Genomic DNA, 64217 nt, shown 5'->3' with positions numbered 1-64217 from the left:
CAACATTTGTAGGAGCTAAATTGACGAAGCGAACGCAGTCTTCATTAACATTTGTGCATCAATGTACCTACTGCAAAATAAATGCACAAAAACAACCCACTGAACCCTAATGAGCAAATGTGTCTGAGGAATCACCTTCACATGGTTTTTTTTTTTGTTCCAGGAGGGTAGAGAACCAATTCAATCATTTTTGCAGCGGGAAATTGGCTCCCTTGAACAAAAGAAATACATTTCACACTGCTGGGATACTTCCCCCTGATGTAGACTACAGTACATCTTCAGACGGAAATGATGATGGTGATTAAATTATTCATTCTCTCTGTTTCTCTATTTCCATCTATCTATCTGTCTGTCTATCTGTCTGTCTGTCTATCTATCTATCTATCTATCTATCCATCCATCCATCCATCCATCCATCTGTAGTAGCCATTCCCCTCCTTCTCCTTTTTCTTTCTTTGTGGGAAGAGTTGCACTCGAGACATCCCATGTGGTGTTCTCTAGAGTTTTTAAGAGTTATTATTTTTCAAATGAGTTTTCTAGGCGCACTCTCTGGGGCAACCCTAAATATCTATTATTATTCCTCCAAACGTTTCCCTTTCCTGTGATCAAGATAGACTTGCTCACTAGCATCTTAATGTAGAGCTGTTTGGGTGCTTCCAGGAGAAAGATACTAGTCCTTACACTCTCCAATACCTACCCAAATGGGTCCTACTAATCACCCTCCCAAACAAAACAACCACAAACATGTCCCCAAAAGTAGCTCAAACAACCCCAAGCAAGTACCCAAAAGTACCCCAAACAGCCCAAACCAACCACAAACAACCCCAAACATGTCCCCAAAAGTACACCAAACAATCACAAACATTTGATACTTTTGAGAGGAAGCTTGCAACTTGACTTGACAAGTAGGATTTATCGGAATGCCATACCGCTAAAGGCCAGTAGAGGGCAAAAGAGATCATCATATTAGATAAAGTGCAGCTAATAACAGAGAATGCATACAAATTAATTAATCACAGTGACAACATTTGACCCATTATTTTCAGTTTCCACTTATAAGGTAACCTTCAGGTCTTTATATTGAATTGTAATGAAACAAATACAATCTTAAACAATTTATGGTTTATTGATAACTAATACTGTGGCCTAAAGCCTTATGTCCAACACAAAGTCCAACAATACCATCTCTAAAAGAGGTAAATATTCAAGTCATTAAACAAATATATACAGTATGAACGAAGAAGTGTGCTAGTTATTTCCGGGTAGATAATGAGCAGTACAATTAAATAGTATAAATATATACAGAATATAGCAGCAGTTATGATAGTGAATGTAATGTGTGTGTGTGTGTGTGTGTGTGTGTGTGTGTGTGTGTGTGTGTGCATGTGTATTCATCTCAGGGCCTAAAAACTTTCAATTGTTTGTGGTTCTTTGGGGTACTTTTGGGTCTCTGTTAGGGGTTGTTTGGGGTACTTTTGAGTACATGTTTGTGCTTGTTGGGGTGATTAGTAGGACCCACTTACACAACAATACTTAATATTGCAAGTAATGTTAAGCATCAATAGTATAATTCAGGAATATCCAACAAAATGTGTAACATAGAATGCAGTGATCATGAATAACTGCAGAGTTAACAGATTTCGCAACATGTAATGATGTACGGTAAGTATGTAAGTATGTACTGTACACTGGTTTATTGGTCAGCCATTCTAGCTTCTCTCCATTATGAGGGTACTCAGTGCATACTGTAGTACTGGACCAGCACACACACATTTAGACCAGTACTAGACCAGCACACACACATTTAGACCAGTACTAGACCAGCACACACACATTTAGACCAGTACTAGACCAGCACACACACATTTAGACCAGTACTGGACCAGCACACACACATTTAGACCAGTACTGGACCAGCACACACACATTTAGACCAGTACTGGACCAGCACACACACATTTGTATACATTCACACCAGCAGCCTCATACCAGCACATGTATTCGTCATTCAGTCATGCATGCACACTCAGACCAACACACACAAACACACCTTCGCATTCTTTCTCTTGTCTCCCAAGATTTCTTCCAAGTCCCCATTTGTTTGGAATTCTTTGCAGCGTTTCAATCTTCCAACTCAACCTTGGACTTTGACGCACACATAACACAGGAAGGAAGAATGGTATATGGTGATACAACAATGTTTCATGTTTGAGAGTAACAAACAGCTTTCAACCTCTCAAGGCGAGATTTTAATTTTTCATTTCATAGAGGCACAAACTCTGAAGGACAATTTAGAGTGAGAAGGTGAAAGCGCATCAGATAGTTGGAGAGTTACACTGTCTCAGTAGACTGAGTTTATGCAAAGTGCAGACTGTTAATCTCAAAGTGTCAGGAGCGGTGTTGAAAATGACTGAGAGCGAGGTCGTAGGACCTGTATAGGTTGGCAGTTACAATACGAAGGGTTGGCAAGGAAATTTGGCTATGTACTGTTATTGGCAAAGCGTATCTTAATATTAATAATCTGACTTAATTAACACTGTGTGTGAAGAATTGCTGAGTTTGTGTTGATTAGGGCAAGAATGGTCACATTAGAATGAATCAAGTGAGGCTTTAATAACACTGTGAAGTTATACAATTACAAGGCAAATACATCATAGAGAAATGTTACATTCTACACTCATACCCAATGATAAAAAGAAAGAGAGGGAGAGGGGGGGAGAGAGAGAGAGAGAGAGAGAGAAACAAAGACAGACCACATGATCTGTTACTGAGCCAGCCAGGATCCCTGACCAGAACACAAAGAGCAAGAATCTGTCCCTCAACTTCTGTTCTATACCTAACTTCCAACCATAGTATTTAAATTAAGAGCTGTTTACAAGGAGGACCAATGAGACCTCATCCTATCAATTCTGTTCAAATGACACCACAACAACAACACATTCCTGAGGGCTTGTAAAACATCAGAGAGAGATCAGTCATTTGGCCCGTTGGGGGAAGGGATCTCAAGAAAGAGGGGCAGAAATGATGTCCCCCTTCAAGGTTAGGAGACATACTATACCACTGCATACTCCATAGACAGTAGCCACAGTAGCCACACTAGACCCTAATTTACAGAGATAACTGCACTGGGTGGCCTGGTTACATGCACTATAGTTGCTGAAACAGTGCTGGAAAGGACAATGCGATGGGAAAATATCTGAGCTTGTCTGAGTTTCTCTGAGTTGACCTATCTGTGAAAGGCACTCTGGAGGACAGGACGGGTGGGCGGGCAACTCTGTTCCTGGAGGTGACAGACTGTGAAATGCTTCTGAAATCAAAAAATCACAGTTAAGATTGTGTGTTAGTGCTTGACTGCAACAAAAGCCTACAGTACACACATTTCAACACCTCCAGACCGGAGTTGGCCATCTCAGGGAGGTTACACATGCTGCATCTAATTCTTGTTGTTTACTGAAGTTACATACATTGGCCCAGTCTGCAAGATGGCAACAATTAAATCTAGCCTATCATAGGGCAGAGTAGAGCTTCTACAACTGTTGCTTAACAAATTCTTTCATTAGGATGGGGGGTTTTAATGAAGTCCATCATATTTACGAGTGGCTTAGACTTTGCATTGAACAAGGCTGTTTTTCCTATCGTCATTTCTCTGCCGTTACAGAATATTTCTCAAAGCGATTTGGCACGACTTCAGTGGTGACAGACTAAATATTGGCCAATTTTCAGAAAGATCCATTCAGCTGTTTTCATTAAAACACATTGTGTAATAACACAACATTGGAATTGGGGTTGTTGTCATGACAGCTGCAGGTGTTGCTGTGAGTACACTATCCCAATAGGTTAGGTGTCAAATATCAGACCATCCGGTTGAACAACCATGGAAATTAAAACAATAAAGAACAATGTTTTAAGTTAGACATTTAGATTTGCCAAAAAAGACATGAAATTCGATAGAGCACCATAACTCTAAATCTGACTCTAAACCACTGACAGGGTTTTCCAGCACACTCAGTTTTGACTCCTGATACAATAGCCAATTGTTGGGCTACTGTTCTTCACACTTCATCAGAGAGATAATAGACCGTATAGTGGTAGTGATTGTCGCATTGATTTGGAGTTTGCGCAAAAGAAATGCGGAGCCCTAAATGATGAAACACAAAACTTCACGGAGGACCAATGGAGTAGTGGTTAAGTACACTGCATGCCACGTGAAGGTTTTGAGTTCGCGTCCCACCTTGGATGGAATCAAAATGTTCTCTTTTCTTTTCTTTTTTGGCAGACGATGCACTCAACTTTTAACAAGGGCACAAGTCTTTGGAAGTGCACAATATGTCTCCTACACACAAATGGTGTTCCAGTTCGGGTGCATTTTTTTTATTGGGAATTTCAACTCCCACAATGCCACAGCTGCTCGAAGTTTGCCTGCTCATACAAGTCGGCGAAAGTAGGGTACTGGTCCTGAGGTGAGTCACAAACCGTGTAATCATCTCAGGTTGGTTGGTCGACGGCTAAGTATGATGCATCACGGGATTTGGTAACGACCGTACTTTGAGCCCGCGGTAACTGGAATACACTCCCGTATAAGCAGACACTTCTTTTTAGGAAAGGCACCTCTTGTCCTACAATTCATTACCAAGGCAGCGTTCCACCTCTGTTTCACATCATTAGGCTATACTTTAGCACAATGCCAAAATAATGTCCTTGAATGACAGTGTGTCCCCGTTGATGAACTTGGTGAGCGTAGACCAGCCCCACAGAAGCTGTGCATGCTTCGGATCTGCAGTCTGACTGTGACATTGGGCCACCTGTGACAAGGACACAAGGCCATTAGCCTTCCTCTTCACAGCGCTCAGACAATTTAGCTATTCAAATGGCCCCCGCTCACAGGAAACTGTTTGTAATGAAGAGGCAAATGGGTAATATGCCATTAATCTTGGTCCCTAATACACACAGACACAGACACACAGACACACAGACACCTGTGCCAGAGAGGGCAGTTTGATGTCTTTGTGTGGCCTGAAGGAAATGAGGATCGCTTTCCTACTGAACCAAGAGGGTCAAAATGCAAATGTCAGCTCTTTCTTTCTCCTCCCCCCCCCCCCCCCTCCCCCTTTTCATAAGTACGGAAGACAGGGTTGACATTTTTAATTATTCTGTCAGGTTCAAAGAATCCTCGTCAGGACTGAGCCGTGCTGAAGAAGGCCTGAGCTCTGAGATAAACAATATCTGTTTTTTTCTTTCTGACATTGTCTTCCTATACTTCCTCTATCTTTCCCCCCTTACCTTCCTGCCTGCCACTTAGCCTTACCTCAATGTCAATTAGAACACATCAATATGCACAGAGTGCCAATGGGAAGCGCAGGCAATGAAGGTTTTGGACACTGAGTCAATTTGCATATACTGCAGTTGAATAAGAGTCTGGCCGTGGTGACTGACATTAAGAACCCATCGGGACTGGGAGTTAACAAACACAGATATGGTGCTGAATGTTTGCTTTACTGTCACAGGGACGACAGGAGGCTCACTGCTTATTGTCATTGCTAGCGCAGAGGGTGACCAAAAAACTGAAGTTCTTTCAAGTGATGTCATACTCGTTGAGAGTATGCTAAAAACTTTTTGGCTGCCGCTTTTCGCCTTGAATATCGGATTATGCACAATTTTTGGCTGCTGTCTTGCAGCTCCCTGCCTCTCACTGGAATCAATCTATCTGTTGTGTTTTTACTACCAAAACCCTTGGATTACCCGCTCTCTTGATTCTCGTACGGCCCGGGGAAGCGCTCGCCTGCTTCCTCCCTGCTTGTCTGCCGGCCTGCTCTACAACTCCTTCCCTCTAAAGTACTTTTCTCCCTGGCCTTCACTGTGCTGCTGTCTGATGGGCCCTGGTGGTTCAATTGCATTGAGTAAGTCTCCGCTCTCTCGTTACTGTTTGTTCTGCTGGCGAGAATTGTGTTTTGGAAGTGATTTCTGACTGGGTCGTAGTGCTGGCTGGTTTCAAGTCTGTGGTCGGGCTCTGGCTTACTGTGTATACCGTCCGTGGTGTTTTTTTTTTTTAATGGTGTGATTCTTGGTGGTCTTTTTGTTCCTACACGGACATTTCTATTTTCCTACTCTTTATTTCTGGATATTACTGTACTGGATACCTGCACACATCCTAATACTGGATCATGCCTCCTTTTAATTCTCCTTCAGTGGACATTCGGGAGGCTTCTGCAGAAGGGCCGCCCCTCTTGCTCTTCCCATTACTAGACCAGTCCCCAAACCGGTGGTCGCAGATAATAATATGAAAAACAGGCAGGTGGCAAAGAGTATCACTCCCCAGTTTTTCCCCCATTGAGGATAGCCTGGTGGAGCTGTCAAACTGCTTTGACCTTCTAGACCATAATGCTCTGGACAACGGCGGTCCTGGCCCCAGCATCATCCTCCACTCCTACTGGTGCCACCAAGCCTCCCCAGGAGTCTGATGCTTCACCCCGGCCCCCCAGCTGCACTGTCCTCCCGGAAGTGGCTACCCCTCCTCCCATCCAGCCGACAGCTATTCCATCACCCACTGCCTGACCCCCGAAGCCACCCACATCTACCCAGAGGCCTCCAGTGACTGGCCGGCCACTAATTTACCCTTTAGCAGAATTGGTTAACACTTGAGGTTCCTTGGGTCTCCACCAAATTGGGTAAATCCGCTTTTAGTTATGGTGCACCTAATATCTTCTAATATTGTGGCTTTCTATGATGTATTGATTTCTGTATTGAACTGTGTTGTATTTTGTACGTGTTGTTTTGTTATTATTATTGTGTAAATATTGTGGACAGGGTGCACCTGCAAAAGAGGCCTTGGTCTCAGTGTGATTCTCCTGTATAAATAAAGGTTAAATAAATCAAATCAAATCAAAATGTCCATAGGGGACCAACCTTATATCATTTCTATTGAAGCCCTTTCCTAGTAGACTCCCCTCCACCCACCTCTTAGCCTTGGCCTCACACACACACACACACACACAGACAAGGTTGCTGGAAATCCTAGCTGATGAATAACAGAGGGACAGAGCTGGCCGAGGAGAGGAGAGTGGGCTTGCGATGCGATTCGCCACATACATCAACTCTGCTGAGCAGAAAATTGAAATGGAAATGTGGGCCTTGAATGAGTGCAGGTTCCACTGTCCCCTGGACAAAATCCCATGATTTATCATTTCTCTCAGGGGCGCACAGGCAGCTAGTGCCCCCTCACACAGGCACAAGTCACTATGAAGCTGGTGTGTGTGTGTGTACCCCCTCCCCCCTTCTTCATTTTCTGGTAAGAATCAAACAAAATCACAACGAAAGTAACACACGTGACATTACACAGGTACCAACAGGTGAGGACCGAAAGGGGATCAAGGTAATGACCCAAAGACAAAAGAGGACCCTTCATAATCCAACCAATGAAAAAATACAGCAAATCCCCAATGTGACATTCAATAAATAAACATTTTATATTGTCCCACCCAAACTATGTTGAATATCAGACAGCCCAGTGTCTGCTAGTTAGAACCACATTTTTATAGGGCCCAGTTTCCCGAAACCTTCATGAACCTTTGCAAATGTCGCACAGTACTTTCTTCTGACAACCAGACGCCCAAAGAGTAACCGTTGTAAAATAGATTTTGGACAGCTATGCACAGAGGACAACATTTGTTAGACCAAGCACTTATATGTGTTGTTATACAAGTGCAACGAGTATGAGTCAGTGGGAGAAACAATGTCATCAGCTACAAAGCTCTCAGGAAACTGGACCCAGATCTTTGGTGTTGACACACATCTAGAATTTACAGCAGAAACATTCGAAATGCGGCGCCGTTTGTGAAGTTGATTGATCCTTTATACAAATGTTCCTGTAAACATAGCTACAACTTTAGGCTTGCCAAAATCTACAGTTTGGAACATAATTAAAAGCAAAAAAAAAGCAACAGCAAAATAAAGCCAACAGGCTGGTAAAAAGGAAGACCTCTACAATGCCTGACCAAAGAACACTCACCATGATTTAGAAAAAAAACAAAACAACTGTCACACAGTTCAGAAACAGTCTCATAATAATATTCATCTTATCTGCCCACAAGACCTGTTTCCAGACCTCTTCAGGCTTTTTAGGTACTTTTTTTAGCAAACTGTAACCTGGCCATGCTTTTTGAGGATAACTAGTGGTTCGCACCTTGGAGTGAAGCCTCTGTAGTTCGGCTGGTGACGTATTCTGCAGATGGTAGTCTCTGACACATTCACGCCTACCTCCTGGAGATTGTTCCTGATCTGTGGGACAGTTGTTTTGGGGGTTTTCTTAATTACGGTGAGCATTCTTCGGTCAGGTTTAAGGTTTTGGCTACGTTTCTGACTTTTTCAGATATTTCAGCCTCATAATGGCTTCCCTGACTTTCATTGACATCTCTTTTGTCCCCATGTGGACAGACGCCAATAGCAGACTCCAAAGGCAAAAGCAAAGCCTGCAATCAATACGAGATAATGTGATGGAATACATGTGACACACCTGTCAAGCCAATTGTCCCATCACTTCTTGGTACCGGGGGACTATGCATAAAATGTGTTGTAATTTCTGAATGGCAAAACCAATATGTACACAAATACCATCAAATAAAAGCTGAAAATCTTTACTTTGACCCCCATAGTAATTGTTTGAGCCAAAAGAAGAAAGATATGCCTCACTGTCCCATGACGCAGGGCACTGTAAATCTATGCATTTATGCTACGTTGCACATGTTCCCACTGAAGACTGACAGGCTTAATCTGAATTATTACTACAAAACCTAGAGCTCAATTTGATCAAAATAAGAAAAAACAATTAAACTGTTTGGAGCCCTTACCTCCCTGGAGGTTGTGTTTCTATTCCCTCATCTAATCACAGATATTTAGACACATAGATAAAGAGGTCGGCCCGGCTCTGAGCAGATCGCAGGTCAAAGCCCGGAGATGAGGTTCACCTTTGAGTCGCGTCCATGAATACCGTCCATCTCCAAATGCTATCCTCTTGAATACTGGACCTGGTTCTGTCTGTTATGGACCTGGTTCTGTCCTCTTGAATACTGGACCTGGTTCTGTCTGTTATGCTGACTGTGTGGGACCATGGCACTGTAGGGTGGTGTGTGTGTGTGTGTGTGAGTGAGTGTGTGTGTGCGAGCGAGCGAGAGACAGAGAGAGTGTGAGAACGTGTCTGTGCACACAAGCGTGTTGGTGACCATGATGGGGATTCAAGAACTCCCTCATTCCCTTCTCTGCATCCCTTTGAGAGGGGTTAACAAGCCTAGCATTCTGTTATAACCCTAACCAAGCCCAAATAGAAGTATCTAATGTACTTAAAGATGCTCTATGCAGCATTTCCACATGCACATCAGCCTGTATGTTGTGGCCGTGGCTACAGACACGTGACCATCTTGGAGTTGTCATAGGCTGCTTGTCTGGTGCTGTTGACAGAAAGGCTAGGACCAACTATAACTCACGTTACCCCAGTAATATAAAGCACATTCTGGGATTTCTCACATGTACTCCTGTTAAATTATTAAAGGGACACTTCACCGGTTTGTAACCTCATATTCATCATCTCCAGCGCCATACCAGTCTCTACACACTTGAAAACTGCGATTTACTGTGGTCAAAAAGATGATAGGAAAAGTCCTACGGAAATTACCCCCTATGATGTTATTGGGGGTAATTATTCTTCATTTCAGTGATTTTCAGAAATTACACGTTTCTGAAAAGGGGGATTGCATTTGTGGCTGTAGAAAATCACTGAATTGCTTTTTCTTTTTACCCCCAATGACATCATAGAAAATCAATGTTTTCACATATGGAGACATGTGGTGTTGTTACGGTGCTCCCTATTAAACTCCCCCCCCCCACACACACACACACACACACACCACACACCACACACCACACACACACACAACATTGTATCAGAAAGAACCACACCCATCTGCAAAAGTAAACTAAGGTCTCCTTTATTCTTTTTTGTTCATTTTATATATCTATTTTATCATTTTTTTTCTACATACGAGTTCTTTAAAAGTATGTCATCATGCTAGGTGCAGCTTCAGAGTGGGAGCACATGCAAGATGATGGTCCTAGTGGAGAGATCACAGGGGGCACGGGTGAGAGGAGGGTGGAGGGTCTGGACCCCAAGCGGCCCACTCTGGGACCACTGAACAGTCACTAAATGAATCGGGACGGCCCAACCGGAAAACTATACGAACCGGGACCGCCCACATTAAGGGAAGAGGTTCAGTTCTTGCAATATTGATCCATCCTGTCCAATTCGAGGACGGTTTGTGTCATGACATCATCGGTTGACATCTTTAGTGCAGTCAAAAAGAAGGAACATACTAGAGAAGCAGGCAGTCTTTAGAAAAAAGTTGACTTAGTCTTTTAGAGAGTACAACAGGGGAGGAACAGAGGCTGGGGGGTACCTTTCTTTCTGCTTCTGTTCCTGGTGGGACATCATTAAAGGGGAGCATTGGGGGGGTATTGCTTGTAACCTGGATCCAGTTATCTTGGCTGGGGCACACCTCTTACCGTGGCCCCCCCCTCAGTTGTTAAACTCAGGACGGATTTGGGGAAAAGTCAGCGTTCAACCTCGTATGAGCATGTCTGGGTTCAGAACGAGTGTGTACCACAAGGACACAGTGACCACTAGAACATAACTTTGTCCCAGGGAGTTAAAAGGGGGTTAAAATAAGAAGATGAACACAATGAAATTAAATACAGTATATTCCAGCAGTTGGAAGTGTGTGTGTGGGGGGGGGGGGCGGGAGATAGACTATGTTCCTGAAGGAGAAGTTGTACAGGGGTTGAGTTGGTATTAGTTATACGCAGAATGTCCATAGCAATAACATCAGAGAGGTTCACAATATTTACACCTGGTAATCAACAGCTACAGAAATATCCAAATAGCCCGACAATTAAGATTCCATCACAAAGCTGGAATACAACAGAACACAAACCATCTTTTGTACAAATAAAAAAAAAAAATACAGGAAATATCAGTAAATTAATGTACAAAAACAATGACAAATTGTAATACCCAGCAATCTGTGTTGTGTGACACACAGGTTTAAAAAAAAGTGTCCCCATTTTAGTTTTTTTGCTCCATAAAGAAAATGGTGGAAAAAGCACACACAAGGACATCATCTTTGGTGAAGATTCCACGGCGATCTCCAGTGTCCTGTTGCTATGACGTTTATCAGGTAAATGTCTACTTGGGCTCTGCATCAGGTGCTCACAACACACACACACGCACACATGCACACATAGACGTACACACACACACACACGCACACACACACACTAAGTGCTTTCCCCTGCTGTTAAAACCAAATATCAGATAGAAAAATACATCAAGTAAAGGATACCTAAAATAACCATTTGCAGTGTGTCAGTTGACAATGGGTTTGCCATTGGCCCACAAGTGCAGAGCTCAAAGTTGAATAACAAACAATTCACAACAGGGATATTACAGGTATATGACTAGCCTAAAGGGGAACACAGATGCAGTTGCAAGTTTGTCATACTGGCGTTCAAAGTTCAACAAGTTGTAGAAATAGCTGAAATAGAAAATCCGCACACAGAGACGGGGGAGGGGGGAGGGGCTAAGAGAAGACCCGGATATATGGACCGTCAGGACATGGCACCAGCATACACGTGTTGGTCACTTGGTCGAGTGAGTGGTACTGAACTCAAATGTTTTATTTAAAAAAAAAAATCCCCAAAAAATCATCTATTTCACATGCATTTCTTTGGATCCCCTTGGAAGTTTACTCATACAATGAGCAATCTTGTTGCTTTCAAGATATTTCACGGGGACATATGCACCTTCTGGCCCGTTAAGAAGAACAGGACACATGGACCACATTACACCTTCATAAACAGCTGCAGATGGACAAACGCGTCATGTCGCCATAGCTGTGGTACGTCACGTTAACATAGCTGTGGTACGTCACGTTAACATAGCTGTGGTACGTCATGTTAACATAGCTGTGGTACGTCACGTTAACATAGCTGTGGTACGTCATGTTAACATAGCTGTGGTACGTCACGTTAACATAGCTGTGGTACGTCACGTTAACAGAACATTTCCATCTGTGAATCCCCCTTCATGTTTCTGACAAACATTTACAATTGCTAATGTATTGCCAATAGGCCAGAGGCATGGATGCATAATGCCCAGAGGCATGCTTACAAAGGAGTAGAGCAGTGCCACTGATTGCAACTGAAACATAATCACAAAGGATTTCATTTTTCAATATTCTAGTTGCAGTGTTATCCCCTAAAACTCCAAAAAACTATGTATCCCCACCCCCCCCATACACACCAAAAACCCCCAAAAAACAACAACTACTTTTTAGAGAAACATGATTAAAAGCTGCCTGTGCAGAAATATGCTGGCGTTCAAAATTCAATTCTTGAAGGACATCCTGGCTCTCCATGACAAAGATCAGCTCTGCAGACTTGTGAGACAGTTCCCATGCAAAGCCACGGCTTCAAGGTCAATAAGGAAACGTGCACCACCTACAGACTCCCTCCACCCTCCAGGCCCAAACACGCCAAGGGAATAATCAGCTCCATGCACCCCCGTCCCCGTTTTCAAGTATGGGCATGGGAATGACCAAAACATGGAGACAGATCAATAAATATGATTACAATGAACAACTTCAGAGGACTTGAAAATCAAGCTGATCTGATCCCATGAAAATATATTATATATGATATTGGAAACATAAGTCAAATTAGAGGAGGGGTACAGTGTCAGTAAATACGTCTTTAACAGAGGGGCAAAAACAACCTCTCGTCTCCCAGCTAGTACCCCCCAAAACAAATACCCTTCAGCAAGTTTAACCACCAGTTTTACTAAATGTATACCCTTCAGCATGGTGAAATTTAAAAAGCCCTAAAAATAACCAAAAGTATGAATATGAGTATGTTTGCATGTATTGGCCATTTTCAGTATTTTGCATGTTGTGGACCTGTTTTGGTCGGTACAGACAGGGTCCAGTGTTTCACACCTAAACTGTATCATTCACTCTGGGGACTGGCACCAATCCTGTATCAAGACGGTGTCTACTAAACATTCCTCTCTTTCCCATAATTCTATGACTTCATTATAAAATTCTAATTCTCTAAGCAATGAACCCCAATAAAACAGCCTGAAAGGCTTCCAGTTTAAAACAGCTAAAACGTTACGATACATAAATCAACATACAAACTAAAATCAATGAAAGCATGAGAATGTAAATGTGGTGATGTCGCATCCGTAGGGAATGAGAGCGAAGTGACTGGGACGGAGGGAGGAGGTGGAAACCACTCTCTGAAGTTCAAACACACACACACACACACACACACACACACACACACACAGACGGACGCAAAGTCTCAGCGGCTGGTAGTTTTAGGGGAGGGGGGTGGAGGCTCACACTCTCAGGCCTTGGTGGGGTGGGAGGTGGGGTGGCGGGGTCGGGGGGTGGAGGAGGTGAGCCCCCTCAGGCCTTGATGGGGTGGGAGGTGGGGGGTTTGGGGTGGAGGAGGTGGGAGGGGGGGGGGGTCGGGGGGTGGAGGTTGGCAGGGTGGAGGAGGTAAGCCCCCTCAGGAGTTGAGGGAGAACTGGTCCTGCTCTGTGGGCTTCTTCACCCAGGCGCCCAGCCCTGCCTTGTGGAAGGCCTTGATGAGTGTGGACTTGGCTGAGTGGTACTCCAACGCAGCCTCCTTGGCTTCGTGGTACGAGCTGGGCTTGGACACCTTGATCCTCAGCGTGGAGGAGAGCTGGGGGAAACGTGGGGAGAGACAATCAGAAATAATAAAAGACAAAACATGCATAAGACAAACAAAAGACTTTAAAAACGTTCACACAGCAGCCGTTTGTGGAGTGTAGGACGTTAACGGTCTGACCGCCGCGTGAGCAGTCCATGTGTGTGCTAATGTATCATGAAACTAAACAAAATGTGTCCATGTGGCCGTGTGTGTGTGCGTGCGTGCGCATGTGTAGACAGGTAGATGCCCCGTACCTTGGCGTGGAGGCGGACCCAGCGGCTGTAGAGGGCGTGCTTGCAGAGGCGTGAGGCGCGGCCCATGTCGTCTTTGCCCGTGGTAGCGTTGATGACCTCCAGCGCCTGGTCACCCACCGCCCAGTTCACGCTGAAGTTGGGGGCCTTACCCGGCTGCCTGGCCTCCGCGTTGCTGATGCCTTTAACCAGAGCAGACACAGAGTCAGGAGGGGCCTGAGGCATGTTCCTATTAACAAGCCTGCAAGTGTGGAACTGGTAGGGACCCAGGTCTTCAGGGTAACACAGGACTGCATTAGCCCACTGAGCTAAAACCTAGCAATCGTCTCTGGAAGCTAGCACGTCTCTGTGTCTCTCTCTCTCTCTCTCTCTTTCTGAGGGTGTTAAACTCCTCTGTTCCGTTCTGCAGCACAGTGTCACTGCTGGGGGGGTGGGGGGGGGGGGGGGATTATGATTTAAAGGGCTAAATGCTGGGCGGTCGGCTGCACGCAAAGCCCTTCACAGCAAAAACTCCTAAAGCGGAAAAGGTTAATAACCCTCCCATTATCTCTTTACCTGCAGTTTAGGGAGCAATGGGGCAGGAGGAGGACTGAGGGGAGGAGGATGAGGAGGAGGATGAGGAGGAAGAGGAGACAAAAGGGATATGGTACAGTAAGCTAGGAGAAAGTTGAGAGCACCAGTTGAGAGTAGTGGGGCATTGTGGGAGCTCTGGCGGGACACTGGGCTGGGCTGTTACTTGGTAAGCAGGTATGCAGTAAAGTAAAAAAAAAAAAAAAAAAAATTGAAGTCAATGCTAGACGCCGCTGGTCACCGTAGAGAAAATGACAAGTGTAAACACTAACATTAAAATTGTATTAATAATATTAACCATATTAATGACATTAACACTAGAAGCCCCGGGCCCTCATTACTAAAAAAAGAACCCAGAGTCTGGAGACCTCCATTTGTTGACATTAGTGCAAGAGTGTAATTATTGAATTAAATTAAAAAATTATAATAATACTGAACTGGTTGTGTTTAGTTAGGACTTAAGAATCATTAGAACATCACATTTTGTATTTGAAAGAGCTTAAATATTGAATATAACATATTGATGGACATAATGTGCTTAAATGTGAAGTGCCAATGCTTGACAACAAAAACAGAAACAGAACACAAATCTGAAGCAATAATGACATGTAATGAAATATAATTAGACATATTTGCAAGAAGAAGGTCTATAAACCAATCATTTGCTAAAGTAACAAAAAGTAGAAGCAAACACAAAATCATCCATTATCCACATCATTACACATTGACTGCCCACTTTTGTATTGTTATCATCAACATCACATACATACTGTAGTCTACAAACACACACAGGAGGAGATATCATAGGATGCTCATTGACAACAAGGCATCAATTAAATACAAAAAACGATGTTTTAAGTTCGGTATTTAGAGTTTTCAAAAGCTGAAAAAGACAGGACATCGGATTGAGCACCACGGACCTATGAATGCAATGACTGTTCTGAAGCTAGGAAGTGTTTGCTTACAATTACTGTTTACAAACAAAAACAGTAACACAAGCTCACTTCTTGGGTTCTGATCTGGTAAGACAACAAGTTATATTCTTCAATAATCAAAGGCCATCATACATTTAAAAGTAAAAAAATGTATGTACCAATCCCAGATTGCCCCTTTAAGATGTGCAATAAATAAACTACATATCGAAATATCAACGCATATCAGAACTAGGTGCAACACGTCAGGTGCAACTACAGACGACACGTCATTGGATAAACCGTTCAGATGTATCTAAACAGATATGACCTTTGTAGAAAGGTCATGTGGATTCCACAGATTAGAGCAAAAGGGATGCAGCTAACCAAATTCCACAGGAGGCGAGCAAATGCCACCTCTGATCAAACAGCAGCAGCGCTGAGCCGTGTTGATCTAAAGGAGTGTCCAGGGAGACGGGGCCAGGGCTTGTATGCCGTGTGTGTGTGTGTGTGTGTGGGGGGGGGGTTTCCGTAGTGTTTATTGAGTGAGCTAGTCCTCTACCACAGCAGAGGTTCAACACCATCCATCTCATCTGTACAGTAGTGTTGCCAACCGGGGCTTCCAAACCCCCTCCACTACAGTAGCACTTCCAAAGGTTTTTATTACTGTTTTTTTTTTTTTTTACACTGTTATATTTTTCTTTATTGGACAGAGTTAGTGAAGAATGACAGGAAAGTAAGGAGGAGAGGGTGTCAGCAGGGCGTGGGCCGGATTCTAACCGATCCCGACATGGGCATATGTGTGCACTGTAGACTGTGGTGCTAGACCACTAGACCACTGGACCACCTCAGGCCACCTACAGTTGCACTTCTAAACACCATGGTAACAAGAGGGTTAGCACTTCTAAACACCATGGTAACAAGAGGGTTAGCACTTCTAAACACCATGGTAACAAGAGGGTTAGCACTTCTAAACACCATGGTAACAAGAGGGTTAGCACTTCTAAACACCATGGTAACCATGGTAAAAAGGTGGTGAGGCACTGACCGCTGAGGAGGGGCTTGTTGAGGTTGAACTGCTGAGGCAGGTCCTCGATGTCAGCGATGCGCTGGTACATGGCCCGGGACAGGTGGTCCGCGTGGTAGAGACTGCCCAGGATGATGCTGGAGAAGTAGATGGGCTCAGTGAAGTAGCTCATCAGTGACCCCTGGATCCCCACCACGTTCCACCTGCACAGGAGGAACACACGTTTAATATTATAATCAAATGCATCATGTATTATTTCATTAAATCCATAATGCAGCATTGGGAGTACAAAGGACCAAAATCATTCATCGTGAGTCATCCCAAGCCTGCAGATATGCAAGCGCACGTGTGTGTACATGTACACACACACGCGCGCACACACACACACACACACACACACACACACACACACACACACACACACACACACACACACAGTTGGTAAATGGACATTCCGGACTCTCCAATTTCATTTCTTCCACGCTATGTTCTGTGTTGTTACATTAGGCCCGTCTTCCTCATTCATTTCCTCTGACATGCTCCGTGAAGCGATCCCGCCGGCTGGCCGGGAGAGAGAGGAGTGCCACAATGACACAGTGGCAGAGACGCGGGTTAAAAGACCATTACCACAGCGACAGAAACAAGATTCTGACAAACAGCTTTTGATAGCGCGTCCGCGGCGCCTGCTCCCGTCTCCCGCCTCCCGTCTCCCTCTGACCTCAGGCAGTGTGTTTGAGAGTGTGTGAAATGAAGACAACGACCGCAGTCGGAATCCAACACGGGGGTAAGAGACCGCGAGCCGCCCAGAAGCGCCCCCGTCATGATGTCACACGTACGCAGTGTGGCGAGGTGTATCATTACTGTTGTACACCCGCCCCTCCCCCAACAACGCTGGAGTCCCATTAGAGCCCTATCATCAAACAATGCAGCACATTGTTGTTTTATGCCATGCACACACAGAAACAGACACACACACACACACACACAGGTGAACACACACACACACACACACACACACACACACACACACACACACACACACACACACACACACACACACACACACACACACACACACACACACACACACACACACACACACACACACACACACACACACACACACACACACACCCCTGCCTGAATGTGCTAGCTAGGAGAGTGGAAAACTGAAGTGATTGGGACTTTTACAAATCAGCTGCTCTTAAAAAAAAAGAAAAAAAAAAAAGGTCCGGAAAGACGTTACTAATGAGGGCATTTAAATAGCCTGGGAACAGGAAGGGCATAAACCAGGCTTTCTCACGCCTCAGCGCTGCAGGGCCCGACACGTAATCAAAGGAGAATAGGTTAAAAAAAACACTGAAACCACAGGGAAAGGACATAGGGTGCTTGCTCAAACAGCGCTAGTGAATGCAGCTAAATAGCACCCCTGAAGCTAATAATAATTCATTCAGAGAGGTGGTAGGAGGCGGCCAGGCAGGGCACACTTCTGTTTAGTAGAGGGGAAAGAACATGGACAAAATTAATGAATAAATTAATAGAGGGGCCAAAAACCTTTTTTTTTTATGGTCAAGTAATTTGGGATATGTCTATTGTGTTTAAAATTGTATATTCACAATTAACATATTGAATATTCACTGATCAACATATTATCCTTATTTGCATGCTAAGCAATATTACCGCAAGGCTTATTGTACGTTCGGAAGGCGAGATTCAATGAAAATCACCATTTTCCTGTTTTTTAAACGTGTGTTTATTATTACGTATTACGTATATTTTCTTTTCCAGGTCAGTCTTGTTGATATAAACTCTCTAATGTGTTACAGAATGCTAAATGAACAGTCAGGACCATTAGTGCCTGGTGAACACCATTAGTGTGCCAGACAGCCCTGGCTGACAGCCGGTGACACTGGCGGGAGGGATGGGAGAAACGAGGGAGAGTTATGGAGCAGACATATCTCATATCAGGAGAGAGGAACGGCCTTGCCTTGAGCGTGGACAGCGGGAGATGCCTGGCGGTGTGGAGCGTCATTAATTCAGCTACCCCTGACACTGCCTTAATAAAATAATTAAACACTGACTGTGCCTGGCCCAGGTGGTAGATGTAGTCCAACTATTGCCATTCAAGAGACAACCAGAGTGTGGGCCAGGGTGGAGATATGCTGGGGTTCATTGTTGGTGCACGTTAAAGGGTGTGTGTGTGTGTGTGTGTGTGTGTGTCTTAACTTTGACAGTGTGTGTCCAAGTGTGACACCTTTTTATCTCTCTATTTATCCCCCCATGTGTGTGCTCACACACACACACACACACACACACACACACACACACACACACACAGACACACACAGACACAAACAGACCATCGCCCCTGAGCAAACAGTATGGCTCCCACTGCACCACCTCGTAGAAGCCTGGTCACAAGATAGGACCCTCTGTTACCTGGCGATCTTGTCACTGCAGGACATGGTGAGCAGCCTCTCCCCCTGCAGGACCCCGTCCCAAGTCTGGATGGTGTTGCTGGACCTCACAGGGATGGTCCCCTCCCCAGACTCTATCTTGGTCCGCAGCTGGCCCCGGGCCTTGCGGTTGGGGTGTCTGTCCCCTTGGTCTGTGGGGAGAAAACGGGAGACAGAGGGATGGATCATTCCTGGAGAGAAGCTTCTGTCAGACCTGGTTTTGTGTATGCTGTCGGTCTTAGATTTTTCAGATCTAGTTCAGTCGTCAACTACATTTGATAGAACATGAGGAAGAACAAGTGAAAAGCAGTGTGAATCTGGTTTAAAAGCAGTGTGAACCTGGTTTAAATGAGGCTAGCATGAAATGGTTTCGCTGTGGGTGGGACACACAGTAGCATCACAAGAGTTGAAAGGGTAAAAACAACAGTTCTCTTTCACTGCATTCTGAATGGGTTCTTGCAATTCACAAGCCAACAAGCCTAATCTATCCACATGCTTAATTGCATGAGGGATATTTCAATTCTGTTTCTGTGCACGACTGAAAACAATGTGACAGAATAATTTATGTGACATATAAAGAGTGGTTAATCAGAGAGCGCGGGTGAGAATGAGAGGGAGGGAGAGAGACAGACAAAGAACACAAATTAATAGGCTTGTTGAAATGTGTTTGTAATGCACATTTGGAGATCTGAGTGAAATTCTAATTAAATTAACCCAAGCATAAGAGGGAAACATACAAAGTTAATTGAATAAAATAAACAAGCTTCGATATTGAATTCTCAACCGGCGTTGGATTCAATTAAAAATGTCCCACCCAGCTAAGGAGGGGGACCAGGGACTCAAATGACACTGTTGAATGTGGCTGGCTGTCACAGGAGAGAAGGTCATGTGATGTCTCTAAAGAATATATACAGACATGCAATTAGCATTAGCCACCTCCATAAATGCTACAGTAGTCAATTAGCATTAGCCACCTCCATAAATGCTACAGTAGTCAATTAGCATTAGCCACCTCCATAAATGCTACAGTGGTCAATTAGCTAATCAGGTGACCCGTGTCCCGACACAATTAATGAAAATCATATGGGGTATAGGTGTTTATAATATTCAGTGTATGTGTGTGAAAAATCTATGATACTGACAATGTTACTCTTTACCCAGAGTGATGGCTCAGCTATTGTCAGGGGACTCTCCCTAAAACATGGACAGCAGCTTAGGTCAAAAGAGAGAAAGGGTAGAACACGCACATCTGAAAGCTTTCTGCAGGTGTTGGATACCCATTTACAGCATACGCAAACAACTGTTGGAAATGAAAAAACAGGATCGACGCACTGCATAGATTAGAATAGTTATTTTACTGGGACGTATATGAAATAGGAACCCTTTGAGAACTTTAGGAGTCTAATGTGTTGGAAAGGTGGCTCTTGCGGTAAATTTACCATGGCACAGTATGGAGCGTATACGTGTGTGTGTGTGTTACATCCCTTTGCCTAATTTGGTTTGCTGATGAGTAATGTTTTTCTCCTGAGGAGGGTGCTATGGAAGTTGCCTGAGGTGGCTGCCCAAGGTGCTTTCCCTTTCCCATTTCCTTAGTTCTGAGCCTGTGGAGAAAGCGAACAGCTCTCCACCACATCGTTGGGAGATGTTATGAATTTTGAACCAATATTCCTTTTCTTGATGCAACCTTAGTTAGACTTTCCAACCCTCTTTATTGTTTTTCATAGTTCTCCCCTGCCTGTCTTCTCCTTTCCCCTCACAGCAGTTCTGTAGTGGTGGAGGGTGTGAGGGTTACAGGCGGACTTTTCTGTTTTCTTTTTCCTTTCTCCTCACACATAGCGCAGATGGACGCTACAGCAGGTTAGCAGCTGCCTGGAAGACTCGGTACCCCTCTTCCCAGTGAGACAGGTTGTCTGATTCAAGAGACCCACAGGCTAGGGTTTTCCAACCAACCAACCTTTTCTGCCTGTGCTGTTGCCCCCCCCCCCCCCCGTTTGATATGGCATGTTATATGTTAGGCCGCTGAGCCGTGGCCGTAACAGTGTGTGTGTGTGTGTCTGTGTGTGTGTGTGTGTCTGTGTGGCCTCACACCTTCCATGGCGGCCTCGTGAGGTGAGAAGATCCTGGCGTCTCCGCAGGGCGAGGTGCTGATGTAGAGGTGGAACTGGACGTTGTCCTTTAGCCTGTAGCCTCTCTTATCACACCGTACGAATATGGACTTCTGCTGCTCCTCCTTGTTGTTGCTAAGAGACGGAGGAGTGGGGGGGGGGGGGCTGTAAATCATGGGATGCATCACAGAACACCAAAAACCCAACAGAACCCACTGATGTCTGGGTAAAAAATGATCACGCAACCATCTTGATTCGCCACGACAGCGAAGGCAACAAACACACAGACTCATTATAAGGTGAAACCACTACAGTGCCCATGTAGAGTTAACTTTTTATTGGCACTTTTTCAAGTGTTGAGAAACTCCATTCCTCGCGTCCTCCATTTGCTTCCTCCTCAAAAAGCATTGGAGGAGAACAACTAAGGGGAGGAACCTCAGGTCTTCTCCTCCAATGCGTTTTGAATAGGAAGCAAATGAAGGACAGAGGAGAGGACGCGAGGAAAGGAGTTTCTAACAGTTGAGAAAGAGCCAGAAGCTTCTCCGTTGACCTCTCACCTGAGGAAGTGCTCCAGCTGGGTGTAGAGGTACCTGATGAGTGAGCGGCGGGCGATGATCTCGGCGTGGCAGTCGTTAAGCGCCAGGCCGCGGTCGCTCATGTACTCGCCGTTGATGCACTTGGTGCCCGTGGAGACGCAGATGACTTGGGCTTCTTTGACATCCGTGCCTGGGGATGGGGGGAAGGGGAGGGGGAGGAGGACAGGTGGGGATGGGGGCAAGGGGTAGGGGATGGGGGGCGGGTGGAGCAGAACAGGGCAGATGATGGACCTCGTTCTAAAACAATAGATGGGCTTCAGCCCGACACAAGTTGAGCTTTGCCATCCCTGAGGAGATGCATTCCAAGGAACTGAGTAGCAATAATCAATGTGTTCGGGATATTCATCCATTCATGTTCTTCATTCTTTGGCCAAAGTTTTCACACACTTGATTGTCGAGGTATAATTCTGATAAAAGGTTTAAAAATCAAGGACAATCATTTGCTGAAGGTCTTAAGGATCGGAGTACATCCCTGAACTGAACTTTATGATCCAACACAGCAATTAAAGCATCTTAAATATAAGTTGAATAAATAAATATGTTATTATTATTAATAAAAGATAACCCTAACGACTGTATACCCCATCACACAGTTTTGTCAAACGTTTAAAAATAGGCGTCATGGAATCAGTCATGGGTAGTGGTACTGTAGCATATTAATAACAATAATAATCAGATCATTATCATCATAAAGCCTTGACCGTCATGTTTGAAAGGGCCATTACAAATGAAGTCATTATCATTGTTCATATTATCATGAGCTGTCAAGCATAGCTGTCAAGTGGAATTGAATGGAAGCTTTGGGTGCGGACAACAACATGAATGACAGCTGCTACCTATCCCGCCCGTCAGGTGGTGGGGAGGCTTCATTGACTCCCATCAACAACACAAAATGGCTAGACTGGAGTAGACAGCGTGGTGTGCTTTTATGGTCTGTATAAATCTGGCTGTGGGCTGTTCGCCATTGTCACAGCCCCGCGGGCAGAGGACGCAGCGTTTTTCCCATTAGCCGGAGTAGCAAAGCATACCTGTTGTCATGACGACCCCGGCCAGGACTTTCCGCCGCGCGTGGGGGGAGGTGAAGTTGTCTGTCAGCTCGCTGAACTTGTCCACCACCAGACGAGAGACCGCGTCGGCGAGGACCTGAGACCGCACACAGGTTTAGGTGATAACAGACGCAACATGACAACCACACACACTCACAGTCTGGCGGCCATGTTGGCCTACTAAGCACATCAGACAGAATCATGCACCCTACAGCGCTATGTACCTGTCAGAGTCTTCACACAACAAGAGAGACGAGAAGTTCAAAAGAACAAAATAAAACTGGGTTGAGACTCTAAGGTATATGTAGTTTATTTTTAGCATGCCTGATTCCGTTCTGGATATATATATTATTTATATATATATTTATTTCATTATATCATTCCCCCCTTAGAGACAAAAAAAAACAAACGCAGAAAATATGAAAAAAATTAATAAAAAAATGTGGATTGTGCTCAGAGTAAAATGCTTATCCAGCTGCAGCAACGAACCACATCACAGCAGGAACCTCAAATGAACTTCATACATCACTTTTCTTTGACAGCTCCCTTTTCTTTCGCTCTCTTTTATCCACTGCTAATATAGTGGAAAATGATTACAGCCAAAGAGCGGCGGCGGCTGAGTAGGCACAAATGAAAGAGATTAGTCCAATATTATTTCCCTAGTACTTCAGATTTGCACGCTTGTCGTGGGATAATTTGGCTTCTGAACGCCGGGGTTGGTTGCAGCAGAGAAATGTGTGAATGTTGTGCCATCCTCTGGGGAAAGCAAAACACCCGAGCTGACGAAACAGTAATGCACTTCACTACGGCTGTAAAAAAAACAACCAAAAAACCCACCAAGTATTACCATCACTCATGTTTCTCTGGTGTTCTCATTAGTCCAGGCCAGATGGAGCGCCCGTTTGAGGGTGGTCAAAGGTAAATCTAATCAATATTAACTGACTAACTGAGAATTAATAGGCCAATTAGTGGCAGCACTATGGTTGACACAAGCTGCCCCGTGTATGAAGCAGACTGATGACAAGTTTAGAGAGGCTAAAAATATTTAAAAAGTAGGAATGTTCTGAGAGGCGAAGACGTCTCGAGATGTTTCCCCCCCCAAGGCTTACCTTCCCAGGATGCACTCTGCATACACTGGCATGACTGACATCACTTTTGCAGTGCAGGATCCAAATGCAATCTCCTCCCACCCCCCTACCTTACTCAGACGAAACCAAGCTTTATTGAATGACATTAAAAGAGCAGGCTGTGACAGGTGGGACAGAGACTGAACCTCTTTGGAGCCTGTGGCTAGATGCAGCCACAGCCACAGCAACAGTAAACCCCCCACAGTGACGTGACTCATGCCCTCCCTTTCCCACCCAAAGTTTATATTACTGCCCGACATTGCCAATTCTCTAGCACTTCCGCTTTACTCTAAGTGTTTTGTAAGCACTGCTCTAAAAGAGAGTTTTTCTTAAATATATATATTGACTAATATATATATATATATATAAAAATAAATAGCAGCCTAATCCTAATATTTTAGACGCATTCTGTCACTATGTAAGGAACAAATCTGGTGAAATCTAAAGCACTTGCTTTTAATGCCCAGGTGAGTGAGAGCCTGGGCGGTCAAAAGTGGTTGTTTCAACCAAACTAAAAAGGGAGATGTTAATTATGATATAGAGCATGCATTAGCCCCCTCGCCATCTCTGCAAGAGATTGAGGGAGCCCAATTAGTAGATGTGTAAATAATAGATGTCTCGCACACAAGACAGATCTTCTTGATAGTTAAGCACCTCACTTTTCTCCAGCGTCTGTCTCAACTTCTATCATTCCATCTCTAATCATTCTTCAGTTTTCATCACTGCATCTTAATTTTCAATTAAGTTTCAAAACCATAAATGATTGACGGTACTGCTAAATGTTCCAGAAGGGACTATAATAACTTGAAATTTCACAATGACTTGAACATTTAAATATGAAAGAGTTGGGTATGTGATTGATACAGAACTTATTTGGATTAGTTCAAAGGCATTGTGATGAAAGTAATTCATCAAAAAAGGATATAACCGATTTCAACAAAAGGACATTATCTCCAGTTCTGATAATACTTTTGTGTCCTCAAAGCATTAAAACTAACTACAAGCTTATTTAAAGTTTTCCCAGATTCATTACATGACATAAGACCAATTCTGAAACTGGCGTTATGTGCAGATGGGATTTTTTTACCAAAACACATCCAGATATACATAAATATGTAATGCAATCCTATGAAGAAAATTGCAAAACATGTTAAATGTTAAAGTCCTAGTTTCTGGGGTTTTATGCCCTGTACCATATTACTGCACGCATTTCTATAAATAAAAGCAATGGCTCTACTAGGTTATTTTGCTGTTGGTGCAGATTCACTTTCTGGGTTATGTCTTATTCTATAAGAGTCTTGGTAGAGGGCAGAGGGGGGACATAATATATGCAGTGTTTCCCAATCTCTTCCTTAGGACCGCAGCCATTTACTATTGTTGTTCCATTAATTGCTGTTCAAAACAAGCACGCCTGATTCAAATAATCATGGGCTTATAGTTGAATCAGGTGTGCCAGTAGTGGAAGAGTACAAATATATATGAAACGGATGGGGCCCCTGAGCAACAGAATTGGAACCAATGTCTTAATGGACTTGAGGTTTAGATATTTGGATTTTTACCTGTGGAAGGTGGAGCTGGAGTCCCTCTCTGGGGATGGGCTGGCGGGAGGGCGTCTGGTCTAGCTGCATGTTGAAGAGAGCCGAGAGTGCGGCCTGGGCAGCCCGGGCCTTGGCCAGCTTCTTGTTGCGCCCTGACCCCTCAAACATCTGGGTGTCCACCGTCACCGACATGACAAAGTTCTTGGCGTGGCTCTCGCCACTCTCCGACACAAAGTCGTACTTGAGGCCCGGCCGCAGCTCGTTGAGGATCATGACGGGGTTCTTGCCGCTGGAGGGCGAGCTGAAAGAGGAGGGAGGGGGCAGAGGGGCCTGGACAAGGTTGGCACCTGGCGGCGCGGGCATGGGGTACTCTCCCAGCGAGTTCAGGGAGCCGCTGCCGTTGGAGCCCAGGTAAAAGGAGTCCTCTGGCGGAGCAGGCGTCTCAAACCCGTTGAAGAGCATGTCTGGGAAGTCAGCCTGGTCGGACGTGAAGTCCGTGTTGACGGTCAGCGTCCGGCCCATGGCCAGGTGCGCCTCGGAGGCGTTAGGGAACTGAACAAAGGAGCGCAGCGCCTTCTCGGCTGCATTCAGCTTGGCCTTCTTCTTGGTGGGGCCTGATCCCTCAAACAGCTGCCCGTTGACCTCCACTGTCATGACAAAAACTGGTGCGTGGACTGGACCTGTTTGAGACAGCAGCTTGTACTGCAGGCCCGGTTTGATCTCATTCAACTGCATGAGGGCGTTCTTAGGCAGGACGGGCCCTGGCGTTTTCTTGCGCTTCTTGGGCCGGAACTTTGAGTGCGTGTGGCCATTGTTGCCCTCCTCTAAGGGGCGCTTACGGCCGCCCCCACCACTGCCATTGGGGAGCTGCTCAGCCACTCCTGCCCCCTCTTTGGAAGAGACGTTGTCCAGGTTGCGGTTTTCCTTTACGTCGGTGCTGCTCGAACCTGCGGTGCCCAGAAAGAGTAACTTACAACGCCTTCGTTGCAGGATCTTGTAAATGTAAAATTTATAGATTCCTTTATCACTCTTTGGAACTGAACCAGTGATGTGTGTTCCTTCTATTGGTTAGATAAGTCTAACTGATCAAAAGGATCAAACTTGAATCAAAGACAAGCAATGATGCAATAACACATGCTCAATATTATTGCATGATTATAACAGATTGAACCATTATTATAACGCTGATCTAAAAAAATAGGACCTCAAAGACTTACTGGTTTACTTAGGTTACATCCATTGAAGTTGGCTATTAAATTGAAGCTTGAATGGATGTTATATGGAAATTATATGAACACAAGGGCTTCAAGGATTATATAATAATCTTTATAAATCCCTTGCTAACACTTCCCTTGCTAACAAAGGACAACTTTGATAAGCATTCAGTAAAGGACACTTAAAATAAGATCGGCATAACGAATACATTTGATTTTACACGTTTTTTTGTGGTCTAATATTGGACAATTTAAGCGGGGATCAGGGGTAAATATTTGAAAGAGTTGGGGCAGAGTTGGAAGGAGTACACATACTGTATGGGATTCATACTGACTGACAAACATACACAAATGTGTACACACACACACACACACACACACAATTTTGCTTCATGCTGATCTTCACTTTGGTGGCAGTTTTGATGACAGTTCAGTATCCTGTTCTTCAAGTATCGCTATTAACATCTGCTACCGGTAATGACAGCCATATAGTATAGAGGGCTGAGCTCGTGTTAAAGCTATCATAAAATTAGATTGCTGCTCCGGAATAATCTAAAGGAACACACATCACCAGGTCCTGTTGGCAAAGTGGATGGAATGTTGGCAAAATTTTCATTTATAACATCCTTCAGCAAAGGCTTGATAGGTTACTCCTTTCGGTACTCAGAGGAGAGAGAACCAGCAGTGCAGATGAGTGGGTTGGTCGGGGGGGTGGAGGGAAAGCAAGATGCAGGGAAGAGTGCGGGGAGGAGGAGTCTGAAAATCTCAGAGTTCGGAAAGAAAAACCGGCAGATCAGAACGAAAATAGTGCTAGCTTGAAAACAAAAGAGGGAAAGATAGAGAGGAAGACAACGCATTCTGAAAGCCTTTCAATCAGGTCTGACCTGCACGAGAGGGCCTTTACCGAACAAAACAAACACATAGAAAACAAAGCTTTTTAAAAGCCCTAGATGAACTACTTAAGAGGCTCTGGGTGTGTGACAGTGTCAGATATGAGCTCTTCATGGTGATCTGTGTGGGTTTCCATCGACTTCAGCAACAGAATATTTAGATTCTGGAATTCGCTGATATTCATCAGGCTTCTCTGCATCTTAAAATGGAGGGCACATCCCGGAGGACAAAACAAAAACAATTCCTGCTCTCACACGTTGCCCAGTTGTTCCAGTTTCAATGTATAAATGGTATATTTAAGCACATGCACAGTGGTGTCATCAAGTGTGCTTAAAGGCATACATGTATGTGTATACCAGTGGAGGCCGGTGGATAAGAAATCAGAGGACTCATTGTAACGCATGGAAAGGAATGAGGATTGGTATCGATTCCTGCCCGCAGCAGCCTCCCCTGGTGTACACTGGTAAAAGTGCATGTGAGTGGTGTTGGGACAGGGCCCTGACACATTGACAGCAGACTGGAGGACTCCTGGGGAAGCCATGCACAAGCCAAGCAATGGGGTGGCTTCAAACAGGGATGGGGGGGCATCTAGTAGATGGCTGGAATAATAAATACAAATGCAAAAAGACCAGATGCTCGTACACTAATTAAATGGTCAAAGACATTCTAGAGAGAAGAAGCGAGGACGATAGCTACGGACGAGGGTGGGGGGAATAATCACAGGAAATACAGTAGAGAGACTGTCGCTTTCATTATGATGAAGGGACTCATCTAAGAATTTATCGAACAAAGTGTAGGTGTGTATGGTGAACTCTCCTTTGTTAGAGCTGGGTACTGAGTGGGTAGTGCAACACGAGGAGGACTACAGGAAATAGTTGAATTACAATACAGCCACAGAAGACTTTTAAATATGCTTTGGAGGACATTCTACTGGATGTAGTGGGAATGCCAGGGAGCATGTGTAGTGTGTGACATTGTTGGGGACAATGCTTTTCAAACTGGGATTGAGTGGAGGAATTTGAGCAAGAAGTAATCGAATGTTAAACGCTCACACGCACACAGAGGGGAGAAACTAAATGAGCAGAACACAGACACACAAATCCAGAACATTTTCAGACATACAACACCCACCAGCCGGTCTGTAGGATTTATATTGCTGCGTGTGTGTGTGTGTGTGTGTGTGTTTCGGCTGACAATCTGATGGGTTGTGCCACTGTGCTACCCACTGATGTCTCACCTTTCAGTTCAGTTGACCCACTTAAATTTGAAAAGAGACTGCATCGCTCGTCATGAAGAGGCCAGGTCATTAACATCTGTATATCAAAGCTTACCATGGTGCTGCATCTTTCAAAGCTGTGACTAACTAGTCTCTGAAATGCGTCATGGGAGGATGACACACTAAATAATGCAGGGGGAGAAGGAGTCCTAGTTTCACTGTTGTGAATCAGTCGCTGAGATTTCGGAAACTCGTTCCGCTGTGTTTGACTGAACGCAGTAGCATATTGTGGTCATATCTGAGCAAAATCGGAGTACGATTTTGACGTCCAAGCAGTAATGAAGGACCTCTAAGTGTACGCTGGCGGCGGCAGGGCTGGGCTGGCAGCCATCTTTGAATGTGTGTTCAGAACGGTGGGGGAGAGGGGCTGAGGTTCATTTATAGGCTAGGCTTCACTCACATATCAAATTCCTCCAAAATGGTCTAATTCAATTTGAATGCGTCAGTGAGGATGAGTTTTTCAAAGGAAGTGGCAGAGAGCAATACGAGTTGAATCTGAGGGATTCGACTTCCAAGCTTTTGTAATGGGATGAATAAGGCTTCATATAAGTGTGTGTGTGCGTGCGTGAAGAGAAATGTATGTACATGAACATAGGAACAGCCAGACAGAGACAATTGGATAGATAAAAACACAGATGAAATGAAGTCAGAAAGACAGACAGACAGACAGAGACAGACAGACAGACTTACTCATGTTCTCCTCTTCATCCACATCCATGGTGAAGAGCTTCTGCTGGACCCGGGGCTGCCGTGCTCCGGCTCCACCTGAGAGCGAGAGAGGAGGGCGGAGTCAGTCAAACGCAGCCTGGACGTACCATCTCAACTGACCAAACGGTCGGCATCACACACCTACACACTCCCAGGGAAAACGACGTGGCTGTCCCAACCAGGTTAAGCCTACAGTAAGTGTATACATATTCAGAGGTGGAAACTAATCTTGGAGAGAGAGGGGGCTGTGCTGACAGGCCATAATAGCGGGAGCAGTCTATTGTGACTTTAATATGCGTCCGATTAGACCTCATTTCCAGCTGCCTGGCGGGAGATATACAGCTATTGACATGGACAGGCCTTTTAGACGCCCATGACACAGGCAGTCGTTTGTCCTCCGGAGGGAAACGCACTACGGTACGCACGCACAGACACACACGCACGCACAGACACACGCGCACGCACGCACAGACACAGACACAGACACACACAGGCTTCGTATGCACAGGCACACGCAAACACACCGTTGTGCAGAATAACTGAATTCATGCACTCGCCATCCGTGAGTGGATTCTCTACAGGCAAATTGGGTTTCTGACCTCCAGTCACAAAAGATGGACCTTTATTCCACGCGTGCTACAATCTCCCTGTCGCTCATCAAGGACACTGAACTACCACTTAATATGTGAAACTCTTCAGATGATCAGGATCTACAGCCAGAGTCCTCATTATTTCTTGCCCTCCATTTTTTCGCTCATCAAGTGCATTGCAAAAAAGATTCCCCCCCTCCCTCCCCACTGATCTACACTGTCTACTGAACAGTTCACATGCGGAAGATCCTCAGTCAACTAAGTAAAGCAGAAGGGTGAATGATACATATTTGAAGCACAGACAGGCTACGCTAAATACCACAGAGGAGAAACTGAAAAGACTAGAGGTCGGAAAAGGAGTTATGAAAACATGATGTAATATAGGAGGGAGGGAGGGAGGGAGGGAGGGAGGGAGAGAGGGACGGGTGGAGGGAGGGAGAGAGAGAGGAGAACGTATGATATAAAGCCGATTGTGCTGATTCCAGTTCTATGCACCATTCCTCACAGCCGACACTTTCTTAAGCTAAACTAAATGGCCTAATTAATCTCGGCTAATGGTGGATGACAGCAAATATGCTAGCACAATTATATTCCGCCCCATAATTGAAAACGGTCGGAGTGGGTGTATTTGTCTCAGCTGTCGTTTCTCTGCGACTTCTGTCCCCCCCATCCCCCACCACACTCCCGTTTCCACTCCTAGGCAAAAAAAAGAAAAAAAAAAAAAAAACTCACTTAATGCCTGTCCGGAGATTACAGCTCTCCAGATTTGCCATTTAGGCTCGCTCATGCGCCCTGTCGCTTTTGATTTGGGATGGTGGAGCCGCTTTCCCCGCTTCGCTCATGAATCGGTAAGCAGACGCACGATCGGACCCAATCTACGGGCGGCTGTGCACGCGGCATTCATAAGCGCCTGGCTGGAAGGGTGGCTCTGAGTCTGGGTGGAAGGGTGGCTCTGAGTCTGGTGGTGAGGGTGGCTCTGAGTCTGGGTGGAAGGGTGGCTCTGAGTCTGGGTGGAAGGGTGGCTCTGAGTCTGGGTGGAAGGGTGGCTCTGAGTCTGGGTGGAAGGGTGGCTCTGAGTCTGGTGGTGAGGGTGGCTCTGAGTCTGGGTGGAAGGGTGGCTCTGAGTCTGGGTGGAAGGGTGGCTCTGAGTCTGGGTGGAAGGGTGGCTCTGAGTCTGGTGGTGAGGGTGGCTCTGAGTCTGGGTGGAAGGGTGGCTCTGAGTCTGGGTGGAAGGGTGGCTCTGAGTCTGGCTGGAAGGGTGGCTCTGAGTCTGGGTGGAAGGGTGGCTCTGAGTCTGACGGTGAGGGGCGGCCTGGTCGCCAAAGACACAGTGTGGGCAGACACTAATGCGCCTACCATATAAATCACAAGATTCACAAGGTTCCTGGTTCGACTCCGGCCCTCGACATGTCATGTCCTCCTCTCTTTCACCCATCCTTCCTGTCCGTCTCTACTACCTCTATCCCAATAAAGCAGAAATGCAGTAAAACATTATACAAAAAAAAAAAAAAAAAAGACACAGCAGTGTCAGGCTAAAGCAGATGCAGGGGGGCGTAGTTGGAGTCAGGTGGGCAGAGGTGGGCAGAGAGCTGGCATTGGCATCGAGCTCTCATGTTGACTGACAGAAGTCACTCCCTCAAACACTACACACTGGGCTCCATCGTAACAGGACAACCTAACTGGTCTCGACGAGGTCCCTCAGCCTCAGCTGTCTCATAAGTGGCATGCATATGATGGGAGAGAGAACTATGTGAGCAAGGCTGGCATCTCTACCTGTGCCCAGCAGCCAGCTGGCCAGTTCTGCCCTGTGTGGAGCCAGTGTTAGCACAGCTGTGTGTGTGTTTGCCCTCTCCTGTTTACCCAAATCCGTCCGCAGAGTTTGACCAGCAGCAGTTGTTTTTTTTTGTAGCGACACAGGTCAGTGACTGCAAAGGTCCCTGAGACGAGAATCTATGTTTTTCCATGCAGGGTATTTTTCGACTTCAATATTTTGTAGTTAATCAATCAAGACAGATAAACTTACAATGTACCCCGTGCATGGTAGAAATGGCTCGATATACTGTCACAACAAGTAAAAGTAGGTAAGCCTTTGTGGGAGCCGGAACAACCCATAACCAAACGGAGCATTTTACGTTACATCTGAACGTTTGTCAAAGACAGCATGCTAATTGTTATAATCCATTATTATCACTATAGCTGAACTATATTATAGCTATATTATAATATAACTATATTATATTATAACTATACTATAGCTGAACTATAAGTAGATATTATGCATGAGCTGGAGCTCGACTGCTGCACTGGTACCGTAGATCCTCGCGTTGCTCCTCTCTGCTCAGGCTCAAACCATACCCTATCACCAAAGTTGTGAAAAGGGGTACTTTCTGAAGTAATTCACAGAGGATGAAGGGGGGGGAGGGGGGGTGGGGGGGGAGAGATGAGAAAGAAGATGAGAAAACTCAAATTCAATCTCGACGGCGTGAGGGACTGAGGGAAATAAGGTGTTTTGATTTGTCTTTCATCCCTCGTTTTTCTCTGTGGTGGAGCGATAGCGGAGCGCCTCCGTGGAGGGAGAGAGGGGGGGAGGGAGCAGCGGCCGCCGAAACGCAAGAGAGGGGGAGGGAGGAGGGGGAAGGGGGAAGGGAGGAGGGGAGGGAGGAGGGGGTGTATAAAGGAGAGGGGGAAGGGAGGAGGGGAGGGAGGAGGGAAGGGAGGAGGGGGTGTATAAAAGGAGAGGGGGAAGGGAGGAGGGGGTGTATAAAGGAGAGGGGGAGGGAGTAGGGGGTGTATAAAGGAGAGGGGGAGGGAGGGAGTAGGGGGTGTATAAAGGAGAGGGGGGAGGGAGTAGGGGGTGTATAAAGGAGAGGGGGAGGGAGGGAGTAGGGGGTGTATAAAGGAGAGGGGGAAGGGAGTAGGGGGTGTATAAAGGAGAGGGGGAAGGGAGGAGGGGGTGTATAAAGGAGAGGGGGAGGGAGTAGGGGGTGTATAAAGGAGAGGGGGAGGGAGGGAGTAGGGGGTGTATAAAGGAGAGGGGGGAGGGAGTAGGGGGTGTATAAAGGAGAGGGGGAGGGAGGGAGTAGGGGGTGTATAAAGGAGAGGGGGAAGGGAGTAGGGGGTGTATAAAGGAGAGGGGGAGGGAGGGAGTAGGGGATGTATAAAGGAGAGGGGGAGGGAGGGAGTAGGGGGTGTATAAAGGAGAGGGGGAGGAAGGGAGTAGGGGGTGTATAAAGGAGAGGGGGAGGAAGGGAGTAGGGGGTGTATAAAGGAGAGGGGGAGGGAGTAGGGGGTGTATAAAGGAGAGGGGGAGGGAGGGAGTAGGGGGTGTATAAAGGAGAGGGGGAAGGGAGTAGGGGGTGTATAAAGGAGAGGGGGAAGGAGGGAGGGGTGTATAAAGGAGAGGGGGAGGGAGGGAGTAGGGGGTGTATAAAGGAGAGGGGGAAGGAGGGAGTAGGGGGTGTATAAAGGAGAGGGGGAGGGAGGGAGTAGGGGGTGTATAAAGGAGAGGGGGAGGGAGTAGGGGGTGTATAAAGGAGAGGGGGAGGGAGGGAGTAGGAGGTGTATAAAGGAGAGGGGGAGGGAGGGAGGGAGGGGTGTATAAAGGAGAGGGGGAGGGAGGGAGGGGGAAGGGAGTAGGGGGTGTATAAAGGAGAGGGGGAGGGAGGGAGGGGAATAAAGATAGACAATGCAATCCTATTCCAGGTAAAAGAGAATCATTATCTCCTAAAACAGCTAGCACTGGACAAGCCTGCCCTTGAAAGACACAGGGGGAGGGGCCAGTGGGCGGATTGCTGGTGGGGGTTGAATGATGGGGAGGACTTTCTATACAGTAGGACTGACAGGTGGGACGTATGGCATACGTGGTTAGGGATAGGGTTTCTATATGGTGATGAAGTGCCTTCAAAACAGGCTTCAGATGTTCAAAGGCAAAATACTTGCTGAAAAGAGAGCCCAAACTCCCAGAAAACATGCAATGTGGCATACATTTGTCATGACAGACATGATCAACGACCAGCTTACTGTAACCAGAACATACAACACAGTGTAGTGCTTTACCCCCTAGTTATATTAACCATTCATGTGACCATAGATGGTATAATGTGTGTAATTGGTCTGCAGACAAGATGATGGCGTCTGATTGGGTCGACTGACAGGACAGAGGTGTTAGATTGGTCCACTGACAGTATGATGGTTTTCGATTGGTCTGCTGACAAGATGATGGTTTATGATTGGTCCACTGATGGGGAGGCTCGGGTCATGGAGCACCCCCCCCACAGTGTAATTAATCCCAAACACCTTTCTTTTCATAGAGATGAAAGACAAGGGGATACGACATGTCCAGGTGCACTTATCCTCCAGAGTCCATCGCCTCTTGCTCCAACTGTGATACGCCGCCTTAATACAAAGCCAACCTCTCAACTGAACGATCCGCAAAAAAGAGAATTCTGATAAATGTCTAAAAAAAAAGACACCAGTCACAACAATTTGTTTTCAGACAGCTTTTCTGCCAAGGCTTGTTGTAGGAGAGGAGAGGAGCGTGTTTGTCTCTGTAGTATGCCTCTGAAGTGTCAGTTGAATGCTTCCTGCCTTTCAGGGTTTCTCACAGGGCGGAGGTGTTCTTCAGAGAGTCTCTGTGACACTATAAGCCCGGGCTCTGAAGGAATCCTCTCAGACACGCAGACTACATTAAAGACAGAGAAGCCTCCACTCCAACCCCCCCCCCAGCAGCCATCTATGTTCATATGACAGCATGTGTCTGACAAGCTAAGGATGCGCTGGCTCTGTTACAGACGAACACACACATCAAACATGCACTGACGTTCACGTTGTTTTGGGGATACTCTCAGCACCTCCATCAAAGTGAAGAAAGATCATATATATGAACGCAAAAACACGCACACAGTTTTTTTGTTATACCGGCATGTTTTCTTGTTATACCGGCATTATACCGGCATGAATCACACTGTGATATAGAGTTTGACTATACTGTCTAAACCCGCTGTGTTGCTCCTCTCGTCGTGGGCGGCGACTGTTTAATTAATACGTTCAACATGAATATAAGACGCCCTGTGAGAAGGAGAGTTGACATGCTATAATAATTCATTACAGAATCAAGTGAGACATTTTCATGGAGACAGGAGTCAGGATGGTGGGTTATAGTGGGACTGGGACGGGAAAGGAAAAAGTGTCTACTATATCCAGCAGAGGAAAAGAGAATGTCCCTTCCCCTGCCATCCTCTAGCCTCTACTCTGGATGGTTAACAGACTTCAGGGCAATCGTGATAGACAAGTAAGCCCATGCAATGCATTGTGCATACAGTTGGCCTATGAAATGGGTGACTGTCTGAAGATTCACAAAGACAGCTCAAAGAGGCACACATGTATCCCATGTATCTTTGGTGGCAATGTTTTGAAGCGAGCTATGCATTGGGGCAAGAGTTGCATACTCATTGAACACATTTCATACTTTCATTATTAATAAAAGAAAATATACCGTCCAATACGGTCATAGCGCCAAAAATGTAGAGAATACTGTGATATAATATTTAGGCCATACCACCCAGCCCTAACTAACTAACAGACAGACACACACACACACACCTGCTCCAAGGTTAATAAAATACGTTGGACTTTTGGGCTGCAGCAAAATCCCTAGGCCCTGCCTACTAGCAACCCGCCAGGCTAACAATCTGTCCTCCTCTAATAAGTGGCCTGACAGGCTGTCAGGGGTGGCATGACTGGTGGCAACTCATGTGTCGGCTGGTAGTGGAACAAAGCAGAGGACCAGCTGGGAAATGGAGAGTGGACCAAGGCCTGGCCTGGCAGACCCACTACAGCAGGAAGGGGCCCGTTCTGTTAAAGGCATTGGGGGTCTATTACTTTTACACCTCTGCGGCTACATGCTCACAGTACGTAAATGGTCAGATTGCGTAATCAGCAATTGTGAAAATTGTGAAAAGGTTTGTGTATTTAATAAACCTGCCAAGTCCCTGGCCATCCTGTTTTTGAGGCTAACTACTGTAGTGGTTTGCACCCAACAGTGAAGTCTCTGTAGTTCGGCAGATGAGGTCTTCTGCGGATGGTAGTCTTCGACACATTCACGCCTACCTCCTAGAGCGTGTTCCTGATCTGTTGGACAGTTATTTGGGGATTTTTCTTAATTATGGTGAGCATTCTTCAGTTATCCACTGTGGAAATCTTCCTTGGTCTACCAGACAGTTTGCGATTGTTGAGCTCACCAGTGCTTATTTTTAATGATACTCCAAACTGTTCGGATTTTTCAGCCTCATAATGGCTTCCTTGACACCAACAGCAGACTCCAAAGGCAAATGCAAAGCCTCAAATGAAGAGTAGACATTATGCACAAATGATTTGACAGCACACACCTAACTAGGAAAAAACACCTCTTATGCCAACAGTCCCAATGGTGCCATGAAATGGGGGTACGCACACAAAAGGGTTGTCGATTCTAAATGGTGAAAACAATAACTACACAAATACCCTCAAATAAGATCTATACTTTAATCTTATACTGTCGTCATTGTTTGCTTTTAAATTCAAACTTTTGTAGTATAGAGAAGAATGCATGAATCTATATCCAAGAGTTTCTGTTAGAACTCTATAACTCATAATAACTCTACCCAAAGGAAATATAGTTGAATTTTAGTCCTGTAACTATACTAGTGAACACCCTCAGTATATAGTGGGTCCCAATTTGCTTGTGCACATAGTGCTGAGTAGAGCAAAAAATACCTAACAACTCGGCATGATTTTTATTGTACATTGTTTTTAACAATGCTTTATTCAACCAGTTTTAGTAAACAGTCTGAGAATGTGAATGTGCCAAAAATCACGGGGGGCACTGTATAAATCTATATCCGAGAATTTCTGTAAAACAAAAGGCATATATAATAACTCTTTCCACAGAGGAAATCAAGTTGATTTCCTCCTATTTTTTTGAGTGTTGTTTTGGTGTGCCACATAAATCCAAACGGGCTTTCTTGCAGAAAGTGGTATTCTATTTTACACCAACCGAAGCTTCAGGATTACAAGTTTGGATTTTGAGAAAACTGAGAAATTCTCAAGCTGAAAAAAAGCTGAGAGAAGGGAGTTCTGCTTGAGGGGTTGGAGGTGGAGAGACTTTCTTTTATTGTTCTAGACTTTAATATCTGACAGCTGGCCGTTCATCACCCAGGCTGCTGATGTGAAAGACTGGAAGGTGGAGAGAGAAAGGGAAAGGGAGAGAGAGTATCAATATGAATTTTTTATTTGATGGTTTTATGTGAGATTGCCTTTCAGAGGGCCGGTGGAGTGGAGGGTCAGGGAGAGAGAGAAAGAGAGAGGGGGAGATATAATAAGAGAAAGCAAGGTAAAATATATGGCAAAGCGCATAGGTACACACACACACACACACACACACACACCTTCACAAATTCACTCTCTCCCTCTCAAACACTTTGTTCTCTTATGAATACACACACTCCCTCTTCCCTTCTGAGTTTCCCTCATAATGCCAAACTCTCCTTATGGTCTCTTTCGATCTCTCTCACAAATACACACACACAAAAATCCCTTTACCATCTTTCGGTTTCACTCTCATGAACTGTTCTCATGCGATCTCTCCCCAACACACACACACACACACACCCTTTCTCCCTCCCTCTGCCTTCAGGTGCAGTCATAAATCAACCGTGCCGAGGCTGTGACCCCCCCCCAGCAGCAGTTCACTCTCGCTCTCTCTGAGTCAATCAAGGCAAGGACAGGTCACCGGTCGCCCGTCGCCACGGTGACACGCTAGGGACAACTGACATCAGTCCACCCCCCCCCCTCCACCCCCCCCTCCACCTCCCTCACCCAAACTGCTCCTCCACCTCATGACATCCTCTTACTTTTATAGACAAGAATCGACCCCCCCCCCCCCACCCCCACCCCCACACCACCATCATGTGCCCTTTATTTGGCTGTCAGGGCAGGTCCGTTTAAGCGGTGAAATATGGAGAAGGCTGCTGCTGGCTCCCTCTCTGGCTCTCTGTTGCTGACCTGAGAGAATGGACGCTCCATTGCCCAGGATTGCTTATCCAGGAGAAATGCTACCAGGAGAGGGGTTTTCTTTTCGCCCTGGATATCCGATTCAGAACGTGATATACATACACATACATACATACACACATATACACACACACACACACACACACACATATATATAAGGTACTGTACAGACGACACTTTCATGGATGAAGCCCTACAGTATGTGCATACTTGTAGCTTGGCGAGTACATTCTTACTAAATATTACATTTGAATGACCTGCAGTACAGTAAATAGTACATAGTGGGCCGCAATTTGCCTGTGCAAATTATGCTGAGCAGAGCAAAAACTACAGACCAACTCAGAACACTCTACAGCATGCTTTTTAAAGTGTACCTTGTTGTTAACAATGTTTTATTCAACCAGAGTTTGAATAAAACAAAATGTACTGGACATCGTGCCGATGCTAGTTGCAGTATTCTAAACACTCACTCTCGGTGTCTCATCGTGTCTATTAGACATATCATGGTTAAAATGGCCGACGTTTTGGCACTTGCAAATTGGAGCCCAGTGAGTCTATCTTCATCATGGAGAGGAGTTCCTACTTCCCCCTAGGGGGTAAAAGGACAGTACCCGCCAATGTGAAGCCTGCTTGAAAGAGCAGAGAGAGAGAGTGAGGGAGTGGTAGAATGACAGAGAATGACAGATGAAGAGAGAGAGAGAGAGAGAGAAAGAGGAAAAAAGGGGAGAGCAAGTGAGAGGATGATGGAGGGAGGGGGAGAGAATGAACAAAAGAAGAAATGAGAGAGTAAAGAGAAATTCAAAAGGCAGACAGAGACGAATGGCTTTAGGAAGCAGAGGGAAATGGGAGACACAGCCAGCCACCGCTCTCTCTCAGTGAGACCCTAACACAGACAGATGGAGGGCCCGGTCAGAGGGATTTACTCCGCTCCAATCCATACCATTCTCTTCAGCTCCTCTCACTGAAAATGACATTTCCAGCCAGAGCCTATTCCCCTCCACCTAAGTTGTATGGGTTGATGGCAGCAGAGGGTTGGTGGAGGTAGAAATCAGAGGACGGGGCTCATTGCAATGCATGGAATGGAATCTTCGTTCCGTTCCGTGCATTACAAATGAGCCCCGTCCTTCAATTTCTACCGTCACCAGCCTCCCCTGGTTTAGAGAGGTACAGTGCCTTCGGAAAGTATTCCGAACCCTTCACTTTTTCCACATTTTGTTGTGTTATACTCAATTTAAAATTGATTAAATTAAAAAGAATTTGCCATCAATCCACACACACACACACAATACCCCAGAACGACCAAGTGAAAACAGGTTTTTAGAAATTTCTGTAAATTTATTAAAATTGAAATACAGAAATACCTAATGTACATAAGTATTAAGACTTTGCTATGACACTTGTGCTAAAATGTCACCAACAAATCACTCAGTAAGTTGAATTGAGTCCATCTTAATGCAAGGATAATAGTTCATGTAATTATGGAATTAGAATTATTGCATAGCAATCAGAATCAGAATTCTTTTATTTGGCCAAGTATATTTGCACATAGAGGAAATTGACTTGGTGAGGTTAGGTGCATGGGACATAAAAAACAACAATAAAACCCCCCCCAATACATTTACATTTATGGCATTTAGCAGACGCCTTTACCCAAAGCGACTTACAACAAATACATTTGGATGGCTACATAAATAAGCAAATAAACAAAATTTACAAAATAGCAAAATATGAACAAAATAGCAATAACAAAGTCATTCAGGTCGTTTGCAAGTCTGAGGTCATCCATAGAGTGGGGGGGTTTGGTTTTGCAGTCTGTGATCTCTCGAAGGCCTTTCCAGACTGACGAGGAGTTTTGTTGTTCCAGCTTCTTTGAGTACTGTCGTCTGTCCTCCTTAATCTCCTTGCCAAACGTGTACTTAGCCAGTCTAAAAGTCTGAAAGCCCTCTCCTTCTCCAAACGAAGCTGTTTGAGTCTTGCTGTGAACCAGGGCTTGTCATTGTTGTAACTCACCCTGGTGCGTGTTGGAATACATCTGTCCTCACTGAAGCTGATGTATGACGTCACAGACTCTGTATTCGTCCAGGCTGTTGGAAGCAGTATTATAAATGTCCCAGTCTGTGGTATCTAGGCAGTCACGCACCTCCTCCACTGTTTCTCTGCAGCTCCAATTCTTCAATCTCCGCACAGCAGGTTTAGAAAGTTTTAGTTTCTGCCTGTATGCCGGGATCAGATGAATAAGAGCGTGGTCAGATAGTCCCAGAGTCCTCTGCTGATGGTGCTGTAACAATGATCCAAAATCTTCTCCCTGGTCGGGGATTTGATTAACTGTTTATATTTAGGGAGTTTGTGAGTTAAGTTGCCCTTGTTAAAGTCCCCAAGGACAATAACTGACAATATCTCTCCACTCCTAATATTTGGTTGGTGAGTTGACGTTGAGCCACTTTCACATCAGCTTGCGGAGGGATGTAAACGCCAGCCAATATAAAAGAAGTCAATTACACACTGTGTAGATTACGATGTCACTACCAACTCAGCTAATTTTATAATTTTCTCTTGATCCTGACAAACTCCACAGTCCCTGCCAGTGACAAACATACCCATAACTTGATGCAGCTACCACTATTCTTCACACGAGAGATGGTGCGGAAACTGCATTGCATGTGCTGGATTTGCACCAAACTTAATGCTTTGTAGTAAAACCAAATCAACAAGTTTCCAACCACTTTCTTTGCTGTATCACTTGAATTCACTGTTGCAAACACAATTATGGATATGAGATAGATTATTTTCCATTAAGGGATTGTTTTTGGCCACTTGGTTATTGACCAATTTGGTAGAGTGACTGAGATGATGTCCCATCGACTGCTTTTTCCTCTCCACCATTCAACTTTATAGATTTAGTCTCCCCAGGCCTCAGGGTCACATTCCTGAGCAGTTTTGCTCAGTTTGTAATGACAACCTGATCCACACAGTGTGTAACTGATTCCTATGCAAATCAGAGACCCTATAAAAACAAAGATATTAATTCCAAAACAATTTTCCTTGCATTAAGATGGACTCAATTGAACTTGAAGTGATTTGTTGATGAAATTTTTGCACTTTAGCTAATTTTAAGAGTGTCATAGCGAAGGATCTGAATAGTTATGTACATGAGGTATTTCTGTATTTCAATTTTAATACATTTACTGAAATTTAAAAAAAGCTGTTTTCGCTTTGTCGTTGAACTCTTTCTACTGAAGGTACGTCACGTAGCAGCTTCCCCCAACTGTCCTCGATGTTGGAAGTGGACTTCGGAAAACAGCAAAGGGACTTTTGAGATTAAGGTTGGGGGTAAAAAAAGGAGGAGGAGAAAAAATTAAACCTTCAAATGAAATTGGCCCTGTTCAAATCAAACACTTGTACACTCAATGTTTCCTTCTTTCCCCTCAACCCTAGTGTCAGCCTCCCTGTACATTATTGGACAAGGGAAAGCACTGTTTCCCATTGTTCTCTAATAAAACCATGGAAGGAAGGATGCAGTCTATTAGAATTCAAACTGAGCCTGGGCTTTTCGTAAAGTTAGGACTAATCGCTCCCCTGCTCCTCTCTCTCTGCTTCTCTCTCTCTCTCTCTCTCTCTCTCTCTCTCTCTCTCTCTCTCTCTCTCTCTCTCTCTCTCTCTCTCTCTCTCTCTCTCTCTCTCTCTCTCTCTCTCTCTCTCTCTCTCTCTCTCTCTCTCTCTCTCTCTCTCTGCTCCTCTCTCTCTGCTCCTCTCTCTCTGCTTCTCTCTCTCTGCTTCTCTCTCTCTCTCTCTCGATGGCAGTGGGCAGGTAATGCACTGTAATGGGGTACACGTGTGGGGCCACCGGGGACCTAATGGAGAGGGGTCCTCAGGGACAGGGCTGCCTGTCGGTTTGCCTGATTGAAACTGATGGGCCGGGGTATGGGGCGTAGGGGAGCGTGGCCGCCCAACATTGCCCTCTTCTGCCCTCACACCTCTCTCTCTCACACACACACACAGAGCTCTGCCCATCCACACGTAAACCCTTCATCTCAGACTTCATTATTCAATTTTGTTTCTCTAATAACCAATAAGGCGTTTGAATTAGCCTGCCAGCACCGATTTGACTTCAGTGCCAGTCGCGGCCCTGCCCTGCCCAGCAGACTAGCCAACGCATTCAGGAGGCCCTGTTCCAACGCTGCAGGAGGAAACTAAGGACCAGGGAGGACCTTGATACTCTGGCTGAGGTGGAGCAGAACACCGGCCATCACTCTCAAGGATTTCAAGCGCATATCTGTTTCCACCCACAATGGGCCAATACACATACAGTTCGCCAACTGAAGGCGGGTATTGGTCAAATTCATTTTCTAGAGTTATTTGAATCCGACCACATGGGACCAGCCCCATGTTCCCTGTGTCTCGCCAAACCCGTTGTCAACACAGTAAAAAAAGACCCTCTCTGGCTAGAATCGCTGCTTGCTGTCAATCAAAGGCTTGTTTGCTTGCTCCACACACCACTCCCATTGGTATTCAAGGCCATTCAAGCCATGGGGGCGATACCGTCCCAGTAGAGGCAGAAGTCATGAGGCAGGCTCATTGTAATGCATGGAACAGAATGAGGCATGGTATCAAACATGTGTTTGATACCATTCCTCATTTCATTCAATGCATTACAATGAGCTCCGTCTTCCGATTTCAACCTCCACCAGCCTCGCGATCCCTCAGGTAGGATACATTTTGTTCGTGCGTATATATACAGTACAGTTCGCTGCGTAAGTAATGGGAGAGGGACACATTTTTTCTTCTTTTGTCTCTGTACTCCAAAAGATTGGATTTGAAATCAAACAATTCTCACGAGATTAAGGTATAGGATTCTCAGCTTTTATTTGATGTTATTTGTGGGCGTATTGGTTTCACCATTTTGACATACATAGTCCCCCTATTTCAGGGGACAAAGACAAATGGGACAGATTCATGCAGTAATTTCAGTATTTGGTTGACAATCCTTTGCATGCAATAACTAACTCAGGTTTGTGAGCCAATGACCCCACCTAACATCTTTGTAAATCTGAAGATTGACTTGGCTGGTCAAGGACTTTCCACTATTTGGCCCTGAAAATCTCCCTAGTTGCTATGGCAGTATATTTTTTGTCATTGTCTTACTGTATAATGAAGCGCCATCCAATGGATTTGGAGGCATGTGCTTGTACTCAAGCAGACGAGATGTTCCTGTCCACTTCAGAATACATTGTGCTGCCGACAGCAGTTACCTCATCAAGTAGCCAGTTGTAGCGGCAGCTATACATGCCCAAATCATAACACATTTGTTTGATTTCAAATTTAAACTTATAATAAACAACACTTCAATGTCCAATTACTTACACAGGGCACTGTATAGAAAATATATATTATTTATTTATTATTATTATTATTATTTAATATTTACATATATATATAAAAAAATATAAAAAATATTTTATACTGTTCAGTTGCATCTCATCTAGAGTAAGTAATCAAGTTCAGGTTCAAAAGCTACAGGGTACAATGGAAATGAGTATTCAGCTTCCAACTGACGCAACATTTCACATCAATGCAAACATTGGACAAAAACAGGAATATGGCCAAGTTAAGAGCATGTCATGTGATGTGGTCATTCAGGACCTCAGACACTGACACACCTGGACATGTAGGCCAGCAGAGTCTAGGCAGCAAATTCAATAAAAAAACAGTTACCATTCATTCATTCATTCACTCTCCCTCTCTCCCTCTCTCTCTATATTCCCCCTCTTCAAGGGCGTGCGGTGGCTGCCGTCCCTTTCCCCTTTTCAGAGAGACCTGTAAAATCAGTGTGACAGCTATGATTTATGATATACGCACTGTGTGCCTGTGGGGCAGGTATGTGTGTGTGTGTGTGTGTGTGGGCGGGCGGGTGTGTGACTTCTCCTGAGTTCTCCACAGACCACGGCCGATGGTATCGGTGCTTACTGCCCAGTCACCCCAAAACCACACAGGTAGAAGGTGCGTGTGTGTGTGTGTGCACGCCTGCACGAAGCACAGCAACAAAAACAGCACAGCATTCAATGGAGACATTTCACACATTTTTGGAGGGGAGAAACGTAATGAGTTGAGATACACTGACGTAGGCCGGGTAACACAGTCCATCCCTGCCACAGGTTGGCCCAGGGCCCAGAAAAGCCAATGCAGTAGTTTGTTTGTTTGTGTGTGTGTGTGTGTGTGTGTGTGTAACCGCAGCAACCGAGGGCATCTTGGGCTTCAGTTACGATGTTGAGCAACATCTCCACATCGTGAGAAGATGAGAGGGGAATAAAAGCACAAACGCTGAGAGAAAAAGTCCATCATGAAGACTAGTGAAGACATGCCTGTCAGCTGGTCAGAGGGAGGCTGTCAGCTGGTCAGAGGGAGGCTGTCAGCCTCCAGGTTGGTGTGTGTGTGTGTGAGAGAGAGAGAGTGTGTGCTTGTGTGGGTGAGAGAGGGAGAGAAAAAGGGAGAGAGAGAAAGAAACAGTGTGTGTGTGCGCGTGCATGCATCACCCCATTCTTTCAAATCTGATTTTGAAGAGCTACCAGCTGACCGGACAAAAACTGCTGTTATCAGCACCGTCTCTGCCTCCACCTCTCTCTCTCTCTCTCTCTCTCTCTTTCTTTCTCTCTCTCTCTCTCTCTCTCTGCAACTATCTTTTCATTACTCCCCCTCTCTCTCTCTCTGCCTCTCCCTCAATCACCCATTTTCCTCGCCTCAATGGCTCTGCTGCTCGCAATGAGCACTGTACTTCACATTCAAGGCCGGGTCAGGCACTTCAGGAGTCATGAAATAAACATGTGTATGTGTGTGTGTGTGTGTGTGTGTGTGTGTGTGTGTGTGTGTGTGTGCGCGCGTGTGTGTACTTACATGAATTACTGTTCACGTGTTGGCATTTTAATCATGCAAAAGAAAAGACGAGTGGGAGAGAGAAAGATCTGTCAATTCCATAAGAGAAGTTAGATTTCACAACTTCTGCCTCCGTTACCTGCAGGCTCTTAGGTAATGTTGACGGACAGCTGGGAGCGGAGGGTCTGAAAGGTCACAGACAGATTAGGACCGCCTTGACAAGAGGGAGGGCTATACTACACAATACCAAGACGTGCAAGACGGCGAAAGAGAAAAGCGAGGGGGAGAAAGGGAGGAAAGGAGAACAAGAGGGACGGTATACACAACGTGAGGATGGGTGCTGACAGTGTTGAAGGAAAACAGAAGGCCAGTGAGCAGGAGAGAGGGATGGCATCCAACATGGCGAGCGCCAGAATGTTGAAGAGACAGAGGGGGAGGAAGGGAAGGAGAGGGACGGTATTGAAGTATAATATGAGATTGAGTGCAGGAGTCTGGAAGAAAGGGGGAAGAGGAGTGAGAGAAGGTGGACAAATGAAAGTGGAGGGAAATCGATGGACCGAAAGAGACGGAGAACAATGAGAGAGAGGGAAAAAAATGAAGGGGGGGGCGGAAAAAGGGGCAAGCAAGAGGGCAAGAGAAATATGGTTCACGTTATTGTGCCAACCCTGAACCGTACCGTAGATACTTTCTTTTCACATTGCCGTTCTCTGAAATGGCCCATTCACATGTCTAGAGGCAGCTGTGATAAGCTAGAGCACGTGAAGAGAGCTAGTTGATGACCCCTGACCTATTCTCCTGCCGTACTACGCAATGTACTCAGCACTTCAATGCTGCCTCTCAATCTCCAGCGATCACGCACGCACCTTTCCTCTCTCTCCCGAGTGTTTCTAGTGTTTCACCATTCCTCTCCCTACCTTTTCCAACCCACAAGTACCGGTTGTTACAGGAGTGGCATGATGAATGCAACAAATTAGCATTAGCATATGGTCGCGTGAACCACTTATTTAGGCGTTTATAAAACTGACCCCGACACATCAGCAACCGTGCCAGTGACACGTCTGTGGTAAACGAGGTGCCGGTAGCTTGGAGAAACCCTGACACCTTCCCTCAGGAGACCGGGCGCCGCTCCTCGCTGACTAAACACACGTTAGCGGCTAGCGCTGTCCGTCACAAAGCCTTCTCTCTCTCTCCTCCCGTCACTGGCTGACAGCCATTAGCGGAATACTAATCGAGGCTAATTACATACACAGTTTGCTGAGAGAGCAGCGTGACCCTGGCTAATGTCTTATCATGACAGAGAGCTGTTGCATTGTTGGAGCTCCTGCGAGGAGATTACGCTAACAAAATAAGGCAGTCGTCTTAATCAACAAAGTGCTTTGACTTTTGTATCCGGTAATGGATGTGACAACATCTTATTTGTTGTCGTTGGATGTTTTGTCTGCTGGGGAGAGAGTAGACAATTCCCGTGGCAGCTAATGTGTTGGTGCTTTGTGGGGAAGCTACACCTCTGGTAGTCACTGATGTCGTTTAACAAGAAAAAAGGCACATGATTGAATGCTTTTAAATCCTCTTTGAATGTGTCATTATTGCTATTGTTTGGAGGAACCCCCTTGGATGTCCAATCTTTCACAACATTGTAAGACCTTTGATTCAAATGATCATCTCTCTAAACTTTATTCAATTCTTATGTTTGACTTTTTTTTAAAGGCACTGGAGATGGGTTGCCTGTAAATCTCTTGGGGTAACTTGCTCCGTCGGGAGTGGATGAGCGAGGCTGGTCTAGAACTCCTAGCAGGTAAAGAGATTATAGTGAACAGATCTGCCCTGTCTCTGCACTGCCCTGTCTTTCATAAGAGTTCAGAGTCAGACAGGGCATATCTCCCCTCCTACTCAGAGCCCAGAAGCTCATTTTGGAGATTCTGCTGGCTCAGCAGAAAAGCTTGCCCCCCCCCCCCCCCCCCCATTTTCCATATTTCATATACGGCCCATTGGAGAAGCACCGCCTTGGAGTGTCCGGGCCACAGTGCATTGTGGGAGATTCACACTGCAACGTTAATCTGTTGTGAGATGCTCTGAAAGAATGCAATGTTCTAAGACTCAAAATGACTGCAATTTTTGGGCAGCTAAAACTGACGAAACTCAGTGTGTGATGCTACCTACCTCCACCTGACGCCGTTCAATGTCTTCAATGTTTTTAAAGCACAAATGTTGGTCATAAAAAGAGGCCTATCAACTAGCCTTGCTTGTATAGACCCAGTTCCAGTGGGTCTGAACGGTTCAACACCTGTCTATCGCCTGATCTATACCACTGTCAACCTCCGCTTGGTTACTCCACGGCCATGGGCCAAACCGCACAATATCTGGCATGATTATCTGCCACGGATGAGTCTCACTGGTGGTGATCATCACAAGCAATGTTATCTCTAACTCAGGGGCACTTGTGTTGAGTTTGTCAAGCAACCTGTCAGCAACCTTTTCGGAACGAGCAACTCACTCACACCTCAGATGTGGGCAGTCCTGACTCACGATGAACATGAGTTTATAGGAAAGCCAAGAAGCTGGGAAAGCTGTTAGGCTAATTAGCGGTGGGTTATAGACAGACAGGGATATAGAGACTCGCTCAGCCAGGGATCGCACAGCGAGTGTTACCCGCTAACCGCCAGAATGAGGACCGACAGGCCAACACTGAGGACTCGTCAACGGGGGGCTTCAAGCTTTGGGAATTACAGCGCGCCGGGAATGGGTTAGCAGAAGAACATTACCCCGATGTTGTGCTTTGTCATCTTCTCTGTGTGTGTGTGTGTGTGTGTGTGTGTGTGTGTGTGTGTGTGAAAGTGCCACCCTCATTGCAATAGCGATAAGAAAGGAACAGGGAGAGGCGGGGAAGGAATCGCGCATCGCTGACTGACAAAGTCCGTCTTAAGTTGCGGGTGTGAGTCGAGGCTAAAACGCAACTTCAGCAGAGGCGGATTTACTGGGATGAAGAGACTCTGATGAACGATTTTTGGTGTGTGTGTGTGTGTGTGTGTCGGGGGTGGGGGGGGATATATCAAAGCAAACAGCTGACACATCGCTTAGCACCCAGACTGTGAGGGGGGCACCTCTGTAATTACCACTTCCCCAGTTCAGCTAATCCCCAGAGCAGGGGAGCAAACTCAGAGAGAGAGAGAGAGAGAGAGAGAGAGAGAGAGAGAGAGAGAGAGAGAGCTTAGAGAGTCCCCCAGAGAGTCGACTCGGTCTGCTTCAATTACTAAGAGACAAAAGCTAGTCTCACTCAAAGCAACAAAGAGAGAGATCTCTCTTGAGGTCTGTCTAACTCATCAAGATCTGTTTCACTCAACAAGAGGTCCTACGCTCACAGAGAGAGGGAAAGAGGGGTCTTTCTCGCTCACAGAGAGAGGGGATGTCTAACTCACAGAGAAAGAGTCTCATGCCTCAGAGAGTGTACGTTTATTAAGTTGATTTACCCGAAGGTCAAAACACACTCATGCCCCACTCACACAGAGAGGTCTCAGTTACAAAGAGAGAGTGAGTAGTCTGCCTCACTCACAGCCACAGACAGTGGTTTGTCTCACTCACATTAACTGAGTGGCAAGTAGTTCATGAAGGACTTTCTCACCAGAGAAAGTAAACAACCAGCACTTACACAGACCCGAGGCTCGACGGCTCCAGTACACCTACACGACTACTGTACTGGACTCATACTGTTCTCATACAGCTCATACAAGCCAGACAAAGTGTCAACCGATTTCCCAGCAGGGATTCATTAAGTATGATCTCAGCTTCTCTTGCCTCATATTCCGACTCAGACACACATTCCGCATTGTAAAAAGAGCTTTTAGACAACAGAAATGAACTGTCCTGCCACAGCTCAACCTCAAGGTAACAATCGAGTCTAAGTATAAAGACTATACAGAAGCCCCATCCATGCGGGACACACACTCACAGACAGCAAGAGGTAAAAGGCAGGGTTCTCCAACTCTGGTCTTAAGAGAGCTACAGGCTTTGATTAGTCCACTAGGTCAAACAAGTAGTTAGACAGGAGCTGGATCTTAAAAAGAAACAAATGCTAAAAAGAAGCCACACACACACACACACATACACAGAGTAACTCTGGGGGGGGGTTGTTACCTTTCCGCTCGCAGCGTTTCTTGCGCCTCCTCTTGAACCTCCTGCGGATGAGGCAGTAGTAGGATCCCAGGCTCTGGGGGCCGTCGGCGAACAGGGCCATGACACCCGCCTCGCACTCAACACACACACTCACACTCTACACTCCTATACTGCCGCACAGATGGGTCCCTTGAGGTGGCTAGCACTTGCTGTAAGGACACACTCTCTCTCACATACACTCACAGTCTGTAGCCTGAGAGACGACCCCTCAAGGGGCTAGTGCTTACTGTAGAACACACACACACACACACGACTCCAGTAGTTTGCAGCCAACGTTTATAATATACTGTACAGTACACACAACACTAATGCAGTCCAAGACTCACTACCCCTCACTACCCCTCTCTACCCCTCTCTACCCCTCTCTATCCCTCTCCCTAGCCACCGGAGGGGGAGGAGATAGTGTGGAAAAGAAGGTGGAGACTCGCGGAAAGGAGAGGAGTCGCGCCGTTTCACAAGGAGTTGGGAATCCTCAAGTGGAGCTGGGATTCTCCCTCTTTCTTACTTTCCCTCTCTCTCTCTCTCTCTCTGTTTCTCTTTCTTTATCAGACTTGTTCTCTTCTTTCCCCCTCTCTCAGACAGCATCAGCTTGTTGGCGCCAGGTCTGTGGCTTCTATAGTAGAGTGCCTTTGATACGTCACACTGTCCCTCAGCCTATCACAGTGCGGCACACTCTCTCACACACAGACACGCACACACACACACACACACACACACACACACACACACACACACACACGTGTACATGCTAAACAGACAAACTTGTAGGCACACACAGACACTCACTCACTCTTAAGTTAATATCATATCACTTTGCGAAACACGCTCACACAAAAGCCAGGATCACTAAATGCCTGTGGTACCGCATCTTCAACAGGCTCAGCGTGGCTCAATTAGAGAAGGAATAAAACAACTGAGGTCTGAGTCAAAATACCAGAGAAAGGTACTCCACTTCCCTCTAGTGGTCTCTCTCTGCACTGCAGCCCCAACACCAATAAAGGCAACAATCCACAATTTTTGAGTTGCTTCAGTTTCAAGTAAAGGAAATGTAGGTAAATGTCATAAAATAATGGCATTTGTAAATTTAATTTTTTCAACTCAATTCATCCCGTATTAAATGATCTGAAACTGATTTGACCCCAATCCTATTCAAGAACCCTGTCCCATTAACATGGGAGTAGTTACTGGCCTGCCACTTGCTTTGGTGTGAAGTAGAGACATGGGGCAGGTGAAATATGACCACTCTCAAAATCATACACATCGCGCTGGATGCAGAAATAAACAGTCCACACTATTGAAATGATGTTGTTGTTTAAAACTAACATAAATACCGGGGAAAAAATTAACATCTGCTAAATGTGGGTAGATTTTGGCATTGGTGGGTAAATCTGTAAATCCGATCCGCAATTACGGCCCCGTTGATTCAACATTTGTGACAACGCTCATGCTGCCCCAGACTGTAACTGCTGCGCACCTCACTCACGCTTCTCCCGACGTTCAAACAACCCGCCAGAGTCTCTGAGCTTTAGTTACAACAACGTCTCTGGTTACAACAACGTCTCTGTTACAACAACGTCTCTGGTTACAACAACGTCTCTGTTACAACAACGTCTCTGGTTACAACAACGTCTCTGTTACAACAACGTCTCTGTTACAACAACGTCTCTGTTACAACCCAAAAAGCAGAACAGTCAACTACACGTGACAGTACGAGATAGCAACTTACACACGACCGTGTGAGATAGAAAACATGCAGGGGGAAATGTTTAGCGTTATTTTGACGGAGATAGGTGCACAACTTAAAGCTTACATGGAGGTTCGTTCTGTGCAGGGAGTGTATTGATTAAAAAAAATGTGGCTGGTAAAAAAAAAAAAAAAGTAAAACGACTGTACTTTGGGATATGAAAAGATAAGACATTTGTCACGAGGCATTTCTAAATCCTATTCTTTGAAAATCAATGGGTTTATATCATGAATCAAAATGACCATTGTGCAGCAGAACAAATCCCAGATAGTCCCTTTAATACACAGTATCACACTAACTTCAAGTTTGACTATTTAGACTGCAAATTCCATGGGAAGCCTTCATGTCAACATTACCTTTATCCTAGTCCATACTGCCCCTCAGTGGAAGACACAGGGATTGCATGCCTATCTGATACTGTAACATTGGGCACCAACATTAGTAGGTGCAGCATAATGGACATAAGAAGACCAACGTCAATACTGAACACATTCACACACACGCAGCTGATCTGCTCAAAATGATTCCTCATAGTCAGACCATGTGATGTGATCAGCGATCAACAACTGTCAATGACTGGAGAGGTATCCACAAGCGGCCATGAGTTCAGACCAGCAGGTCTGAGGGACACAGCCAGTCAGGGATAGTGAGGGAGTGGAGGTGTGTGTGAGAGAGAGAGATTGAGAGATTAATCATAAAACACCTGCTCTCCCTTTGCTGTCCGTTCTGTAGTGCTGGAGATCTCTCCGTGTTCAGTGACCTGGAAGGAAGACAAGACAGCAAGGTCAGCATACAGGGGCAGTGTTAAGTGGCCTGACAGACACCTACAGACCAACACCTCTCCTACCTCTCTCTCTACTTGAGAGCTCTGTTCAGTGTACTGTATGTGACAGGCAGGCAGGAAGGAAGGAAGGGAGGGAGGAAGGGAGGTCTGAAGCATCTTGCAGAGCTGAGCCCCATTCTCAGACCCCCACTGCTCCTCTCTGCCCCATTCATCAATGCCTCCATGCTTCCATCAATCCATTTCATGCATTCATCCCCCCCACCAACGCGTCCATCCCTCCCTCCCTCCCTCCCTCCCTCCCTTTCTTCCAGATGGTCTAGAAAGGTGCACCTTGGCACGCGGAGGTCTCAGGTTGAGAGACGGGGACGCGTGAGCATGTGAACAATCACTTTAGCCCAAAACCAGAGCAGGGATGAAAAAATAACAGCCGTAACAGTTCCCAGTAAAAGTCCACAGGCCGTGTGTAAAAGTATTTTATATTCTGTGCAGAGAAAACAGCTCGGCCAGGGCCAAAGCCATAAAGCTCTGGAGCCGTCTGAGAGTGTGGGGGAAGGAGAGAGAATATCAGAGTGAGTGAGAAGAGAGAGAGAGGAGGGGAGAGGAAGACAGGGTGGAGGGAGAAGGCAGAGAGAGGGGGAAAGAGAGGGGAGAGGGAGAAGGCAGAGAGAGGGAGAAAGAGAGGGGGGGAAAGAGAGAGGGAGGGAAAGAGAGAGAGATGGGTTGCGTTCCAAATCTCCACCCTTTACCCAGAAGTGTGTACTCATTGACAGAAGTGTGTACTTCACCATTTGTAGGTATAAGAAATAATACCTTATAAAACCTCTTTCGGCAGTGGCACTTATTGTGGACTTCTTTAAGCATGAATTATCACCTCCCCTCATACATTGATTTCCATATCCCATAATTTCTGGGTAAATGTTAGGTTACATACTTTAATTGTTGCGTGACACCTCACATTTTTGATTGACAGTTCGTCTCATTTAACGTGTATCATTTAGCAGACTCGTGAGCCGTGCGCTGCGAGGTTCAATGTGTTTTCCGCTGGTTGTAACGTTGACCAATTCGTTAGCAGCTTACTGTGTCTCTTATGTGGATTTCTGCAGCATTTCTGTTTGCAGTTGGAAGGTATTACGTTTGCGGTGAGTGACTTTGAACATAGCTTTGTCAAATTGTTAACTCTACTAAGAGAACTTAGAACAGAACAGGTCGTTCTTCTAGCTTGCAAAATACAACACTTTTCTTACCTTTGTATTCTGAAAGTCTTGTTACAATAAAATGTTACATTTTATTGTAACATTCTAAAATGGCTAGTTTCATCTCGTCTGGGCTGTTATCTGTACCTGCCGGGAGCTGACAATGTGTGTAAAGAAAAATGTAAAAATGAAAATGAAAATGACACTCATATTTTGGTGATGCTAATTTGATCTGGTGAAGCCAAAATTCAAACCAAAACACTGGAAAATAAAATGTTCACTTTAGTGGGCTTTTAAAAGCATCCGCCTTCTATCCTACACTAGTCCAAACCTTTTTACATCAATGGGGGGAAATAGCCAAATTATGTAGACAGTTTTATGACCGTGGCTGGTGTTAGACTGTAAAAACAGACTTGTAAACTTCTGAGTCTGGAATAAAATAAATAACCATTGATGTCATTAAATACATGTTTGTAATACCAGTGTACAGGTACTCAGAGAGAAAGGTGATGAATCAGACACAGCCCGGCTCTTTCACCTGAGAGGTTCTTTGAGGACACCAAGGCTGTCTCGATCATTGCTTGTTTTTATTTTCCATGGCTGTCTGCCTGTGTAACGTGGAGGCTAGCATTGATTAATGGCTATTGGTTTAAAGACAGCTTTCTTTTAAGAAGACATGATTTTTAGGATGGACAAGAGGAGGAAGAGAGAGGGAGAGGGAGAGAGAGAGAGGGAGCACGAGAGAGAGGGAAAGGGAGAGAGAGAGAGCAAACACTAGCCCACAGTAGCTCCAGCAGTCTATCTGAGCCAAGCACAACCACAGCTGTGGTCTGACCGCAAGTCTCAAGCGCTGTCCTGCTTTCCCCAGTCAAAGCTGACCCAGAGAGGAGAGGGACGTCGGTATTGGTAAAGTAACAGTAAGGTATTATTCCAGACTTGGAATGAAGCTTGAACTTACAATGGCCTACTGCAGTCAAAAGTTTAAAAGCCTGTTTTTACAGTCTAACAGCAGCCAACGATCAAACAACAGTCTACATAATTTGGCTATTTCTGAAGTCCAAAACTCGTATATCTGTTCGCAGACATTTAACTAAAAAACCAAAGTTCCTATAAAAAATGGCCATTGTGGTGACGGTAGCCATTCCTAAAGTCAAAGTCATTTCTCAAATGCCTTCATGTGGTTGTCTCGGCCAAACCAATGGCCACAAATAGTCCTTTATGACTGTTGTTTCACAAACCTGAAGCTGAAATTGTCTTGTATTTTTTGTATTGCTTCAGAGAGTGACTTCTGTAAAGAACGGAGCTTTACAGAAGCATCCATTTAGAGGTTACCCCATAAATATGACCCTGAACTTCAGCACTCTGTTTCATTTTCTTTACATACAAACCACATTTTCTCTTCCTGTTGTTTATTTTTTTCAGTTATTAAACTGTTCAGAGAGTGAACTGCTTTTCAATTTAATTGCACAATTACACAATACAACTTTAATCAAATAAAATGGACAAACACAATACAGTCAAACCTCAGACCGACGAGTGAATTTAATCAACTGTGCAATGCAGGAGTGCACCAGTGGGCGGAGACATTGTTCCGTATTAAACAAAAACAGTATTAATAACATTAAACAATGAATACAAATAACAAGTATTTTCATAAACACACCATCATGGGAGATTTTTTCATGAAGAAAATACTCCCCCCCCCCCCCCCCCTCCAGTATAGTGTATGACTCTTAGTTGGTTGAGCATGATGCTAGAAACGCTAAGGTTGTAGGTTCAATTCCCTCTGGCACCATATACTCAAATATATGCAAGTCGCTTTGGATAAAAGCGCCAGCTAAGTGGTATACATTATATGATCTAAAAACATGCTCCTACTCGTATGTTTCAGTTGTGCCAGTTCAGAACATGCGATGAAACCAGTGACTCCCGACGTCTTCCCAGGGCTTTAGTGTGGAGTGTGAGGTCACGTTCCAAATGAGCGTTTAGTGACCCTAGTCTTGCGGACACAGAAGGATGTGCCGTTGTGTGTGTGTGTGGTCTGAGAAGCGAGGTTACCGTCATTAGAGTCATCATTTAGCGCAGGACGCCATGGGGCTAAACGCATCGGAAGGCCTCATTTACTAAGGGGCCAGAATAAGATAAATGGTGGCGTGTACATCATAATTGAGGAAGACTCAAATCAGCCATGCAAAAAAAACCAGTAGCACCCGGAGAGAAAGGGGGAGGGAGGGGAGGGGAGGGGTGGGGAGGGGTGACAAGGGTAAAAAAGAGCAGCGATATTGGGAGAGAGAAAGAGGAAAGAGCGGGGTGGAGGGGGGGGGCAGTGGGGAAGGGAGAGAGCGGGGTGGAGGGGGGCAGTGGGGAAGTGAGAGAGCGGGGTGGAGGGGGGGGGGACAGTGGGGAAGGGAGAGAAGAAGACATAGTAAAAAGTGGGAGAGAGAGAAAGGGGGGGGGGGGGGGGGAGAGAGAGAAAGGGAGAGTGTCACCCGCTGCGTGACTGCCTAAGCAGCAGAGTTTAACCTCCCAGCCTTCGCCAGACAATTAGGCCACCGGCTTCCACATCAAAGCAGACATGCATACGAGGGGGGTCCTGACAGGCCCTCTCCTCGAGTGGACTGGCCAGGCGATTGCCTGTTAGAAAAGGGAATTAATTACAGACATGGTGCACTTGGGCACGCTTCACTTTCTTCTTGCCTGTCATCCCTTGTTATAAAACGGACGTGATAATTAGCTTTTATCATCTGGCTAAGGTGGTACTCCCTCGTGTGCTGCATGCTAAACGAAATAGAGTGATATCTCCTCCAGTTATTTTATACTCATCTTGATATGCAGCGGAGAGTGGCATGGAATGGCAAAACTCCTGTGTATACTGTACACACTGTTGAAATGTATAATAATAATAATAATAATGCATTTATTTTGTAAAGCGCTTTTCTCAGTACTCAAAGACACTACATTTCATGGAGAGAACAAGAACAGACAGACAAATGGACAAAAGCACAGTCAGTAAAACAAAAGTCTGCGGTGGAGAAAGCCCAGTCCCCCCAGGTCCGATATTTAGTCCTGGTGATGGGGACGAGGAGGTTGGCATCAGATGACCGAAGACTGCGGGTAGGTGTGTGCTGGAGGAGGAGGAGGAGGTCAGAGAGGTAAGGAGGGTGGCCATATTGTTGAGGTCTTTGTAGTGGGTGAGGAGAATCTTAAACTGAATCCTAAATCGCACTGGGAGCTAGAGAAGGAGCACTGGGAGCTAGAGAAGGAGCTCTGGGAGCTAGAGAAGGAGCACTGGAGAAGGAGAAGGAGCACTGGGAGCTGGAGAAGGAGCACTGGGAGCTAGTGAAGGAGCACTGGGAGCTAAAGAAGGAGCACTGGAGAAGGAGCACTGGGAGCTAGAGAAGGAGCACTGGAGAAGGAGCACTGGGAGCTAGAGAAGGAGCACTGGGAGCTAGAGAAGGAGCACTGGGAGCTAGATTGGTTATAGATTTTGTCGATCTTGGATTGAAAGAATGACAAAAACAAGTTGCATTAGTCAGCGGTGAGTTTGTTTAAAAAAAGTTAGGTTAAAAAAGTTTTGTTTGTTGTGATATTTAATACCACAGAAATCTAGGAATAAAAAATAATAATAATAATAATAAAAAAAGGATATCCTGCCTAAAAAAGCAAACTGTGTGTGTGTGTGTATTGTTGGCACAGAACCCAATGTAAACTATCCTCTGTGAAATTGAACTGCTGTTTTAATGCATGCACCTGTCCAGGAGGTGGCAGCATTGTTTTATCAAACCAGTATCAAATGCAATTCACTGCATTAGAGCAAGCTACTCACGGGCCATGGGCCAGCTAGCTCCTAGCACTGCCGGGCCGCTGCAGAGTGAATGCAGACGTTTAAATATTTATCACTGCAGAGAGGTGAGGGGACGTACATGCTGCTTTCAGTATCAGTCTGAGAGGGTGAGAACACACACACACACACACACACACACACACACACACACACACACACACACACGTGGAAGCACTGACACACTCATATGCTACTGCACACACACACACAAGCAGACAGACAAGTGCACAGGCACACGCAAATGTTTTTCATAGTCTAAAATATTGAATAAATCAATCAACTTCAATAAATAAATAAATCACTGGGAGCGAGACACACAAGCACTCTAACCTTGCAACTGTTCAGACAGCAGACACACAACAAGCACACTCTAACCTTGCAACTGTTCAGACAACACACAACAAGCACACTCTAACCTTCAACTGTTCAGACAACACACAACAAGCACGCTCTAACCTTGCAACTGTTCAGACAGCAAACACACAACAAGCACACTAACCTTCAACTGTTCAGACAGCACACACACAACAAGCACACTCTAACCTTGCAACTGTTCAGACAGCAGACACACAACAAGCACACTCTAACCTTGCAACTGTTCAGACAGCAAACACACAACAAGCACACTCTAACCTTCAACTGTTCAGACAGCAGACACACAACAAGCACACTCTAACCTTGCAACTGTTCAGACAGCAGACACACAACAAGCACACTCTAACCTTGCAACTGTTCAGACAGCACACACACAACAAGCACACTCTAACCTTGCAACTGTTCAGACAACACACAACAAGCACACTAACTGTTCAGACAGCAAACACACCATCAACCAGAATCCAACACCCTCCGATCTCAGGGTCACAGAGAGGGCCTGATAGAGATGAGCCAAATTACAGTTCATACGTTTCCAATGTATACAGTAAATTCGATCTAATTCCGATTTTCTAATACTTAAACTGAGTAATAAAATCATCTCCTGAAAAGACTGCCCAGTGTTTAACCTTGCTGTGACTGTACGTCCTAAAAAGCGCCATTGCCTTTTCTCCAACTACCTTAGAATTAAAGGGATAGTTCACCCTAAAATGATCATTTCTTACTCTTTCACATACCTTACTTGTCTGTGGATCAGTAAGTGACAACACACGCGAAGCGCCCGTCATTCCATCAGCCACAGCACCCGAGGGCTAGCATATAGCTTCGACTAGCAGTTTAACATGGATTTTCAACAGCATAACAATCCCCCCCAGGGCCTTTCATTTGGCCTCTGCACTCCGCTCCTTCCGATGCCACGCTCCTGGCTGGTCCATGTGGGAGCACGGTTTAGTAGGGTGCGGTCCCTCCGTTTCGGCTGGGCTCTGCTAGGCTTCATGTGGCTTTGGGCCTGTGCCCACCGCTCCGGGGGGAAACACAACAGCACAGAACAATGCTCTGCTCTGTCTGCCCTGCAGGCATGTGGGTTGCCAGAGGGGCAAAGCCAACCACATTGGGTGAGTGTGTGTGGGCTGCGATAAAGCTTTGGCCGTCTCCGCAGGCCGCACCCCCTTGGGTGGTGAGGTTGGGAGATTCAGACAGGACCACCGGTGGCGGGAGATTGTTGATGTAATGGACATTAGTTCAGTGGCAGATTTTTCTTATCTTTTATAATTATGCACCTTATTTGCAGATGCTAATACTGCTAATATTAAGTGGCATATAACAAGCATACAGTACATGTACAACAGTGGCGTTTCCGGCCTCTGGGATTTGAGAAGAGCAATATTGAGAACAAAACCTTAGGGGGTTTGGGGGCGGTGAATCATGCTTTTACTGCACTTGGCCCCTTGACTCAACACGAAATTCATGTCCGCGTAGAACTGAATAAAAACATAATTCAGAGCAACCATTCTCACTTTGGCTACTGTAACAGCCTGTTCCAAGCCGATGTGTTTAGCCCGGTCATGTTTTTGCTAAAAGTTACATCTTAAAATTAAGCAATGCCATCAACACATTACACAGATCATTCTAACAGCTAATAACCCTATCCTGGATGGCCCTGTTTCCTCCACACAACGCACTGTTATTGAGGACTATGATCAAAGACACAGAAGTTAAAGTAGGAGTTCTAACAGCTGGAGATTCTCAACAGAGCATTCTCAACCATTCTCAACAGAGCAGTTTCAATATGAATTCATAATCACGCATCACTGTAAGTCTCCTACCTAGAGACAAGAGCTCTCAGGGAAGCAGAAACAATACTTTCTCTGAATACATCGCGGGTCCTTTTGTAAATGTTTCTATCCGTCTAAATCTCAATGCTCGGAGCATTATTCTCTCATATTTCTGACAAATTAAGCAGTTTTATTCTTGTTTTTTGCATTGATATTTTTATTATTATTTTTTTTAAATGTACATTTTTGAGGAGACACTCCCCTCCCTTGCCGATAATAATAATGGCCTTTTACAGAAACATCTGTGTTGGCACTTATTCTTCCTATAATGTACAGATACAACACCAAAGATGTGCTTTTGCCTCACATTCCAAAATTACAGAATATCAGTGTAATTGTTTTTTTTACCAGAGCAAAATAGATACATATATGGATTTTGATGAATGTTTATTGGTGTTTGCTGTTACTGGAGTGCCTACAGAAGTGGCTGAATTCAGCAAAGTAACGTTAGCTCTTGGGACTGCAGTCAATTAGCACAGTTGCTAAATAAAAGGATGTTGACTGAACAAGAGTTATTACCAGAAAGTGCAGCGGGTATTCTAACAGTATGTTTTAAGGGGGTATTCTAACAGTATGTTTTAAGGGGGTATTCTAACAGTATGTTTTAAGAATGCTTTTCACAGTCCATTTTTGTATGTTTTTAGAAATTAAATATAACTGACAAATACTCCAATAATTCAGTGGATGATGAAACTGTCACAACAAGTTAGATTGAACAGCAAACCACTGAATATGCAGTGCACTGAACATGTGACACTCATTTGGCACAGTACAAGTAACCGCACAGAAAATAAATAAATGTTGCTCTGTTTATCAATATAATCAATAAAAATCATTTCAGGTCATTGAGATATGGATGTTTGCCTAATCAGCATTAAGAACATTTACATTGTTTGCTTTTGAAAACTGTGCAAATAAGGAAATCTGTAAAAAATAAATAAATAAGTTAATAATTAAGATAAGGTCAGAGGAATTAAAATAGATACAACCATTTCTTTATTTTTACCCAAGAATTTAGTTTTTCTGTATATTCACTGTATTATGTTCTTCAACGCTGCTCCAGCACTGAGAAAACTTTAAGTGTCCCAATAGTATTTTATATGCATAGCTAATATATCACTTTATTCCGAGTGGTGTGCAAGAACGTCTATCGGGACAAAGACAAAGTACCAAAAGTGTAGAGGAACTTAATCAGCGCTTGAAGAACCACTACCACAAATATGTGGGCTGTTGATTCAACATCCACCTGTGCCCTCGTTGGCTCTCTCTGTCCTGTAACAGTAAGACAAGGAAGACGAGGAACAGAGAGAGAGAGAAATGGAACAGGACAACCAAAAAAACATCACACATTACATTTACGGCATTCAGCAGACGCCTTTATCCAAAGCGACTTACAACAAATACAGTTGTCTCCAAGTGAGTGAATCATCTATCCATCAGTCATCATAAGAAAGAGTCATCTATGCTAGGACCAGGGGCTATTGGCAGTCACAATACGAGAAGAAAGGACAATTTTTTTTTTTTCAGGAGAGAAACCTGCACAGGGGGGTTAGTGGGGATGAAGAGGTCTTTAGGAGGGACAGCTAAGATGTAGCCTGAAGAGATGGGTCTTCAATCTACGCCATCACTGCTCCCTAAAGTGTGTTGTGTTCCTCAGGTCTTTCGAGGCCTGACAAACACTTCCGGGGGTCAACATATTGTCTGAGAACACAATTCAATGCTGCAATTCAATACTTTTTCCTTCTTGCACCTTAATTGATGTTCCCAGCACCAGTAAACCTTGCATGTGCATAGTGGCCTACACAACCTTTTTTGGGGGGAGGGAGGAGTGGGTACACAATGGCTCTATCTGAATGGGTAAGCATGTTGTTGTATTAGTATCCAGCTGAAAAGCCTCACAGTGGGAGGAGATTAGGATTTCGCCACAAAATACCCCCACTATTTCCTGTGTCACCTGCTGGGCTAGCAGATTTGGTGTGTGTGTGTGTGTGTGTGTCCGCATGTGTGGTGTGTTTGTGTTTGTGTGTGTGTGTGTGTGCCCGGATGTGTGGTGTGTTTGTGTGTGTGTGTGTGTTTATTCTTATTTATCCTTTGCTTGGTTGTGTTCCTCACTTGCCTTATCCCCTGGCACTGTATCTATCTGGGTCAGGCGTCTGGGGAGATGCCAATGCTGGCGTGATGTGGGCAGCTGGGCATCACAGCTGGGACACGCACACACCCACCCCCCGCAGCCACCAGGTTACATCTGCATGGCCACCGCCCAGAGCGGGTACCAGGCACTGCCGTCTGAGCTCTGATTAGGACCCAAGGGGGTGGCGAGGGGTGTGTGTGTGTACGTTGAGGATGAGAAGTTGTGAACATGAAAGGCTGCAAATATACATACAGCACCAGGCAACATCCACTTAAACACCCAATGCGACTGTCCAGCCCCTGTCCCAAACACCAACCTCCACTTAAACAGCCAATGAGACTGTCCAGCCCCTGTCCCAAACACCAACCTCCACTTAAACAGCCAATAAGACTGTCCAGCCCCTGTCCCAAACACCAATCAGCAACCTCCACTTAAACACCCAATGAGACTGTCCAGCCCGTGTCCGAAACACCAACCGAGAGCAACCGGACAGGTAAGATTGTCAGGTCATGTTGGAAAACCATCAGGCGGCAACAACAACAGCTGTCACCTCCCTCTACCCGGCCACAAGACTGTGCTGGACCCCTTCCACCCTCGAATTACACCTCCTCCCCTCAGGTCGTGGGTTTAGATGCCCCAGGGTAAATCCGTTTGTCCACAATGCAATCATGCACCAGAACAAGACAGGATTGGACTAATTATGCACACAGACTTTATTGGCCTGACTCCCCCCCCTTCAGCACCCTAGCCGCCCCCCCCCCTGCGTGCTCCACAGACTCTATAGCCTTCCATGGACAGGCCTGTTTGTGTATATTGTGGTCTTTAATATTGAAGGTGGTATTTTTATGAGCTGCTGCTGTGCAACAAATTGCCTCTCTGAGGACAGTCAAGTTTTCTGAATCTGAATGAATCTGAACCACAGATGCCGAACAACAAAAATCACTCAGAATACACAATCTAGTTCCATTACTGTGAGCAACATTAGCTGCATCAAAATTCCCCACCCTTTTCCTGAAGTAGGTACTTGTGCACTACCCCACATGGATTTAAAAGTGTAGTGTTGTAACAATGTTCCATTCTTTTTTTACTCCATGTGGGGAAGGGCACACTTGAGGATAAGGTGGAGAATTGGGACGAAGCACGAGAGTTTCTGTTGAAGAAATGTGAGGGTCCGGGATCAATGAAACCATACGGCTAGGTTCCAAAACCTGGGCTTAGCTACAGTGTCTCTTGGCTTATACAGTACCAGCCCCTTCAAACCTCACATGCTCAGTAAAACAATGCCAGTGCACGCTTTCCCACGCTAGCTCAATGGCAGGAGCTTGTGTTTCTGCTTCGAAAGTAGGCCACAAAAATGTGTGTGTACGTAAAATGGGGCATACAGTAGGATTGGTTTACACCTGGGCAGGTGAAAGCCATTTGTGACTGCCCTGAATCAGTCATGCTTGATGCAAATCCTTTCAGAGGTTCGCACGCACACACACACACACACACACACACACACACACACACACACGTCAGCAAAAGTATCCAGCTGCAACAAAAGTCCCCCAAAGGCACATGATCATAAGACTGAGTTAGCTGTCCAAAGCCAACAGACTCTGTGAGGAAGGGAATGGCTGGCTACACATCCACGGTCATGAGACTCCTACAACTGAGCGGTTGTTACACAACTCAATGTTCCCTGTAATACAGATGAGCCCATCTACAGTTACTGTTAGTTTACTGTTGGCCAATCCAGCCGATGTGTAGGTCAGCAGATCTGCACCGCTGATGCACAGACCAGAGAATCATGAAAGCCTGCGGAGAAAGACTCAAAACACCCTGAAAGCTATGCTTGGGAGGATTTTGGCTCCTGGTAGGTTTAAACCGTACCGGATTGGTCTCAGACGAGGGGCCCGACTAACAACAGTACACCGGTCCACCAGGCTGGGGTTGGGTATAGTGCTAACAATGCTACCATGGAATGAAACAAACCCATTACGAAAACTGCAACACGTTGTGGCCTTCTGTCCCATTGGGGATGAAGAGGAGTAGGTAAATAAGTAGAGACGGATGGAGCGGATCACTAACGAGGTTCATTAATGGTCCATTGACCAGTCTGCAATGTTGGAATGTACTACGTTTACGGCTAAGTGCTTATACAGCTGCACTGTGTCCACAACAATTTTCAATTGACTCCACTCCAATCCACTCATGTCAGATCAGTGATGATTGTCATGGAAGGGAGGAGGGAGGTTTTCAAACAGGGTCTTGGTCTTATCAAACAAACCCACTCGGGGGGGGGGGGGGGATGCTAGTTTCTATAGTTAGCAGGGTGAGATCCGTCCAGAGTTCATCAATGACAGAGAGGGGGAGGGAGGGAGTGTCCTGGGCGTAGTTCTACGCTCTCTGGAGGCATGGCAGAACGCGGAGTCTCTTGCTGCCCACCACCACACACCACATGCCAATTCAAACAAGTATTTCCTCTAGGCTGGAAAACACAACTGTGTGTGTGTGTGTATGAGGAGGAGGGGGATTGGGATGGGGGGGGGGGCTGATTCCTGAGTTCCTGACGCGCACACACACACACACATCTTATAACAGCTCTGCTACAAACACACGTTGTTCTGTGAACGCACATTTTTTGTTTGCATATTCGTCTGTGTGGACGTCTTCATCCATCACCTTGCGTTTATGCGCCCGAGCGACTGGTTCTCTGCTCGCTTGATGAACAAGTTCCTTGCTCGACAGCGCCATCTGGCACGCGCGCAGCCATTCAGCACTCATCATCTCGCGTCATAATCGTTCTCTTTCAATATTTGTGTTGTGCTCGGCCTTAGAAACAGCTCAACACTGCTGGCCGTATTGGATGCATCGCTGCCGTCTGTTGATGCCCTGGGCAAATAAAAGCAACGGTGTTACATAACCACACTATTTACAGCTATCGTATGACAACCGATGCGCTCGCGAAACAGCACTGCACAACCCGATGACTTCGCTCGGTCCATGTTTCTGTTGGGCCAGCAGTGACAGCGGGAACTGGGAACCAGCGTGGTGTTGTGAGAGAGCGGAGACGAGGGCTAATTCATACTGACGCGGGCATGCTGACTAAGAAGATTTTGAATGTCAAAGCAAAGCATCTCCAAGAACAGCTTTTTAAG

At 45.5% G+C, this 64217-nt stretch overlaps 1 protein-coding gene across 1 annotated transcript; it reads right to left on the bottom strand.

The window, feature by feature from the left end:
* Positions 1–13467: 13467 nt before the first annotated feature.
* adarb1b (adenosine deaminase RNA specific B1b) lies at positions 13468–49229 on the bottom strand (the record flags this gene model as incomplete). The annotated part of the gene is made up of 10 exons (XM_083681322.1): positions 13468–13788; positions 14031–14202; positions 16553–16738; positions 18975–19143; positions 21080–21231; positions 21654–21822; positions 22721–22835; positions 25425–26350; positions 29475–29549; positions 49103–49229. The coding sequence occupies 10 exons, from the start codon at positions 49227–49229 to the stop codon at positions 13612–13614; spliced, it is 2268 nt and encodes a 755-aa protein (XP_083537448.1). The 3' UTR covers positions 13468–13611.
* Between the last annotated feature and the right edge of the window lie 14988 nt (positions 49230–64217).

The sequence above is a fragment of the Argentina silus genome, assembly GCF_951799395.1.
Source record: "Argentina silus genome assembly, chromosome: 12".
Taxonomy (NCBI): Eukaryota; Metazoa; Chordata; class Actinopteri; order Argentiniformes; family Argentinidae; genus Argentina; species Argentina silus.
The sequence above is the reverse complement of the archived record's forward strand: the minus strand, read 5'-3'. Positions and strand labels throughout refer to the sequence as shown.